Source organism: Colias philodice, chromosome 10 (assembly GCF_061535455.1).
Source record: "Colias philodice isolate Cphi_HAF_F1 chromosome 10, ilColPhil1 Martin Lab GWU primary, whole genome shotgun sequence".
In the NCBI taxonomy this organism is placed as follows: domain Eukaryota; kingdom Metazoa; phylum Arthropoda; class Insecta; order Lepidoptera; family Pieridae; genus Colias; species Colias philodice.
The window spans coordinates 6,110,171-6,164,441 of NC_143095.1; the positions used below are offsets into that span (position 1 = coordinate 6,110,171).

Below are 54,271 nucleotides of genomic sequence, written 5' to 3' on the forward strand. Positions count from 1 at the left end.
TTGCCTAAATGTAAACTAGTCACAATAAATCGATTGCTAAGTTGAAAATCACAAAATTTCATACAATCTGTTGATAAATAGTTTCGTTTACGTAAATTACGTCTAAGTTGTGTACTTGTATGATCACAGTCACTGCGGACCAACATATTGCACTATCTACCTTTGAAGGCACAGTTGAAAGCGCTAAGTTTTTATAATAACTTATGTATTAATACTCTTCTTGATGGTGTTCTTGTCGTTGTATTTGCCTGAAAAAAAATAACGCTTTACTACTAGTACAATAAAATGTTAAAGTATCAAAGTGAGTTGTTCCAACTATCCTTTTCACTTTATTCAATGAGAATAACCCAGATAAGCCTACTGTCCTATATTTAGGACAGTAGAAATAAAAAAAAATATCAGAATACCCTCTTTATCTAAGATTATTTAGTCTTATGATTTGCAGTAAGAAACGTGTCAGCTTTATTAGAAAAAATAAAAAGACAGTTATTTTAACAGTTTTTACCTTATATTTTACCTTATAAGTGTGTAATAAAAGTGCGTTGCAGACATGGCAAATGACAGGTATGTATAAAAAGTTATATTTTACTCGTGAGTTGTTTTTTTCTGTGTTAATATCTAGTTGATAACCTTAACTTTTGTACTAAATAAATATTCTAGCAAAATAATATAAATAAATTACGTATAACTTGTTACAAATACTAGCGTACTATATATAGGACAGTAGGATAATATACATGATTTTAGTACAATAATACAACTTTTTCTATACAGACCGTTAGCTGCGCATGAAATTTTAGATGCTTTAGAAAATGTTTCTGATAATGAAGAAGATTATAGAGAACAACTGATATGTATTCTACCTCCTCCTGTTGATCCTGACTGTCTCACTGACGAAGATTCGGGTGAAGAAGATAATGTAACTTTGAATAATTTGCCACGAAACATTCTGCTTCAACCGGCTGAAGTAATGATTCAAGGGCAGGTTATGGTGAGTGATACAGAAGAAGAACCTTCTGATTCTACAGGTCGAACTAAACGTAGGCGTACCTACGCATGGAGAAAACGGGACTTGGAAAAAAATCCCGTGAATTGGCCAGATGTTCAAGGCGCTTGCCAAGATAAGCGCCCAATTGAGTGGTTTGAAAACTTCTTAGATGAAGATGTTATTTCGTTGTTGGTGTCAGAGAGCAATAAATATGCTGTCAAAAAGAATTTGCCTGGAGACATAACCACTGAAGATATGAAATGTTTCATCGGCATATTGTTGGTTAGTGGTTATTCATGGCTCCCCCGTAGAAGAATGTATTGGGAAAACTCCCCTGATACAAAGAATGAATTGATCAGCTCGGTTATGACTAGGGATAGATTTGACTTTATTTTTCGCCACCTTCATGTCAATGAAAATCTGGATTTGCAAGACAAATACACAAAAGTACGCCCCCTAGTTACACTTCTAAATAAAAAGTTCTTAGAGTTTTCTCCTCTTGAAGAGCATTACAGTGTAGATGAGGCCATGATCCCCTACTATGGTAGACATGGCTGCAAACAGCACATAAAAGGTAAACCTATTAGGTACGCGTTCAAAGCTTGGGTTGGTGCTACACTGTTAGGGTATGTTTTATGGATGTTGGAGTGTGTGTCAAGTGTTTTTAAACATATCATTCATAAATAGTATTAATCTAGTAAATTACATATAACAATGGGTAATATAATCAATAGTTATCTAATAAACTACACTTTTTGATTACATTATGTTTTGTCATAAATGGTCTTTTATTTCCTCTTATTATCCTACTGTCCTACATATAGGACGGCTGTTTCCCTGAAAGCCTTACACTTAATTTTTTTTTCATAATTTTTTTTATGTTGCATAAGATCTAATAAACTAAATAATGTAACTTTTTTCAAAATTTTCAGAAAATTTTAGTTTCAGGCTTATCTGGGATAATTAAACAATTGTGAGAGCTCTCTCTCAATCGAAGAAAAAGGGAGTGAGAGGATGAGTGAATGAAAGAAAACGATTTATTTTAGATTATTTCAGATAAAAAAGACAATATTACACAAAATAAATGTGCACATATAAAAAGAGACAAAAATTTCGACTTTATGTATAGGTAAAAATAGTATACTTAGTATTGATTTTGTGAGGCTTATCTTATCTTAATATATATAAATCTCGTGTCACAATGTTTGTCCTCAATGGACTCCTAAACCACTTAACCGATTATAATAAAATTCGCACACCATGTGCAGTTCGATCCAACTTGAGAGATAGGATAGCTTAAACATGTAGGTACCACGGGCGAAGACGGGGCGGACCGCTAGTATATTTTTTTGTTTACGACGACGCGGTTGGCGCAGTGGTAAAGTAACTGCCTACTGAGCCGACGGTCCCGGGTTCGATCCCCGGTCAGGGCAAATATTTGTGTGATGAACTCAATTATTTTTTCTTGGGTCTGGGTGTTTATATATGTATTTATAATATTATATTTATCGTCGCCTAGTACCCACAGGCCACAACACAAGCCTTAATTGAGCTTACTGTGAGACTAGGTCGATTTGTGTAATAATGTCCTATAATATTTATTTATTATTTACTAGCTTTCCGCCCGCGGCTTCGCCCGCTTTATCTAAAACCTAATAAATAATATACTAAAACCTTCCTCTTGAATCTCTCTATCTAATAAAAAAAAACCGCATCAAAATGGGTTGCGTAGTTTTCAAGATTTAAGCATACAAAGGGACATAGGGACAGAGTAAGCGACTTTGTTTTATAACAAAGTGATTATACATTTATGAAGTAGTGATTTATACATTAGCTAATGCTTAGGGCGGTAGGGCGGGCCGCCGTGGCGCGCCCACTCGCGCTCGAACTCGTGCTCGAGCACCTCCGCGCCGCGCTTGCGAGTCAGCCCCGTCTCGTCCAGGCTCAGCTCGCACATTTGCATGTCGTCGATACCTGCAATCATATTCTTTATTATTAACATAGTTTTTGACGATTTAGGTAAATTATTTTAATTTATAAAGAATAGAAAAAATTTGATCACGAGGCGGGACTCGAAACTGCATCCTTTCACTCCAATCTGGGGCGGCCTGACCAACTCAGCCGTGATCCCGCCAGAGCGATCGAATTTATTCTGTTCTTTCAGTTTTATGTGTCCAAGGGACACACCGCGAGAGCACGTAGTTTGAGATTTTTTTTAGGAGTACAAATTTGTTTTTTTCTCTATCCTGCTGTGCTGAAAATTATCGAATTAAATAGACAAGTGTTATACTTAAGGTCGCGGAAAAATTCCAACCGATACCCGCGGCCCCATCATTAATGTGGCTAGACGGAACACAGTGGGGTTTCAGTCTGTAAGAATCCGACATAACCCACGGCTCCTTCCCCGGGGGCCGTGGGTATCTATGCAAGATTTCCCCACTTGAAAAAAAAACAGGCAAGTGTTACAAGTCTGACCGGCCTGCAGCAGCACGGGCGCCTTGTCGGCGTGCAGCTCCATCTGGCGCGCCACGTACTGGCCGTCGAAGTGCGCGTACCACCAGCCGCGCCGCTCCGCCTCGCCCGCGCGCACGAACGGGATGCGGAAGTAGCGGTGCCGCGCCCCGAGGATCTCGCCCTTTTGCGCCACGCGCGGGGTCTTGGCTGCAAGTTATCAAGGCATACATAAATAGCGCGTATTAGGCGATTTAACGTTGTGCACAAAACTCAAGTGATGACGAATTATACTCAGAAAGAACAAAGACACAGAAATGCAAATAGAGCAATTTTAAGTCAAATGCAAAAAGTACTTTTTAAAATGTCTTCTCATTCTTATACCAAAATATATAAAAAAGACGTGTGGCACTCGGGGACTGCCGCGGTAAAACTATTGCCTTCAAGCCACACCTCCGAGCCCGTCGGAGAAGGGAGCGTGAGGTTTTTTCGTTACGGAATTTCTCGATTCGGTCCCCGCGCTCAAGGCCCGCGATAGAAGCTATGCAATAGCTTAAAACTCTGATACTCAATTACTGGATATAATTCCAAAATAAAATAACCCTAATAAAAGTAATAAATAGAAAAAGAGAATCAATTGTTTTTAAAAATAGACCGCATTTCATCATTAAACGTATCGATTTGATATAGAATAAGACATAAACACTGACCGGCATCCATGATGGACTGGGGTGCCCGTTCCTGGTCGGCCATGGTGCTCTTGCGCGCGTTCTTCGCCTTCCAAGCGTGGTACACCTTCAGCCGACGGTGGAACTCGTGCCGGCAGGCCTAGCGCAAACATTCTTATATGTCACCCAGTTTATTAAAGCTAGCTACCTTTATAGATCTTCATATAAAGATTCAATCTTCTTCTTCTTCTTCTTCTTATATATAAAAATGAATCGCAAAATGTGTTGGTAAGCGCATAACTCGAGAACGGCTGAACCGATTTCGATAATTCTTTTTTTATTATATTCCTTGATGTACGAGGATGGTTCTTATGTAGAGAAAACGTAAACATGTACCACGGGCGAAGCCGGGGCGGACCGCTAGTTTCTTATAAAACTGTATTTTTTTCATATGTTGGTGAATTTGATAAAAAAATAGGATGAGTACTTATGGGGAAAATAATCATGCAAATTTCAGAATAACAGAGAAAGAGAAGCATGGACTTGACGTTATTCAAATTATCGTACACAAATCAGTAAATTAAAATAATTCTTTTTTTCAAATTAGCAACGAAAATTGCTACTTTATGTATTAATATGCTTATTTCCCTACTTACATAAATAGAATATAAATAGCACAGTGTAAAAGGTAAAAACCTAATAAAAAAAACCACCACCACCACCTTTATTACCACCTTTAATAAATATGGCAAAGTATACATATTTACCTCCAACAATTCAATATCACACGACGTATTGATAGTGTCTCGTAGCTCTGAGTACTTCCACTTGGACAGGTCGTACTTTTGCTTGCCCTGCATCGCTTGCTGCATGCGAACTCTTTCCGACCTATGTATATAATTATTTACCTACTTATTAGTTGCACAAAAGAAAATGTATATTATGCATTTTTTTCGATGTAAATAAAGGCTATATTTTAACTAAAATATAGTTTGAACTATTGTCCTACTATTATTTTTTAAAGAACAATACTTTGATGAAAGAAGTTACTTTTTAAAGCTAAAGATCTACATCCGAGTTCCGATTGAAAGTTTTAGATAAAACAATTACGCAATTGACCAATCCAAATAGTAAATCAGGAGGAAACCTTAGTATTTCACAAAGAAACATAACGATTATAGATTGGAAAGAAATCCAAAAAACTCTTGAAGACGAAATAAGGAAAAAATAAAACAAAGAACACAAAATTGGTACAAATAAACTTATAAAGCATTATATTACAACTAAAACTACATTTATCAAAGAGGTTATTTGGTTATTTACACACACACATGCTATTTTACTTCTAATAATTACTTAACTTATTAATTATTGTCAAATATATTTTTTTTTACAAAAAACGTCGCATAAAAATTTGAAACGTTTTTTTGAAAGTAAAATGTTAATCAAGCAAATATTTTATAGGGTCAACCGGGGCAAATGCAACTATGGGGCTATGGCAACTAGTTATCATAACTAATTTATTAGAGTTGTTGTAATAAATCGCCACCTATGATTCAATAACTCAACGACTAATAAATCTTACCAGTAATAGATGGTGCCCCTACGATGAAAACTATTTGATTGATAGGCCATTGTGTCAAACCGCTATTTTGAAGTTGGTGTGCGTAAAAACAGGTGTCGAGTTTTGCAGACAAAAAAATTGTTTAGGAGTGATTTTTTGCAGGTGTTTTTGATTGGACACGATTATCACAAGCCGTTAAGCATATTTCATTTATATTTTTAGTGCGTTAGTTGACTCTATTTTGTGTTATTGATGCAGTTACAATTGCCTCATGAAAATTTCACTGTGGGGTTATTGCAACTGTGAGGTTAGTTACAATAGCCCCTTATATTTTTGTATGAAACTAAAAACACTAGTGATGTGACTGTGTCGATATTTTTATTATGTATCCTTCTTGGTAGTCAAAATATATTTTCTTTATGATTAATTAAAGAAGAACCATCGATTATTTCTTCGATATTATACCCAGAGACGGGTTCATAAGTAAAATTCAAATTAGATAAAGCGTGGTTAAAGAATATAAGTAACTAAAAACGATAGGTAGGATAGTTCTGTGATTGTTCAAGTAATTTTTAGCAAACGGTTGATTAACTAATAAACGTATTTTGTTTGGTTTACGTTTTTAACAATATTTAACACAAAGAATATTATTTGTTCTGACCAAAAACTAAAATTGACTTATTTATTTATTTAATTATTTATTGCACACACAAAGGAAATAGAGACACATAAAGTACATGTAAGAGGAAAACAAAGTGTACAAACGGTGGCCTTATCGCTAGGTAGCGATCTCTTCCAGGCCACCGTAAGTAATATGTAAGGAGAGACGTTAAAAGGAGGTGGGTGAGCAAAAAAATAAGGCGTTAGGGAGAAAGAAAGAATAATTATAAATATTCAATGTATATAATATATATCACATACAACAAATACATAGAAGTATATAATAAGAGAAAATATAATTATAACTATTAAATAAATATAACATATAGAACAAGTATATAGTAGTATATATATAACAAAGAAGAAAATAAGATAACAGTAAGGAAATAGAGGAAGAAGCTAAGCAAGAGAAAGATAGTGTGATTTAAGAAGGTGTTTAAAACTCCTTAAGGATTGCGCTTGACGTACTTCTAGTGGAAGTTCATTCCAGAGTTTGGCAGCACGAACAGCAAAGGAATGACCATAAAATTTGGTGTTCGTGACAGGGACACGCAAAAGTAAAGTTTTGGAAGGACGAGGGAAAGGAGAGGTAAAGAAATCAAATTTATCTTTGAGATAGTGAGGAGCTTTAGGATCAAACAGGACAGAGAAAAGAAGATGAAGGATGTGGGAGTTACGGCGGAAGCGGATGGGAAGCCAGTTGAGTTTTTTGCGATAGTCTGACACGTGGTCAAACTTACGCAAGCCAAAGATAAAGCGAATGCAAAAATTCTGAAGGCGTTCAAGTCGACTCAACTGGACTTCGGAAAGATCAAGGTAGGAGGAATCAGCATAATCAAGGTGGGAAAGGAGAAGGGAATGAGCTAGCATTATTTTTGTTGGGATAGGCAGAAAGTTGCGCAGGCGCCGAAGTGAGCTAGCGGAAGCAAACACCCTCCTACTAACCTCCTTCAGATGAACATCCCACGACAGGGTCTGATCCATTAAAATACCCAAGTTTTTAACGTGGGTACTGTAACCGATCTGTATGCCATCCAACAAAACATCCGGAAGAGTTGCCCAATCAATCCTTGACACGTATGATGCACTCCCAATGATAATTGTCTGTGTTTTAGATGGATTAAGTAATAGTCCAAAATTCCTGCTCCAGTTTACAATGGTAGACAAATCATTGTTAACCTTGCTGATTGCATTGGGCAAGTCTTCCAGAGTCGCTTGGGTGTAGATTTGGACATCGTCAGCATACATGTGGTAGAGAGAAGTTAAAGATTGAGTTAAAGTATTAATAAAAATTGCAAAAAGGAGGGGTGACAAGACGCAACCTTGTGGCACGCCGGCATTGATATTGCGCCAAGACGAGAAAATATCATCAAGCAAAATTCGCTGCCGGCGTCCATGTAAATAACTATGAAACCAATCACACGCAGATGGAGATAGGTTAAGCGAGCGTAGCAAACCCAGCAGTAAGTCGAAGTCTACAGAGCTAAAGGCGTTGCTGAAATCAAGTAACGTGAGCACTGTGAGTTGCTTGTTGTCCATGCCGAGTCTAATATCATCAGTGATTTTGGTGAGCGCAGTAGTCGTCCCATGACCAGGACGGAAACCGGATTGGAAAGGATTCAATAAATTATGTCTATTAAGGAAACTACTGAGTTGTTGATGGACTAATTTTTCAAGGACTTTGGAGAGGAAAGGTAAAATAGAAATTGGTCGGAAATCACTGTAGGAAGAGGGTTTGGGCTTTTTTGGTAAAGGAATAACCTGAGCACTTTTCCAGGCGGAGGGAAAAGAACCCGAGGAAATGGAGCAGTTTAAAATATGAGATAAGATTGGAATAATAAGGTCAAGGATAGGGATGATCATGTTACGACTGATGCCATCACTACCGACTGCATTAGACGACACTGACAATACGCTCTTCTTAACATCTCCATCAGCGAATTGGCTGAGATGAAACGGTGGAAAATCAGGAATTGATAAAGAAGAAAGATTATGAAGTGTGTTTAATTTTGTATTATTATCTAAAGTGGGTGGAGAATCGGAGAAATGTTGATTTAAAAGTTCTATATTTAAGTTATCAGGAAGAGAGTTACTACTTTTATTACCAATTCCTATGGATTTTAAGAATTTCCAGATTTTACTGGAGTCGCCGTTCTCGACAGATGAGTGAATGTGGCGTCGTTGTGCGTCTCTACAACATGTATTGCAACGATTCCGAATCCTGACATACTTTTCCCTGTTCAAATCACTGTTATTCGACTTAAGTTTGGCTTTAGCTTTCGCTTTTAAATTTAACAGTGACTTGAGGTCATCCGTGAGCCAGGGAGCAGGTAAATGCTTAAGTTTGACCGGTCTGAGGGGTGCGTGTTGGTCGTATAGCTGAGTCAGAAGTGAAGTAAACACATCAACTTTGGAGTCAATGGTATCGGCAGACAATACAACAGACCAGTCAATCTTACCGGCATCACGGTGAAGACCTTCGATGTCTATCCCAGCAAAATTGCGTCGCATCACGAGTTTGGGTTTAGGTTTGGGAGAACGCAAATTGTAACAGAGGAAAATAAGGTCGTGATGAGAGAATGCACTAGCATCATACTGACCATACTTTAGGACGAGGTTAGGAGAGGAGACAAAGATTAAGTCAAGGAGAGAAGGAGAACAGTTTGGAATGGAGTGAGTAGGTTTTAAGGAAAGAGGATGTAGGTTGTTGGATTCAGTAATAGAAAGAAGAGTCTTGGCTCGGGAATCATTTTTAAGGAGGCAGGTGTTAAAATCCCCCATAAGGATGGAATGCTCATAGATGGGAAGCAATGTTTCGAGGATGGTTTCGAAGGAGTGGAAGTAATTAATGGAGAGGGAAGGACTATAAAACACACCCAAGAGGAGTTTTTTATGGGATAAGGAAACTTCAACAATTAGATGTTCAGCAGCGTCAGGGGGAGGGGGTTGCGGCGATACGCTTACAATATTAAATGGAAGGTGGGACCGTAGATAAATTGCAACGCCTCCCCCGACCCTCCCCGTGCGGTCATTCCGTATCAAGTGAAAACCAGGAAGTGAGTAGGCGGAAGAAGGAAGGCAGGGTTTGAGCCAAGACTCGGAAATAAGGATAGCGTGGGCATTAATAGAGTTGAAGGAGGAGAGGAAATCAGGATAGTGTGCAGGCAAACTCTGGGCGTTTATATGGATTACATTGAAACTTTTCAAGCTGGGAGGGAGACAAGAGGATAGGTAATTATTTAACGGGACAAAGGAAGAACTGCGAAAACTATCGTCACTACTATCATCTTCGGATGATACAGACATATAATTAAGATCACTAGATGAGTCGTCGTTAACCATTTACAATAGTATAAAGTTTAAACACCTTTTTTAGAAACACTGAAAAGATTTAAGAGAAAAGTAAATTCTTAAAATGTATTAAATAGATACCGTGTGCTATAATATATAAATAAAGTGATAGACAAAAAGATAATAAAAAAATAATATATGTATATATAATATACTAGCTGGTGCGTTGTGCGCGGGCTGCAAGCAGCCCGCGAGCCCCTTTTGCCCCTGGGTTGAAGCAATAGGGCAGTCATTAGAAAATGTGTTAGAATTCCAAGTCCATTTATAATTTTCTGCTAACTGCGATTCCACAGTCAATCGGAAGTGCTAATAAATTCCCAATTCATAAATTTTCTATTCTGGAATGCTGTCGACCTTCGAGGGTGCGTTGTGCGCGGGCTGCAAGCAGCCCGCGAGCCCCTTTTGCCCCTGGGTTGAAGCAATAGGGCAGTCATTTGAAAATGCATCAAAATTCCCCGTCAATTTGTTATTATCTGCTAACAGCGATTCCACAGTCAATCGGAGGTGCTTATAAATTCCCAATTCAAATATTTTCTGCTCTGGGGGGCTGTCCACTTTCGAAGGTGCGGGTGCGTCTCATCCCGGGGCAGAAATCTTCAGTCAATTGAAAATGCATTCGAATTTCCTGTCCATTTGTTACTATATGCTAACAGAGATTCTACAATCTACAGTCAATGATAAAAAATCATTGATTCGTGATGAAAAATACACTAAAAAGTATTAAATAAAAATAACAACGTTAAAAAAACCGACTTCAAAAACGGAAAAGTAAAAAATAAAAACGATTTAATATACCTACTTAATTACTACATAATATTTAGTCGTGCTATTTACCTTACATGCAATTCAAGAACTACATTATTCGCAATACAAAAATACGCTATTTTCGATACAAAAACAGAGAGTAGGTAGTGTACTACTCTTGGTGTAAGTCCTACGCTTATAAAGCGTGAACGATTGGCTTATTCACTCAATAAAATATTTATTTATTTATTTAAAAAACATCACATGCCATTACAGGACAATGCCCAATGCAACAGAGATACAATTTTATAAAACAAAAAATAAACTTAACTAAATTAAAATAACATACATAAATTAACAATTAACAAAGAAATATAAGCTTTAAATAACTTCTTAACAATAACAGATTAACTGTAATATCACCCTTGCGAATTCAGTTTAATATGTGTGAAGATGTACAAAACATATTGAAAACTTCAGTCTTTTTAGTAGCGTCGCGACGTTTAAAATCAAATTCATTATGCATTAAAATTCCCCGTCAATTTGTTATTATCTGCTAACAGCGATTCCACAGTCAAACGGAAGTGCTTATAAATTTCCCATTCAAATATTTTCTATTCCGGGGGGCTGTCCACCTTCGAGGGTGCGTGGTGCGCGAGCTGCAAGCAGCTCGCGGCTCATCCCAGGGCAGAAATCTTCAGTCATTTGAAAATGCATACGAATTTCCTGTCCATTTGTTACATCTGCTAACAGCGATTCTACAGTCAGTCGAAACTGCTTATAAATTACTTATTCAAATATTGGTTAAATTTTTGAAACGTGATCCCGAATTTCATTTATTTGAAGTGTCTAATCAATAGCGGTGACTTTTCATAATAAACTGTTCAAGACAATAAATGTGTGAAGATGTATAAAACATATTGAAAACTTCAAGTCTTTTTAGTAGCGTCGTTTAAAATCAAATTCATTATGCTTTCGGCACTAAAAATATCTAAGTGAAAGCCATAGGACTACTGTCAAAGGGTGTATCGAATAAGATATCGTTACACTATAAAAATAACTACTTTAAAAAAACCGACTTCAAAAACGGAAAAGTAAAAAATAATTAATTACTACATATTATTTAGTTATGTTATTCACTATATAGGTTTGAAGTCGGTGCCAAGCACTAAGCACTTATTAAACTACGCTATTTTTTGATACAAGAACTACCTATGTACTTGCAATTCAATTAAATTATTCGCAATACAAAAAATTGGCTATTTTCGATACAAAAACTACACTACTCTTGGTGTAAGTCCTACGCTTATAAAGCGTGAACGATTGGCTCATTCACTCAACAAATGTGTGAAGATGTGTATATTATTACGTATTGAAAACTTCAGTCTTTTTAGTAGCTTCGTTTAAAATCAAATTCATTATGCTTTCGGCACTAAAAATAAGAACCTACTTTTCTGTTTTTGAAGTCGGTTTTTTTAACGTAGTTTTAATAGTTTTTAACCTACGTAGTTTTTGACGTGACAACGTCTTATAATTCAATAGCCGGCTGCACGCACGAAAAAACATGACTCATGCGGCGTTACCTCGCTCTGAGGCGTTCCATGTAAAGCTTGAAGTGCAAGCGAGAGCGCGGAACGAGCGACAAAGAAGCACAATCGGCCGTTGTCACGTTCAACTATCGTCAGTAAACCGACTTTACAGACAACCAATTTTTTTTGTTTGAGTGGGAATCGCCCTAAAGTCGCTTCTGTTCAAGAGTTTACTTAACACGCTCGTCGCTTCGCTCCTCGCTACCTATTTGAATATTTATGCCGGCCGCTGACGTGACTTGCTCGCTTCGCTCGCTTGGCTAGTGCGGTAGTTCAAAAGTCAACCTAACTCGCTCGTCGCTTCGCTCCTCGCTACTTCTTTGAATATTTACGCCGGCCGCTGACGTGACTTGCTCGCTTCACTCGCTTGGCTAGTTTGGTAGTTCAAAAGTTAACCTAACTCGCTCGTCGCTTCGCTCCTCGCTACTTCTTTCAATATTTACGCCGGCCGCTGACGTGACTTGCTCGCTTCGCTCGCTTGGCTAGTGCGGTAGTTCAAAAGTTAACCTAACTCGCTCGTCGCTTCGCTCCTCGCTACTTCTTTCAATATTTACGCCGGCCGCTGACGTGACTTGCTCGCTTCGCTCGCTTGGCTAGTGCGGTAGTTCAAAAGTTAACCTAACTCGCTCGTCGCTTCGCTCCTCGCTACTTCTTTCAATATTTACGCCGGCCGCTGCAACGACTCGCTCGCTTCGCTCGCTTGACTCGTGCAGTAGTTCAAAAGTTAACCTAACACGCTCGTCGCTTCGCTCCTCGCTACCTATTTGAATATTTACGCCAGCCGCTGCCGTGATTCGCTCGCTTCGCTCGCTTGGCTCGTGCGGTAGTTCAAAAGTTAATAAATATTTTCTACTCTGGGAGGCTGTCGACCTTCGAGGTTGCGCGGTGCGCGGGCAGCAAGCAGCCCGCGGCGCCGTCTTTTGCTATTGCTATGCGATTACCCTTCCTACTATGGAAATTTCCATACATAATTTTCGAAAAAAAAAAATTTCGCTTTTTACAAAAAAAATATATGCCTGGAAGCGGACCAGGTTTTGAAGCATTTTTTACTTCGGTGACCCAGACCTACCTGCCACCGGTTCAGAGAGCCGTTGAATTTCGTGATGTATGGAAAATGGAAACCAGGGGTCGGAGTGAGATTCTGAGTATGCAGTTTTGTAAATCTGGCCGATTAGAGCACAGAAGTCAATTTTCAGACCGATCGTAAAGTAACCGGCGCCACCATCTTGCCTCGAAAATTCGGCCATTTTTGAAAAAAAAATTGCGTCCAATTTGAAATTTCTCGATTGCCCTGGTAGCGCCCCATCTTCCTGATCATTTTTTAGTTCTACACCCCCCGGCTATCTGGCGCCGTTTCGGAGAGCCGTCGAATTTTGCGTTGTATGAAACTCGGAAGCCAGCGATGGAAACTCGATTATGAGTATGCCAACTTAACGTGCGGCTCGATTAAAGCCCCTGTGCCAAGTTTCAGCGCGATTGGCCCAGCGATGGCCGTTTTAGAATTTGTATGGCGGCGGCCATTTTTTCCGCTATTTTGAATTTTTTTCACTATCTGTGGTAATTGCTCGAGGTCTACTCCAAGTTTAGTTCGAGCACCCCAGATGTAGCTGCTACCGTTTGCGCGGGCCGTTGACCGTCTTCGAGAGATGAGGGAAAGTTTAAGATTTCGTATTTTTCTGGATATCCTGGGAGCTGGGCGAGTACGAATGCATCATTGGTGTATTTCTCCGTTGCGCCACCTCGTCTAAATTTACGTTTTTATGTTTGCGCCAAAAATGGAAAAATTCCAAAATCGAGCGACCCACTATGGCTCCCTGGTAGCGTCCCAGGGTGGTGATCATTTTTAGTTCCGGGACCCCCCACCCAACTCACACCGTTTCCGCGGGCCGTTGGATTTTACGTTGTATTGAAGTTGGAAACTGGAGCCCGGAGCCACTCGAACGGGGCACCGATCGATTCGCCGGCTCGAACAGAGCACGTGTGCCAAATATGAGACGTAAGGATTCATAAACGGCGATTTTGGCAAAGTACGGCGGCCATCTTGTTTTCGCGAAAATCCCCATTTTTCCACCACCCCTGGTAATCGCCACCAGTTCTGAGCATTTTTTGTTCAGACACCCCCCCTCCAGGTATCACCGTTTTTGCGCACCTCCAGGGGTCCACTTGGTTTTCGAAGATGATCGAGATCGCTATATTTTTCCTCTGCTCACTCGGCGCACCTCTACACAATCACATAATTATACCCCCCACTTTCCGCGTAGTTTCCGAGAAAACCGATGTCAGTCAGTCAGTGAGTCAGTGGTAGTGTAGCTTTATATATTATAATATATATGTATATACACAATACAAATTATAGAATATAAGCAAACAAACGCTTATTTTTTTCTACACCCCCAGCAAATACAATATAAAACAGGTTATTGCAAAATTACATGAAACGAAACGAAAAAATACTTCAATCATAAATGACATTTGACATTTGCTGTTGACAATAATTGACATATTTGACACTGACAGAATGTCATTTGAAAATACAAAAACAATATTTGAATAGACACAAAAATTAACATTGATTTATAATACACAAAAGAGGGTATAAAAGAGTAACCGGACATATGAAAGGAGATTATAAAGAAAAAGAATACATAAGACACAACAATAAAGGTGAAATTAGTTTGAGAAGGACGTACAATATAAAACGTGCATTTTATTATGTTTATTTAATCTTATTACCCATTCTTTTAGGTCTAGGAGCGGCTTTAGAACATTTATTTGAATCGCCTAACATAGGATCACTTGAGGTCAATTGCACATTATCCACTTGCGCGCACGGAATATTGTTTAAATCGTTTAAGCAGGTTGCTTGGTACTTATCGCCATCAGAACCAATAATGAACACATTGCCATCCTTGGTCCAACATTTGGGGAGCCCGAACTTCTTCCTAGCGGCCATGAAAGTTTCGTGTCGAGATTTAGTGAGGAATTCAGAGAGAGTGACACCACTGTTTTTGAACTTAGTTTTTGAAAACCAGACAGAATTCTTTGTTGCTACATCTCTGAACTTAACCAGTAAAGGACGAGGCTTGACAGCAGCAGTACTCACATGACCCATCCTGTGACAGCGACTGAAGGTGTCCGCATCAAGGTTCAACGACTGAAGCTTGCTAGATAAAGTCGCCAACACAACGGCCTTTGTGTCTTCATTATGGTCTTCCTTAACTCCATGCAGAAGAAGAAGTTAGAAGAAGACTTAGTAGGTAGTACACTGTTATTTTTTTTTGTTGCGATTTAAAGTGGTAAATCAAAGTAGGTACATGAGTTTTTCCTCTAAATAATGCGGCGCCATCTACGATCGCAACGTTATTGTATAGATAACGTTATTGTATATATATATAGAATAATAAAAATATATCGATGAATAAGTTTTTTGCATTCCCCACACTAATTCTCTAACAAATAGTTGCATTTGCCCCACAATCAGAAAAATAAGATTTTTCCTGAAAACTCGTTCTTGCTACACGGTAATCCAGTTCAAAATCCTATGAATAACATGAAATCTCATAAATATATTCTATATTCGTTGTTTTATATGAAATAGAAGAAGAGCTATGGCAGTTAGTTGCATTTACCCCCGACTAGGGGTTAATGTAACTTTTTCTACCAATTTTAGGAAATATTCTCACTACCAGTTATTTATAAGACTACTGTATTGCTTGATTGGTTGAAAATAATCTTGAATAAATACAAAAATCACTAAATGGGTCAAATAAATGACCAAATATAAAAGGAGATAACTGCAACCGATCAAACTTGAAACTTGTTATTTTTTAGTTGCATTTGCCCCGGTTGACCCTACCAAAAATCATGCTATCTCGTTTTCTCACAACCTTATTTAAGTACTATGTTAGAATGAGAGAACAATGTTGTAAAACATTTTTTTTTTTGTAATTAGTATGTTATTACGTGTTTCCGACGTGCAAAAAGAAATAGATAAGCGATAGCGCAAAATGTTAGAAATTATTTTTGTCAAGAAGTAGTCCTCTTTCAATACCAATAATAAAATATAAATACATAGTATAATAAATACTTGTGAATACAATTTTTTTTTATGTTTGTATTTTTATAAAAATAAATATTGAAAGAGGATAAAAGAAGGCGTGCGAAAGAGAAAACGTCTATATTTTGTCTCACTCGATACCTGTTCAATTTATTTTCTCCGTTCACTGAGTCCATTGTTGGGAAACTGTGCAAACATATTACAATATTATTTTGTTGTATTCTTAAGCTAGAAAAAAGAAGTTTTGTTGCCAAAGAACCACTTTTTATGTACAATAAAAAAGTAAGCAGAAAGGCAAGATTGTAGTGTGCATATTGTTTTTTCGTTCAAGAAGTGCCTTTTCTACAATGTAATAAAATTCATTCGACTGTTTGAAAATAAATCCTTATTGTAAGTAAGTATATCACAATGTTTAACTTGCAAAAAAAAATTTTTTGTTAAAATGAAAGTATTTATCTGCTTTTAATTTTTTGCAAGTTATTTAAAAACTTATTGCTCATTAAATCTTCAACAATATTATAATTGTTTAAACTACAATACCTTCTCAATTGCGGTGGAGATCCTTCCACGTGGCCATTGGTCTCCTTCGCGAGTCGCACGGCCATTTCGTGATCACGGCGCTCTTGTTCTAATCTATAAAATTCATTTTTATTAGAAAATTTACATGAAAATCCAAGGAAGATGTATAATGTTTAATTAATATTTTTCACAAAGCAATAAATAAACATATAATATCTTCAAAAACGTCTCACGCAATGGACCTCATCTGTGTTTCCTGTAAAATAGGGTGTATTTCAAGTCAAGTAATAGAATATAAACACCACTATAGTTCAAATCCTATAAATTTTACAAGTATACCATTTAACTAACGGAAAGTTTTCTCTTCATATTTTTTCTTTTATACGGTTGGATTAAAATCCTAGGCTATTAATGAAAGGACTGGTTTACCCAGTTAACACATGATGACATACCTCTCACGGCTTTCCAAATCCTGTCTTGCAGCTTGTTCGAGCTGCTGCTGTAACTGCATGGCCGCAATCCTGTCTTGTTCCTCTTGACGCGCCCGTTCGGCTTCCTCTAACTTCCTGCGTGCTTCTATTTCTGCTTTCCTGAAACAGATGTTATATAATATGATGTTATTAGTTTTTATGATAAAGTGAATTGATGAGTCATTTCATTTTGGCTGAAAACTTTATAATATGCTCAGCTGATGAAATAAATAAAACAGTAGTAATAACTTTTCTCTAAACAATATGTTGCTATTTCCAATGAATAAATTTTAGCTAACGTTAATTGATTCTGGAGCGGTTTCGAAATTTTTTATTTTCTATTAATATTAAATTTCTACCACCTATTTGTAGAGTATTTATAAATTTTGTGAAACTCTACCAGGTATCGAACACGAAACCCATTTGGTCATAACTTATAACTGTATATATTTTTCGAAACATTTTTTTTCATAATGTATTTTTGTTTTCGTGGTAAATAAAGGTCTGTTTGTCATACCAATACAATGCAATATGAAAGAGAAAAACAATATAAACATACAGCCTCCTGTTCTCCTCCTCTTGTTTGAGTCGCTCAGCCTCTTTCCTCTTTGCTTCTTCCGCTAAACGCATCTCCGCTTCGAGTTTTCGCAACCTTTCTTGTTCTTCCCTGAAATTACCTTAATTATACCATCATTTCAAATTCAATAATTTTTTAATCAGTTTAATCAGTCTTGTTTTCTTTGTTTATTTTGAACTAGCTTCGCCACATGGTTTTACTCGCGAACCATGGGCATAAACCTAGTATTTCCATAGTGTTACTTTGAAAAAATTCAGGTTTATAATATGAGTAGGATATAGTTTACGTGAAAATAAAATAGTATTTATACAAATGTACTTTAAAATAAAAATTAAATACAATTGAATTGATTCAGATAACTTAATAATTTAAAAATTTACACACTAACCTGTTCTTTTGATCAACCATGGCTTTTTGTAGAGCGCTCATCTGTGATTCCACATCTTTAGTTATCTTGTTGTAAATCTGATCGATTTCTGCACGAGTTATTTTCTCATTACTCTGAAAATTATTAAGACACAATATGTCAGATTACAAATTCTATAATATTTTCTCAGTATTTTTACTTATATATATCTTGGATATTTGAAAATGACATATGAATATACTCAACTAGAAAAAAGTGTTTTATCTTAATTAATATTTAATACCACTTTCAATAGTTAACAACTACCGTCATTTTACAACAAATTTTACCTTGATAGCAGCACACGCGTTCCTAATAGCATTTCTCAGGTTCTCAATATTCCGTTTAGCATTATCCTTTTCATCTTTAAGCTGCGATATAACTGAGTCCATTTGCTTGAGGTTATGTTCCAAAGCTTTTATATTAGCTATGGTCGTGTATCGGGGTTTGTGTTGACGTCGCACTAAGTACCCGCGAATTGTCTTTTGTACTAATATGAGACACTTACGGCGGTATAGGATCTTGTTCTTCACTGGAATCAAGGATTTTTGTTTATCAAATATGTAAAACGTGATAATTATATGGGCTGATCTTGAGATAAAAAATAACATATTGAGAAAAATAGTAGTGTAATGACTAACTTTTCTCTGCTGATAAAAAATCCTTTCAACAAGTAATAAATGTTGAAAAAAAGATGCCTGAAATCTACTAAAAACATAACTTAGCTCTAAATTTTTATATACATATCTATATTTTCGGAATATACTAGAGGGCTCAGATTTATCACGCTTTTAATTTAAGTATCTTTAACGAAATTCAAGCAACTTGAAAGATCTATCCCTGCTGGAGTTGAAAAATAGTTCAAAATACTCACACTTAATAGTCGACAGTACTGAAAACACAGCCCTCCTCCACCTCGACTTAACCAACCACGCAAGAACTGCGTCCACTATGGATTTCAAATTTTCCGGGTCAGACCTCATCATGGTATCAAATTCTGAATATTTCCCGGGACGGAAAAACACACGCGTTACACCGAATTTGTAATCCTTGTCTGATAGGCCGAAGCTGTGGACTATCGCCTGGAAATATGGGAGAAATACATCAAAGTTGGCTGAAAATTTTTGTAAACATGAATATGATTTTTTTTTTAATATTTTCATAACTTTTTTTGGGTTAAAATGGTTGAAAAATGTATTAGAGTACAGAATTCGTATTTAATTGTAATATCTAAATGTAATTCATTCAAATAATAAAATAAGTATTTTTTCGAATGTTTGTCGAAATCGAAAATCGATACATTACAGAAAATCTTTTGAAATTTGGTAAAGGATGATATAGATAGGAAAAAAAATTCTGATTCAAACTTGACATATTATTACTACCCTAAAAAAATACGCATAAAATTCCATTCTACATACCTGACAGAAAACCTTAGGCGACAGCGCATTAAGTTTGGGCGGTAGAAAAGCCCTGTACATCTGGTATAGATCGTTAAACGGTGCCCTTGAAGGGTATCCGTGTTCCATTAACGCAAGTACTGCTATAGTCCCGCTACATTGTAACTGGGTTAATACTAGAGACCCTTCTATAGCCCCCCCTACCATGCGGGAGTTCGGCTTGATACAACGCACGAAGTTTGTGCCCTGAAAGTTTAAATAATTTTTTAAAGTGAAACTTTTATTACATCGTCTCAAACTTTTTGGTCTGTGTAGCGCATGTCGCGTGTATCGCGGCTGCCGAGTAGGTATACCTACTCGGCAGCCGACCGTCACGCGACATGCGCTACACAAAGCAGTGTTCGGAATTCCGTTCGAACAGTTTCACTTTTACCGTGGTTTCATAAAACCACACAACATTTTTTTTTGTATGGTTAATTATATTTGAAAAACAAAATTGGACACAGGGTGATGAAAACCTTAATTATAACAAAATCGTCTAAAAATGTGTCTAGCAGATGATGAATAGAAATATCGTATACATGTGGATTATATTCTTAAAAACTAATTTTATAACTTTTATTCACATATTTCTATTTTACGAATAATTGCTTTAAAATAATAACACCATTGGAATTAATTCCAAGGAATTAATAACAAAAAGTTAACATATTTCTTTACAAAAAAAGTACTCACATTTTCCTTCAACTTGTCCATAAGTTGCGACAACTGAGTTTGGAACTTAGCGCCCACTGATATAAAGTTCAGTTTCCCTTTAGCATTATTATTGTCACTGTTTTGGAACAATTGCTGTACTAGCGAATTGCGTGATTCTTGTATCAGAAATTCGAGAGACGCGTGCAATGCGTCGTTGTTCTTTTCTATAAATTGATTCTGCGGAAAAAAATATTTTAGTTAAAGAAGGACATTTATGATTTTGCATAAAATATTATATCGTCACATAGTCCATGTCGACGAATGGCATAAGCACGAATCATCCATTATTGTAGAGCCATTTTAATAGGCAACATTTGACAGTTCAACAAAATTCAACAACGTAACCTAGTAACCACGACATAGAATAACATGATATTTCGTTTTGTTAGAACTGCACATTTGTTTAACTTTTTTCAATTACGATTACATATTTATAATAATAATGACCGATAGAAGTAATTTTAGGACTTGATTTTACTGATAAACCATTCTAAACATAATGAACAATTTCTGATTTAAAGAACTGACGTCGCTACAATTTTGTGTCAATAAACCTTTTTTCTTTTTAAATACCAGAGACGTTACTCTAAAAATCGAAATCTGACATCTAGAATCGAATGCATTGATTACTTGGGAATAAAAATTATCATAAATTATTGACATGTGTTTCAAGTTCGATTGACAAATGTTTCAAGTCCGTATCGATTAATTCACTTTAATCGATGTTTTTAAGCAGGTTACCACCCTATGAAGATAAAATTGATAGACGTCAAATGTTGCCTATTAAATTGGCTCTACTATAGTAATAAAATTCCGCAATAAGTTGAAATACTCTTCTTTAAAAAATAATCTATAATATAAAAATGAATCGCAAAATGTGTTGGTAAGCGCATAACTCGAGAACGGGTGGACCGATTTCGATAATTCTTTTTTATTATATTCCTTGAAGTACCAGGATGGTTCTTATGTAGAGAAAACATAAATATGTACCACGGGCGAAGCCGGGGCGGACCGCTAGTAATACTAAAAATCAAAGAATTTTTAAACGCGATTAATTCATTATATTATATAAACCGACTTTTGGAAAACTTTACAGCGAGCTCGTCACGTCAAAATAAATCTTTCAATTGGACATGTAGTATCCTTGCGTAAAATCAAAGATAAGAAAAGGTTATAATAATAATATCGATGCAATTAATATATAAATACCGTATTGTAACAGACGGCGCCTGCAAAATGCCGCAAAAGGAATCCTTCGTCATCCCGCAGTATGCGGTGAGCTTTCAGACGAGACGCACGAGGCACTTGCAATCTAAGGAAATTGATCAAATTATTTTATATTTTGCAAACTTTTTATAATACATGCGTTTTAACACCGCTTTGAATAATTTACAAACTCGTTTTTGCCTTGTTATGACAAGTTAAAATCAATATTTTGGCAAGATTATGGTTTAGTGTGTTATTATTTCCAAGAATCCTGCAAGATAAGAGATTTCAGTAAGGAAGAGAACAATAATATTTTTTGTAGACAATATTTTTACCTATTATTATTGGTCCCCAGTTCCTTGTGGATGGCGTGTGTGAAGTGGCCAAATTCCGGCTTAGGTAATTTTGACTCCTCGTCCAGAATGTGAAATATACCATGGTTCTTGCTTTCGATGAGATCTATGAGAAAAATATCATAAAGAATAAGTTACTAACACTGCATTAGTCCGATTTTTGTTTCGTATGTATTTATTGTGGATATGTGCATAGTTTAAAAAAAATCGATATTTCCGTCTTTGTTAGATCTTGCTTCTCCCCTCTCTCTTTACCAGGACTATTAATATTAAATTACTAGCTTTCCACCCGCGTTTTAAAGAAAAACCCGCATAGTACCTGTTTCTGTGTGATTTCCGGGATAAAACCATAACATAGCATAATGTATTAATCCAAGTTACCACTTGGATTGTGTGCTAAATTTCATTGTAATCGGTTCAGAAGTATTTGCGTGAAAGAGTAACAAACATACATACATACACATACATCTATCCTCACAAACTTTCGCATTTATAATATGTATTAGCAGGATCATAAAATATCATTAAAAAAATCACTAAAACCCACCAATACAATCCTGGTTGTCCACAAATCGTATCTCTGGCACATTGAGCCCCTCACGGCGGTACAGCTCTTGCTCGTTCTTGAGTATTCGCTCGTTGAAGAACTGCTGCAGCTTCTCGTTGCAGTAGTTGATGCAGAACTGCTCGAAGCTGTTCATTTGGAAGTATTCTGCAAGGATAATTTTATATGTTTACTAGCTTTCCGCCCGCGGCTTCACCCGCGTTTTCAAAGAAAAACCCGCATAGTTCCCGTTCCCGAGGGATTTCCGGGATAAAACCTATCCTATCTCTCAAGTTGGATCGAACTGCACATGGTGTGCGCATTTTATTATAATCGGTTAAGTGGTTTTATAGGAGTCCATTGAGGACAAACATTGTGACACGAGATTTATATATATTAAGAAGATACTTATATTTTTTATTGTACACAGAAAGTTTCACAAGAAAGGATATTAGATATGCAATTTACGTAGCAATTTATTTAACTTAACGCGTAAAAGCGCGAAGAATTGTCAAAATACAGAAAAATAATAATTTACAACCGTTAGTTGTGTTTTGAGTTATTTATTAACATTTTAGATTATTAGGACACAAGGTGATGAAGTTTGAAAACTATTTATATTTATGAAACTATTGAAAATTATTTAAAGATTATTTTAATACACTTACCAAACCCAGCGATATCCAGAACTCCAATATAATAGGAGGACGCTTGGAACGGAATGCTGTTGTTGATCCGGAACACGATGTAATCGAACAGACGACTGTACACCGCTTTGGCTAGTGCGTCACGAGCACTCATCGCTTCGTATGTTTTTAGTGGTACCCTATGAAGGATTATTAGTTTTAATGACTTTTTCTGGTAAGTGTGTAATACAAGTCAATTGATATAAAATACAATCATTTTTATCTTGTAATTTGAATCTAAAATGGATTCATTTATAAATAACATTCATAAAATTAAGGAAAATTAAGAAGGATTAACGATTTATAATCATGGAAAAGAATAATACTTTTGCATCAAATAAATGCTTTTAAAGAGAGTGAATTTTAGAGAATTGAAAAAAAATCACATTTTTCATTTTTAATCAAATCTCACTAAACATTCGAATATTTTAAACTACGCATTTAAAGTGAGATTGGTTTTTGACCCCACATATAAATCAACATACAATATTCATACTGATATTACTATAACATTGAACAATAACATGAGCACAACACATGTGATTGATGAACACACGCAAGTCTAAAACAAACTAGCCGAGACATACACATAATATTATTATGAATAATTTAAGTCGCATACCAAATCGGTTGGCTAGATTGGATGCGTGCAACAGACAAACAGAATTGTATTTTGAATACATGTTTGATTATTGAAATAGTAAGCGATTAGACATCCTTATTGAAGTATAGTGTTGGATGCTTTACTGTCAAAATACGCAAGCAGTATTCCTTAGCAAGAAAAAGAAGAAAGATCAATAGTTAAAAAGAAGACCAAGTCAATCCAATGTACCATAATTGGTGTGTTTAACTTGTCTAATAGTAAGGATAAGCATAAAGTTTATATGCATGATAGACTCTAGTAATAACTTTTATAAAAAAACCTTTCAAGAAATTTAACATGATTATTGACATGTCTTATGGTAGACACAGAAATTCACCTATTTTTTTACATATTTCGAATTCGAAGAGCTTATAAAACATCAAAGAACATTTTTTTATCATCCCTTCTTAAAAACACTTTCCGCAAACACTTCACCTTGCCCATAAAACATAACTTACATAATAGCAGTTCCCTTAATCCCGCCCCTAGAGCTCTGCATCAGCCTCGACACTAGAGCCATCCTCAACTCCCCCCCCTCCACCCCCAAGAGATCGGCCGCAGTTTGTAGAGCGCTCTCACAGTGGGGGGAGACTCTACACCCCCCCCTAGCCCCCCCCTCCTCCTCGAACTCTATGTTACCGAGGTGTAATACCGCCGCTACCACGCTGTACACTGACTTCTGCTCTTGCTCCGTGAGACCGACGCGTGATAGTGCCTGGAAAAATTTTTTTTTTTTGAAATAGCAAGAGATTAAAATAGTCGTGGACTGTCATTTATTTTTTCGGTTGTGATCTATTGTTGTGTATAATTGTATACGGACGTTATTTTTAGACAGTATAGTTGGATACCAGGCAATAACTTTCTACAAATTTGACTGTCTTTGAAGATGATTTCAGCTTTTTATAGTAATTTAACCCATTGACCACCGTAAGCCCCGATCGGGGCGCGACACAATAGATTTTCTATTGTGTCTGTGATTCCGAGGACTGATGGATTAATTATATATATTATACTATAGAACTGGTAGAAATAAATATGTGTAACAAGAATAACAAAAAATTACCTGGTGTAATCTCTGGAAATCCTCTACATCATCAAGTATAGGATCGCGCAGACCACCCTTAGACTGGTGCTGTTTGCTCATTTGACTCGCGCTAATTTTCTTCCCGGATTGAGGTGACGTGAAATATTGAGTACATCCGTTCTTCAAATACTGAAAAAAAAAACAATTCAAAGTTCTTGATCAAGGTTGAAAAAATAAATAAATATTGAAGTAATTACTAACTAATTATTAAAAATTACGATCTGATCTAACAAAAAACGCACATTCCGTGTGTTCAATCGCTTGGAGGTGTTAAAAATTAATCATGCGTAAAATCAATATGAATTATAATTCTACATACCAAATAATCGTCCGGTTTCGTTATCTTCAACGCTGCACGCAACTCCTGCGGCGCGCCCGCACACAGCAAATAGAACACGTGGTAGTTCCTCTCTTCCGCGCTTTGAGTGCATATTCTAGACTTCTCTAGAAGGTAATGCGATATGTGCCCGCCGACCACGTGGTACTTGTTGTTGAAGTGCACCTCCATGAACTTGCCGAAACGCGAACTGTTGTTGTTGCGTGTTGTTTTTGCGTTGCCGAACGCTTCTAGGATCGGATTAGCTGAAAAATTACAAAAAAAAATAGTATTTTAGTTTATATGTAGATATGAGAAATATCAAGTGATAAAAATATTTGTGTTAGTTCATTTTAGTACACTAGTTCAAGGAAAAAGTTTCAAGGAGACTTTCATATAATAATTCAAGTTCTTTATTGAATTCAACTTCATATTTTTCTCCTACGCACATGAATACATTATTGCAAACATGATCAAGGGACAAGGTCATACAATTATTTATTTCATTACGAATAACGTTGAAGTCTACAAATTATCTCATTAAAATATTAAAGACAAAATGAAACGGCAAACATGTTTATTTCTATATCTACAAATACCCTTCTTATAACGTTCTTACCGTCTAAAATCTTCTGTTCAACTGGCCCAGCCCCCTTAGCCCAAAGGTCGCACAAGTACTTGAGGATATATTTCGTTGATTCAGTTTTCCCCGCTCCGGATTCACCGGAAACTATGATGGATTGCGATTGCTTGAGAGATTTCATATCGCGAAATGCTTTGTCAGCTGAAAACCAATAACAATTATAAAATTAATCGACTTTCTAGGTGTTTTATAGTGTACTTGAAAAGACGTAATAAACTTTATATGACTAAAAAAGTGTCAAAATTAACTTTGTAATAAAGAATCAAATACTTTCATTTGTGTGTTTTGAATTTCCAAGAACATACAAAATTAAAAATAACTGAACGACACATGGATCGCCATCCACTGAACTTTAAACCTTATTACTTATACAAAGAGTTGAATATAGCTTACCAATAGCGAACACGTGTGGAGGCAATTCACCCAAAGATTTGCCCTGATATTTTTTGATTGTGTTTGACGAATACATATCTGGAATGTCTTCGTATGGGTTCACAGCAAGAAGAATGTTCGCGACGTATGTCTGAAAGGTGAAAGACATTTTGACCGCAATTTGACTTAATTTCTTATACATATTAACTAATGAGAAGGATCAATAATAAATATATACCGAGCTCGGAGCTCGTAATAATCCACTTATAATTTACATATTAAATTAAGACAAGATTAGAACATGGTACGAGGTATTAATTCTTGACGCACAATATTTAATTTCATGCTTGGCATTCTCGTAGTTAGTAGCATGCTAATATCTTTATGTTTAAAAATATTCTTTCATTGTCTTGTAAGTTTAAAACCAGCAGGCTGCATCCATCCTTATAACTGAAGTTTTCTACTTATATAAAATCAGCCAAACTATGATAACTATGGCAATTTATAAAACAAAAAGTAGCAATTGACGTCATTAGAAATTAAAAAACATACCAGCAGCTTTCACTAAGCGCAATAACAATAAAGAAAATGTAAAACATTTGTTTTGACTGTGTTTACATAATGTACTTATAGCACTCATAATTCATATAATATATGCTTATTTATATTAACCGTCTTATACCGCCAATGCTTATATAAGGTACTTAACATGGCCTAGGGAACCTGTGTAACGGCTTGGTATTAAGAACTTGTATACATACAAGTTCTTAATACCAGACGTATGACTTGAATATTATCTTATTCGTACTCTTCTCTGTGTTATTTTTTCATGTATGGTGAATACCCATTTGTGGATTTCATGATGTAAGTATATTGGTCACAAATCACAATATAGGTGTATCGCTCAAGTTACCTTTTAAGAGTGCATATTTGTATCTATTTAGACTAATCTTTAGCTCTCGGCAGTTATCATAAATCTAAAACAACAAGTAATGCTTACAATCAAAACTATCTGAACACAGTAAACAAAAATTACCTAACGCCAAGAAAATACAATAGGGAAGCGATATTTCTGCAATCTGCCTTTATATCATTATATGGCCACATTTTTGGACCCAACTTATACTTACTACATATTAAAGCGAAGTTATCATACAATCATTGTTTGAAATTTCAGTTATAAATTCCTATGATTTATTATAACTCCTAATCTCTTAACCTATAAAATAGTACTCGACATGAAACATCGACACGGTCGATATCAGTGCAGTACTCTCAAGGTAACGTGACTCACGCTACATCGTAATACTTACATAAATCTTGCTTTTCTTGTACCGTGTCACTATATTGTTTAGCAACGTCGCTTCGTTCAGGAACATCAGTTCGCCTGTAAATATAATTGCAGGTGATTACTACGATGTCTCATAGAAGGATTATTACCAATAGATATGAGAAAGTGATGGCGTTATATGACCTATATTTTCGACGCTATCATTACCGCTATCATTTTTCCACAATGGAAATAATACTGTTTTAAGGCATAGGGTACGGGAGCAGTATTAGAATATCAATAAACCGATATAAGTTACCAAATAGGGATTAACATCCGTTGTACTAGTAGTGTAAATTGTAATAAAGTGCTTAGCTATAAATCGATAATGGATACTGTATTTAATTATGTCGATAATTTCTATAAAGGTCACTTCACTCAGTAATTATCATAGTATTAATGCTATATATTGAATTATTACTTATAATGAGTCTGCAAATCAGATAAGAGTAGAATTTCTAAATATCCTGAGCTATAAGCTTTTACATAAACGGACTTCAACTATGTAACTATGATTAACACAAGTATTCTTTGATATCAATAGCTTAGCTTCAGTTATATTAAAGAAGTACTCACAGTTATCATCAACATCTTTAACGGGATCACCAGCAGGGAATATATCGTCGAAGTTCACCACTCTCTTGGGGTACTTATTATCAACAGGGAACACATCTGCCTCCTCGCCCATGAGCTCCTGCAGCCGGGCGAGGATGAACCCCTCGTTCGGGTCCCGGACCCATACCAGCTGCTTGTCCATCGTCATTGCTTACTGGAAATAAGAATTAGATTGTATTTAAGTTGTACGTAAATTGATTTTGTTGGTTAACGTTATTGTGGAGGCCCTTGTAGTGGGAACAATTAATAAGGGCTGGTGAAAATTGTATTTCTATTAAAAAAATAAGCTATAGCGGCTGAATTGAGAACGCCTTCCTTTTTTGAAGTCGGTTAAAAATATACTTAGTAATTGCTCTATGTGCTCAATTGATAAAACATGCACCATAGAGTAAGATTTCAGTTTTATCGCATTATCTTAATGTGGAAACATTGTGCTACCTGCCCCACTGCACCGACAAGACGTATGAAAAGATTATGGTGATAGGGCTGCCTAATTTTATTCCTTTTCTTTAATTTTAAGGAATTAAAAAAATCAATAACTGACCAGGACCTTATTAAATATCCTTAGATATTATTAAAAGTTAGTCATAATGCACAATGCACATAATATTATGTCATTCACACACACACCAATAGGTCACATTCACATAGCTACTTGGCATGGTTTCACATAACTAATGTATGATTAAGAAAATCAGCATAAAATCATCCAGGTAGTGAAAATTGGGAATGTTATTAGTACGTATTTAAATGCTTACATTACATTATATGCAGCTACATGCATTCAATCCAATGTTTTACGGACATACGCAGTTGACGACCCTAATAACTTTACAGTTTTACATAGTAATATTAAATTACGTGCGCGTCATAGTAACCTTCGTGTTGTTGTGGCCGATGCAAGCGATTACAGCTGTAAAACTGGTATAACAAGGGCAGGCAAATACGAAACTAGATATAAATAAATAAAATATCAGATAAATGACGATTTGGAAAGATGCAGCACAGTATACGTATATTCAAAAACATTACCATTGCATGTAATACAGATTTTATAATATAAAATATAAATATAAATGAATTTCAAAACCGTTATTACCTAATACTGAAAATATCAGTACGCGATCATTAACCCCGTTTCATCCAAAAAAGATTATTCTAGCAAAATATCTGGGTTAAGTTCATTAATTTTGTGCACAATTATCAAGTTACATAATAACTGTAATATAAAATATAGCGTACGCAATAAATTAGCAGCGTAACGAAATATTCAGTGAGAATGGAGAACGGTGCTATATCGCTTTCATGACGAACGCCTGTGATATTACGATTTACGCTGTTATGTAATTTATGAAGCATGCTTTGATAGTCGAGACGGTGTTCCGTATATTGCACCTAACTTGATGATTAGATTTAGATATATGTATCCAATTGGCAAATTTTTCGTGATCTTATCTGTTTATAAAAAATAAAAATATATATCAATTCTGAGGAAAAAAATAATCTTTGTCCTATCTGTGTTGAATTTCACGATTCAAGAACTTAAACGTTTTTATAAATCAATTCTACGGAAAATAATATTTTTATATCCTATCTGTATCGAATTTCAAGATTCAAGAAGTTGAAATAAAATATTGGTAATTAATGTTTACACAAAAAGATGAAGCACATGAAGGACAATTCCATAAGTTATTATTTACGATGATGATCACAGAAGGAAACCTCTTATTTATTAAGTACATATTAGGCAACTTTAGGCAACTTTATGTGCCTAGAGGAAGCAAACAAAATGGCGTTAACTTATTTATTTTATTGTTTTAATATTTCGCAGTAACAAACTGTAGCGGTATAGCCCAACAATTATAAGTCATAACACCAATACAGATAATCAAAAACGTGGTTTACACCTAACACTAGAGAACTCCAAAAAAACTAGTCCACTCGACGCCAGCCGTTCCGGTGTATAAATCCGGAAATAAAACAAAGGTGCCCGCATCGTGCTCAATCGTAACGAAAGAACTGCCTGTTGATAAACAAAACACAGACGTGTTTAAGTGGTGTAGCCGCTATGTGGGCTGCCGTTATGTACTTAACGTCGATATCTCGATTCTCGAGCACTTTCGTCTTTTATAAGCAACCGACGATGGCAAGCGGAAAATAGTCATTCCAGAAGGACTCTTGCTATTTTTAATAGCACGAACTTTATGTCGTAGGGCCAAGTTTACTACATAATTTCATAGGTTCCTGTTAAACCTATATGAATTATATCTAAATTATTTGTGAGCTCTTAATGACACAAAATGAAAGTAAACGATTTTGGTTAGTTTTGGGTGCAAATCAAATATTTTTATGCGAAACGGAGGCATCAGAATGCAAACAAGCTTCAGGCTAGCATTTCTTCCTTCTTACATTGAGTGCCTTTTAACTAAAGGATTGAATCGTTTCTAAATGACTATTCTAATAAGCTTTATTAGTCTAATCTAAAAGGAGCACTTTAAACTGTTATTGAATAAGCAACTCTACCTACAATCTGCACAACTATACCAGTAGAAGATGCTATAGCCTATAGCTAACAAATAACAATGCATTAAAGATGAAATTTTACTATACATGAATTGAAAACATGTTCAAGATCTTAATGACGATGATAAAACACAATGGAATGATTTATGAGATCAGACAACAGTCTACATTAAAATCCGGTCGAGAAAATTGCACGGAATCACGAGACAAGAGCGCGTAAACATAATTTGAATAGCGGAAATAAATGAACAATAATGGTTTTATTGCTACTGTGAAAGTTGAGTCCAAATTGTTTGAAACACTTATTGAGTAAAAGAGATAACTTTACAGAGTGTAGCACTAGGAATATACATAATTATATGTTGAGGTTTAAAACAATGTGCTTGAACGAATTATCATTATTTCAACATTAGCCTATTTATACCTACACTTTATTTATACTTTAACAAAAACTTATTATCTTACAATTGATAAACAAAGAACAATAACTGATCGATAAAATCATAAATAATTAACGTTTGACGATAATACTTAGTATTGTACGATACTTTGATTAATACCGCCAAGGTATATACAGAGATAATGTACATAATACGGTTGCACTAAGTAAAACACGCGTAAACGATATAAATTATTGATCAGAGCCCACATTAAGGTTCTTTTGTTTCATATAACAATGACTTAATTGCATTAATATCGCTGCATGAATAGTACCCACGGCCACGTGCTCTCGCCGCTCTCAGTAATTAGATGATTGGCATGACCTTGCCAGTACCTATTCATGTGATAGAGGGGAAAATAATCATTCGTACATGAATAGGAATATAATATTATTATATACAATTATGTATATTAGAACAACTGCAACGGTAACAGCTTTTGCTCGCTTTCTAAAAATGATGACTATATCTCTCGTAGATATTCACGTTCCTTTTCGAAATTATATTGAACTAACGAACTTTATATTTCAACAATAGCTAACGTTAACTGCAAATCCAATAAGGCTTACACCAAAAACATTTGCAAATAGAACAGTTTACTTGTTTGTATTAAGGGCACGATACGAATTTCTCTGCTCACCGAGGCGTTTGACCTGACCCATTGACCTTAAAGCCTTTTCATCGAATTCATCTAACAAGCCACGAATCCTCACGAATGGTCTTGAATATTGTTAAAAATAAAATATCTTTATTGATTACAATGAGAATACAGTACAATTCAAGTGCAGCTCTGTTAAAGCTTTTTACAGTACTCAAGTCTATCTTGGCTTGCTATTTATCGTAGGCATATCGTTCGTTTTTCTATCATATTACACTTCACAATGCACATGGATACAAAATAATATGTACCTACTTATAGAAAATAAAAATAAATCTAAAATAAACGTACGATGGGAATTGCGACTAATTTTGATACGCACTTGAACTGTATATTTAGGTAATTTTTATTACACAAAAATGTAACTATTATTTTTTGTATGAAGTTACAGAAGAGTTACAAACATACTCTAAGGGCGTATTCAGAAAGAAAGCTTGAAACTTATAAGCGCCTATAAGCGCTTATCGGCGCTTATAAGCGCTGGTAACCCGCGCAGGAAAATATATGAACATGCGCTTATAAGCGCTGATCGGCGCCGACAAGTTTGTTGAAACTTGTTGAAACTTGTCGGCGCCTATCAGCGCTTATAAGCGCATGTTCATATATTTTCCTGCGCGGGTTACCAGCGCTTATAAGCGCCGATAAGCGCTTATAAGCGCTTATAAGTTTCAAGCTTTCTTTCTGAATACGCCCTTACACTTCATTTTAAGATAAATAATGATAAATGTAGCATGATTCATCTTGAAACGCTTGAGCTATGTAAGGACATCTGTTTCATACGTAATTTGTTTGTGAAGACGCACGTAATACCATTATACTTTAGTATTTTACCATAAGCCTGTTTATTTATAGATTTTTTTTTTTTTTTTATAATCGATAGGCAGACGTTTGACCACAATCCCACCTGATGGAAAGCGGCGATGTGGTCTACTTGGGTGCACGTCTGCCTAGGAGGAGCCTATTCACCCTAGCTTTGAAGAGGTCCAGGTTGTATTGCTCAGGAAAAATAGTGGTAGGGAGTGAATTCCATTGTTTGGCTGTTTTAATTATGAAAGAAGACTCGAAGCGACGAGTTCGAATGTTGGGGATATCCACAATGAAAGGATGAAACCCCTCGGCACGCCTCGAGTTACGATTGAGGAATGGAGATGAGGGAATTAAGTTATGTAAACCTAACGCACACTCACCGAAGTGCAACCTGTAGAACACCGAAAGACATGCCACCTCACGACGGTGCTCAAGACTCAAGAGTCGAGCATCAACTAAGGGAGAGTTGTTAATAATACGTTTGGCACGTCTTTCAATTGAATCCAAAGCTCCAAGGTGGCATCTAGCCGCGCCTGCCCACAAGTGACTGCAATACTCCACACACGAGCGGACTTGAGCTTGGTAAAGATTAAGAAGCTGTCCCGGTGTGAAGCATTGCTTGACCTTGTTCAGAATTCCGAGCTTTTTGGCGGCAAGATGGGCCTTGGATTCAATAAACTGACCGAAGTTGAGTGTAGAAGATAAAGTGACACCAAGCAACTCCAGACAGTCGGCTATTGCTAGAGGCACATCTCGGAAGATCGGAGTGGATGTTATAGGACTCCGTTTTGCGGAAAACAGACACGCTTGAGTTTTGGATGCGTTAAACCCTAAAAGATTGGCATCGCCCCAATCGGACACAGCCTGAAGAGTTAGGTTTAAGCGAGCAATCATGTCCTCCCGAAGAGATTCAGTCTCAACCTTTGAAGTGCGGGCACTGGACTTGTATCTTTCGACAATAGTGCTGTCATCTGCATAACTGAACATATTCGGAGCAATCATGTCGTCTATGTGCAGAAGAAACAGTGTTGCCGAAAGAACGGACCCCTGCGGAACGCCGGCATTGATCGACATTGGCTCTGAAGAGCTACCATCAACAACAACTCGTATGGACCTGTCCCGCAGAAAGTCAGCAATCCAAGTGCAAAGGTCTCTTGGAATTCCATAAGAGGGGAGCTTGTTTAGAAGACCTTCGTGCCAAACCCTATCGAAAGCCTTTGAGATATCCAAAGAAACCGCAAGGGCCTCTCCGAATTCCTCAACGGCCTCCCCTACAAGATGTGTCACATGCACTAAGAGGTCGCCAGTAGATCTGTTACGCCTAAAACCGTACTGGCGGTCATTCAACAGGTCGTTGGCTTCCAGGTGCATGAGGAGCCGATTGTTCAATATACGCTCCATAGTCTTGCAGAGTATGGAGGTTATTGAAATCGGACGATAGTTAGTTGGATCTGACCGACTGCCCTTCTTTGGAACGGGTTGAACGTTGGCAAGCTTCCAACTTTTAGGGACAACTCCAGTTTTCAACGAGAGGCGAAACAAACGTGTCAGGATAGGAGAAAGTTCAGGAGCACATGTTTTTAAGACAACGGCTGGTATTCCGTCCGGTCCACTGGCTTTATTCTCGTCGAGGTTGCGTAGCGTTTTAAGGACTTCCTTGTTCGTGATGCGGATGTCAGGCATATGAACGCCACGGTGTTGAATTGTCGGTGGAGCAGTATTTTTAGGAGGATCAAGACGAGAATTGTTAGCAAACAGTAAGGCAAATACATCTGCCTTATCCTTCGCACTATGGGCCAGTGAACCATCGGGTCTCAGCAACGGTGGTAGAGTGGGACGGCAAAAGTTGGACTCGACCGCTTTGGCTAAGGACCAAAAAGCTTTGCTTCCTGCGGGGTAAGAGACAAGCTATAGTGTTTATGAATTTATAAGTGTAAAATCATTTCAAAGAAAATGTTAAGAACATGTTTCTGGTGTTCTTAAAACAAATGAATTTTAAAATTATTTTTTTGAGCGAAAGAAAGCAAAAAATGTTTCTTTTGCTTATCATAACGCAAATTTGAAAATATTAATCGCGGATTGCGTCTAGACAGTTTACATGTGAAACTTTCTTCGTTGTATTGTTGTCTCCAATAAACTAACTTGGACCAAGACCCATTTCGTTGTAAGTGACAAATAATGCAGGCTAGTCGCAAGTGACAGACAGACTGATTGTCGAATGTGTCGTGAGTCAGCGCTTCGCTAAATTGCCTTTGGAGACCTTTAGGGTCATTGCGATTTTGCGAATTAACCCTGTTGTTAAATTGGGTCTGCCTTGGGCGGGTCTGATGCTAAAGCTCTTTGCGCCATTTATATGTAAATTTTATGAAGCTGTCCTTGTTATGGTTGAGCAGTTAGGTACCTACCTTCATATCATATTTGTTGGGTTTGAAGGTTTTACATACATACTAAAGGATAGACAAAAACCAAACTTGGGCTTATATTACTACTTTTTAATAATTATTTTTACACTGTAAGTATGTTGCACACGCGAAGATTTTCAGGACGTTGAGGTGGTAAGAGATAACGCAATTATTGGTTTTTAAATAGCATTATTACTGTAGTGTGCAAGTACATATATCTACATATTATGTAAATATACAACACTCAGCCTTAGCTATTAATACTAAAGACTCGTATACGTTGCTAATTTAAAAAGTAGATTAAAAACTTCCACTCCAGTTACATAGCATAGAGAAACACGATACTAAGGGGATTAAAATGACTTAAATGTTGATATAGTTTACTTGTGTAGCTCGGAAGTATGTATTTTTCCAGTTCTTTTGTTTTTCCAAAGAAACAGGTAGCGTATTATGTGTTACATGTTTTTCCCTAAGGTTTTTCCCTTATGAACCTATAAAACATGTTACTAGATAGCTACCACATTTCAAATAACTAACGTTATGTATGAAAAAACGTACGATAGGGAATTTTAGGGGATATTAGAGAATTAATCATGACTGAAATAACATATACTTACTACGACAACATTTACATTTAGATTTATTTTAAGAACAATTTGTTCACTTCGAACTATCATTAAAATATTCGAAATAGTTTTCAAATTACCTTGATATCTTATCAACTCTACAGAGCGAGATAAAACAGATTTAAATACCTGTTTTTTTCAGTTAAATAATAAATTACGGTCTCTATATAAGCAAAACTAGCAAGTTCAAATCGAATGATCTGCTGAAGCAATTACTATAACGGCGATATATTCATTAACCAGACTTCTGGATCATAAAGATAATCTGAAGACACTGTTTTGAGGTCGGCTGCAATTAATGTCTACTTTATCTCGCCGACATATTTTACTTAGAAAGTGCAACGAGTTTTACTTATGTCGGTACAAACATAAACCGTTCATGCGAAAATATAACTTGATCCCGTTAACGTGAAATTGACTTTGTACACTAAAACATACAACTTCCTTAAAATGTCCAACAATTTTTCAATCACTTTATTAAAGCTCGTTCTACGAAGGATGAAAGTTGTACAGGTACGCATTATAATTTATAAGGTCTTATAAATTACAATGCGGTATGATGTAGGTAATATAATCAGACACGATTCTTCAAAATAACACTCCCCTATATCGTTTTATCTAAATTCTAAATCAATGTCATCGCTTAATAAACGTCGAAAGTTTTTTAATTTGTCCGTAATACATCATTACAAACTTGACACACATACATTACACCTAACGTTAAAAAAAAACAATCCATACAAGGAAACACCTGTTAGCTACGCCACTTTTTAGCTCACACAGTAATCAATTAGTCATACTCAATTAACTGGTTATGAAAGTATTTTAACACGATCATTAAAATTACCATCACGCGAGTTCTTAGACTAGGTAGGTAGGTATGTGATGTAAGAAATTTGCTACGGAGCCTTGGCTCTGTGGTCCTTTAGGAAGAAATAGAAATTATCTTGCGCTTTCTTCCATCCTCTTAACAGCAGAAGCAGCATAAAACCATGTTGCTGATCTCAATGAAGTTTTTATGGTTGTAATTTTACCTTGATCATATCTGCCAATATGTCATTCTTATATCTGTGTAATTTTGTAAACTAAATAGTGAACTCTTCTATTTAAGCATAATCCAACTAATTTATGATTGTTTGTTTGTGATTGTTTGCTGATGTGCTTTGGCAAGGGATAGATCGATTTACAGTTTGTACGTTCTATCAATTTAAATTCATAATTTTACGTAATAAGAAAACGCATTTAAAGTTTAGAACAAACAAAACGGAAATATGTTAAACTATTGAAATACAATGGTAATATATTCATAAGTATGTGAGATCATAAGTACAATTAGTTTCAGATAGTTAATAATTCGTATTTTTCTGAATAATTCACTGCGAAAAAGTAGGGATGTTAATTGCAATGACAAACTGAGATTGTAGATCTTTGTTTTAGATCACAAGCGCAATGTTCATCACTTCTTTCTTAAATTTGCATTAAACTAAAATTATCAGAAAACGTAACTTTTTCTCTCAATAATTATTGTACGTACGTATATAGGTTAAATTACTAAACGTATTAAGTTTATTGACATCGTAAAATGGTAACACACTTGTACATGGTCCAATGCCAAGGATGAACTGTATTTGGTTATCAGAACTGGTTTGTGTAGCCACTCAAAGATTTGACCCACGCAGCGCCATGTGAAACGGTATTTTTATGCAAAAACACCGCTTATGTATGCATAATATGTCTGACTCAGTAGTTTACTGAGGCAAATGGAAATTGAGAGAAGTTTTATGTCCAGAATTCTGTATTATCACTATACACGTGTGATTTTGAAAGAACCTATCCAACCCTAATATATTATCTTATCTAAATTTCATAGAAATGTGTAAATAAAGTACAGGTTTATCTGTGTCGAATTGAATCTACAAACTAGTTAGGCAGCGAAACGGAACTGCTTTGAAATTTCCGCTGAGTTTATACTTTTTTTAGCATTTCAAATCGTGTAACCGCCTATTCATCTATCTACCTACTTATCTTTTTATTACATCACTAGAGAAAAATTATCGAGAAAGATTACTGACAAGCAGAAGGAAAAGTTTTTACGTTACGTAATATACAGTAGCTAGACTTTTATAACAACAAAATAAGATCTTAATTACACTCAAACGTTTGCTATTTTTTCTCGGAAAACCATCATGAATAGTTTAACGTTGTTCGTCATTTGAATCTGCCTACAGAACTAATTAATTATTAATTTATTAGTCTACTCTAGGCCATATCTTATTCCAACTGTGATTCCAACCATGCAGTTTATTCGATGAATAATTCCTGTGTGTCTCAGTAACACCTGTTATATTAAACGAGTAGAGAAGCAAAGTTAGCTCAATATATTTAATTATTAATGTTGCTATTGCCTTCACAGCAACATTCACACCTCGTCCTCTAGGGTAGGAAATAACAATGAAACCTTAACCACTGCGAAGCCGCGGGCAAACACTATAATATGAATTAAACAATTCTTTTGTCCCTTGGGGTGTGGGTAAAAGTGTGGATTACATAACTCATGTATTATATATCTGTGTTTTTTAATCGACCAACATGTATGTTGTACAATGGCTTTACCATACATACATTCGATGTATAGCAAAGCATATTTAGAATAAGATCATAATACCCCACATTACTAAATACATAGTTACTACGTAAATTGTAGATACTTTATTAATGAGTAACAAACAGGGTTTTAATTAGGAGCTGGAATATTGCAATTGAAATCAATAGGGTCAAATTGAGATGAGGTTAACGAATAAATCATCGCGGGGAACATCAGGGCCGTATCAATTTATGGTCCCCCATGCAAGGATGTGTGACGAGCTACATATGAATGACGCAGGTGCAAATTGCAAATGCATAAGGCTAATTGCAGAACAGCAGGCTAGATTACCCTATACCCTTGATCCCTTTAAAAAGTTTACTTTGTTTAAGTCTTTGAAGTAAATGTTTCTACTACTAGAAGGCACATGCCGCAGTACCCCATCTAATCTTCTCTTATCATTTTCATCTTTTATGTCTTGTCAAAATAATATTCGGTATAACACCATCCATATGTGGGATATATAGGTACACCTATGCAATAATTGTAATAAGCTAAGGTAATAAGTATTCCGATACAACACTTATTTCTTGTTCCATTAAACAACAAGTAGATTAAATAAAAGACTTTTCCATATCAGTATTTTAATTATCGTTATCTTTGAAATTCTTCGTATATTGTTAAATGATTCAATTGACGATAACAGCTAATAAGTAAGTTATAAATAATGCATTGATCGATATACGATGACTGCATTTTTATTCCTGTAGGTAAAGAAAACTTCGAGAAAATACAGTCATTGTAAATACATGATAGACTAAAAAGGCAAAATAGCTGTTACATATATAAATATGCCCTTTTCATCATTCACATCATTCGATGGAACACAAAATCCCACTAGATTAGGAAAGGGGTGCAAGACTCCCTGTTTTAAATGGCACTTTCCTTTTTCAATGCACCAAGATTAAGTGTCTCATTCAAAAGACACAGACACGTTATAAAAAGTGAAGTCCCATAGATAACACTGCACTTCGCTTCTTCAAAAGAAAACTCCCCTTGAAAGGATGTGTAGGCGGTATTATCTATTTCAACAACACAGCTACTGTTGCACTGTATAACTTTTCAAGAGGTATGTACTCACTGCAATACCAGACTCTCCCTGAGTACAATTTAAGAGGGAACAAATATAATATGAGAAGTATTGACAAAGTACTGAGTTACAGTACCTACATACAAAATACATTCGCATCCAAAGAGTAAACAGTACTGACAGAGAAGTGCATTTCGATACTTATTTATGTTTAGACAGTATAATGAATGATGATTTGCTTACTTTCTATGTACATATTGTAAAGAATTACACAGAACAATTTGTAACCTAGTGCAATTTCACGGAGGCATCATGAATTGCTTGCAAGTGAGCTTTCACTCTGTTCACATTAATAGCACTCACATCCTGAGATATTTTCATTGGCATATTAGATTAGAAAGTCAACCACAAACAACTTGATAAATACCAAGTCGGTAAATTATCTATTATCGGGTCCTTTTATACAGGTTACGTAATTTCAATGGTACGCTTTAATAATAACTATGTTCCAAAGTTCAGAAAATTATCATATGTTCATCTAGTATCAAATGTATTTATTGTAAGGTGTTTAATTTTAAATAAACAAATTAATAAAGAAGAGAATTACATATTATAAGTTAATTTTCCATTAGTATTATCTACATCTATCTGTCTGCATTAAATTATTATCATTTTTGGTTTTCCTGTTTTATACAAATCAGCAAAGCTAAAATTTAAAGGTTTTTACTCAAACTCAAACATTTATTTATTCAATTAGACTTCTTCTAGAAGCACTTTTGAAACGTCATTAAGTACATATTTTTAACATTTACCACCGATTCGGAAAGCAGTATCTACGGAGAAGAATCGGCAAGAAACTCCATAGTTGCTCTTTTTAATCATGTCAGATTTACCTTTTACATATTATTGAATATCGTAGAAGAATGAATCAGAAGAGAGCCATCATTATAGATCGTTTGATACAGCTTAATCTTAATCTCAATGCTTAGCTATGCAATTTTATATCCGATCACTGTTTAACCAAGAGGCAAATGCAAATAGCAATTTGATTAGAAATGGCAATTTGCGTTAAACAAGTTTCATCAGCGGATGTACAGCCGTTAGTGGAAGATAATCTCGGGCTGATTGAATAACGGTTAACGAGCCTTAAGGGGTTTCGACTGCAAATGGCTTAATGATTCTTTATTTATGGACATTTTATATTATACTGCAATGTTTTAGCGTATAAAATTAATATAGGATTTTATCAAGTAACTAATAAGTGCTCAAGACGTTGATAAATTAAATTAGTTACCATTTTCTGAGATGCAAAGTAGTAGCAGTAAGCTGATAGCGATAAATATTGGGTCAGACAATTCAACTGGAAGAAATTAAAATATTCCTGATTTTGACTACAAAACACTCCCAAATTATTTCCTTACGTAAGTGACTGATTTAACCGTTAATTAAAATGTCATAGCCACGAAAGTATTTCGCGTTGATCGTCTGCAAACGGATAAAGCGGATGTAGGGCAGGAAGCCACACTAATAAAATCGATATTGGCTAACATAATATAGTAATTCTTGGTGGTAATATGTTGGGGTTTATGGAATTCAGTAATGTCGTTAGAGATTTAATTACCGCATAATTATTTACGTAATACAATATGTAACAAAGAAGACCTCCTTCACTTGTGCATTATAGTCCGTTTTCTTATGGGCATGCTTGTATGAAAAGGTATACATTTTTGAGTAAAGCAATGCCATTTGGTACGAATGTTGTACTCGTCCACCTAAGCCCAAATCGCCCGGTAGCCAGTCTTTACTCCCCTGCAGAAAGGAGGGAGGGGGGGTTATAGAAAAGAGCGCCCGGCGCTCCGAAAATAAATTCTGGCGGAGCCATTTGGACCTTTGAGTCAAGTTTGGTATCGTTTTCAGGTAACTAGATGATGCCTGATTCATTCCCCATACCAGTTTTTTAGGTTTCCCTAGCAAAATATGTCACAATCCTTAAAATAATGAACTTTTGGTAGTGGCAAAATCCAAACAAACCAGTATATTTTCATATTTTTGTATTAAACCTGGTTTATAAAAAAATACTGTCTGAAAGGCCATTTAATGCAGATTAAAAAAACATTAACATGTAATATATATTTTACCATTGTCAATGTAAAATTAATTATAGAAAGTATAGTAACGCTCGTTAGCGCAGCATAGGAGACGGCTAATAGACCCGAAAAATAAGCGATACTAACAAACAAAAACCAGCCAAGTGCGAGTCTGACTTGTTCATCGAGTGTTTCGTACTTATTTGTCCCATATCATGTTAACTTGTCTGGTAGAACCTCGTTAACTGATACACACACACTTTCGTCTTTATAATATTAGTGTGATTTTAAATCATCTTTAAATTATAAATGACGTCAGGTAACATTGTTAAAAATAAAGATATATAATAATAGAACGTTTTTGTATTAATAATAATGACAACCACCTCCACAATTACATAATTCCGTACATTTGAGCTGGCATATTCAATCCGGAACTACAAGATTTCACGTACCAACATCTTATCAATTCAAAGCTTCTCTTTTATTTTTATTACAGATGGGCAAGGAATATTTTGATTTTTTTTAGGCCCCCAAATATATACACTATACAGCCTGTAAAACTGCCCTTGAGGTGTGTTGTTTAAGGGCAGCTTCTGTGGGAGGCAAATTTTCGATCTGCCTATCTGTGTTTATTTAAAATTTGTTTGCAACTCTCATTTACTGTCACAGCGAGGTAAGATGTGAAAACAAACATGTACTTATAATACTTATAAAAAAATATAAGTTCTGAATAAGAGCATCTTTAAAATATCGTGACCGTCCTTACGCTATCATGCATTGTAATAACAAACTTTTCAATTTCACTGTCTGTATATTTGCCACTGTAAAGTGTTTCAAATCCTCGTGTGACATTCGGATATGTCTTCCATACCTTAAATGCATGTGTAGGTACCTATAGTTCTTTTAGACCTTCTAGCTTTGGAACACATTCTTATTAACACTATATTTTGGCTACTACTACTATATCGTGTGTTCCAAAGCTAGAAGGTCTAAAAGAACTATAGGTACACATGCATTTAAGGTATGGAAGACATATCCGAATGTCACACGAGGATTTGAAACACTTTACAGTGGCAAATATACAGACAGTGAAATTGAAAAGTTTGTTATTACAATGCATGATAGCGTAAGGACGGTCACGATATTTTAAAGATGCTCTTATTCAGAACTTATATTTTTTTATAAGTATTATCAGTACATGTTTGTTTTTCACATCTTACCCCGCTGTGACAGTAAATGAGAGTTGCAAACAAATTTTAAACAAACACAGATAGGCAGATCGAAAATTTGCCTCCCACAGAAGCTGCCCTTAAACAACACACCTCAAGGGCAGTTTTACAGGCTGTATAGTGTATATATTTGGGGGCCTAAAAAAAATCAAAATATTCCTTGCCCATCTGTAATAAAAATAAAAGAGAAGCTTTGAATTGATAAGATGTTGGTACGTGAAATCTTGTAGTTCCGGATTGAATATGCCAGCTCAAATGTACCGAATTATGTAATTGTGGAGGTGGTTGTCATTATTATTAATACAAAAACGTTCTATTATTATATATCTTTATTTTTAACAATGTTACCTGACGTCATTTATAATTTAAAGATGATTTAAAATCACACTAATATTATAAAGACGAAAGTGTGTGTGTATCAGTTAACGAGGTTCTACCAGACAAGTTAACATGATATGGGACAAATAAGTACGAAACACTCGATGAACAAGTCAGACTCGCACTTGGCTGGTTTTTGTTTGTTAGTATCGCTTATTTTTCGGGTCTATTAGCCGTCTCCTATGCTGCGCTAACGAGCGTTACTATACTTTCTATAATTAATTTTACATTGACAATGGTAAAATATATATTACATGTTAATGTTTTTTTAATCTGCATTAAATGGCCTTTCAGACAGTATTTTTTTATAAACCAGGTTTAATACAAAAATATGAAAATATACTGGTTTGTTTGGATTTTGCCACTACCAAAAGTTCATTATTTTAAGGATTGTGACATATTTTGCTAGGGAAACCTAAAAAACTGGTATGGGGAATGAATCAGGCATCATCTAGTTACCTGAAAACGATACCAAACTCGACTCAAAGGTCCAAATGGCTCCGCCAGAATTTATTTTCGGAGCGCCGGGCGCTCTTTTCTATAACCCCCCCTCCCTCCTTTCTGCAGGGGAGTAAAGACTGGCTACCGGGCGATTTGGGCTTAGGTGGACGAGTACAACATTCGTACCAAATGGCATTGCTTTACTCAAAAATGTATACCTTTTCCCATAAGAAAACGGACTATTAATCAAGAGTACGTAGGTAGATAATAATGAAACTGTGGTATAAAATTTATAATCTGAACCTGTAATACACTCCTTTTTGCACGCCTCATAAGCGAAGCGTTGAGGTGGGTACTACTGTCACTTCGCGCAAAACATCTGATTTTTCAAACTTAACACGTTCGCTGCGAAACAGGGCTTGAAACACCCTGTCCGTGTCTCGTCGTTATAGCGGTAGGAAAAAACTTAAACTTCTCTGTCGTGCGGGAGGCATAACTTCCATCTGGTTCAGTGTAGGAAAGTGATATCTATATATCTGAGATGTGCTATTGATTCCTAGTTCAATGGTATACCGACCTTAATACCGGGTTTCTTAGACCTCGTGCCGCACTGAACAAATAAAAATTCTAACACAGTGCGGAACGAGGTTGCGAACACCTCGTACCACCGCGCACCTCGTACCGCACCCTAAGCTAGCTTCACGCGGTTAGTGTTGTGCAACGCATTCGAGACTATTTGTGGAACAACTTATTGAAGCTTTTACAAAGAAGGACTTGAATGTGGATACAGGTACCTAATTTTCAAACTACTCGTTATAATAAATATCGTTAATAGAAACGTGAATGTGACATGTTGAGTAACTTTCTTCAAATAGGTTGATAATCATGATTACTATTAGTGTGTTTGTTCATTGAATCAACAAGCGGCAAATCCAAAACACGCGGCAATCGGTGTATGGCTCATCAAAATTTAACTCTTGCCCAAGTCAACAAGCCAACAAACAAGGCACATCATCTCTTAAAGGGATCAAAGAAGAGTAGATGTGTAGGATGTTACGAAAAACTCCGCATCTTCTTAACAAGTCGTGAGGCCGACAAAAAAAGTAAAGGAAATTCTCACAGAATGCACTGGTTGCAAACAATATTCTGGTTTGGCCTGTTTTAATAAAAAACATCCATAAGTTTGATAAATAAATACAATTAAATAAAATCGATATTTCTTTTCCCATCACTAAATTATATGAAAAACTGCTATTGTTCAGTGCGGTATGGGGTACATCAGACCCCACATTTTATTTTACCCATAGAATCTAAACTAACTAATCTAACCACGGGCGGCGGTAGATTTAGGTTAATGAACTCATTGTTAATAATAATCACGACAAAAGCCGCACACTTTGTCTTATTTGGCGCCAAAAAAAGGATTTTGGTCTCCTACGGGCGGTGGGGTTTAATATGCCTCGTGCCGCCACAATCTCTGGTATAGGACAAGGTTTAAAACGACCCGTAACGCAGTAATGGAAAGTACAGATAAATCTGTGCCGCAGCGAACGTGTTAAAATGTCTTTATGTATCATACATTGCACTTGTAAGATAATACATACACACACATATTAAGAAAAAACACTAACTATTTTTAACGTTCATGATATTTTTGATGTCATTTTTGTTATTTAAACTAGTTAAAAAACAGTTTAAAAAAGTTCTGTCTTGGACGTCCGTGTGTCTGTATGTGCGGATCCTATTTCTTGTTAACACGATAGCGACCGAAATACTTTACTAATCGAGTCTTTTTTTTTCTCTTACGCTTGAGTATGCTCAGGAATAGAACCCTTTCATTTTTCAGGGTCTGATTCGATGTGGTTTAATTGTTATTAAATAAACAAAAATAATAATTAATAAATATTTACTAAAAAAAAATTATGAGGCGTGCACTTTTGGATTTTCCAAATTATTTTTTTTTAGTGGGGAAATCTTGCATAGATACCCACGGCCTCCGGGGAAAAGGCCGTGGGTTATGTCGGATTCCTACCGACCAAAACCCCACTGTGTTCCGTCAAGCCGCATCAGCGACAGGGCCACGGGTATGTGTAGAATTCATAATACACTCCTGAAAGTCTTGAATTTGCTGTTTGAACAATAAAAAATATAATACCTATCATAGGATGAAAATTAAGTGCGGATATAATTTTGATGTAGTCATTTTTTGCTGAGAGGTTACGTGTATGTAATACATAAACTTTCTCACCATTAATGTTTTGTCAAATCATTTTCGATTTTGAAACATGACCAGTAAAATTACGTACACTTTCTAAGTATAATATAGGCATGTTATGTAGTCATTAGATGCAACGTACTGTAGGTATTATATTATCTCCATAGGTATAATGATTGATATGATTACTTTCACATTCAAATTTCTCTAGCATAAAGCACAGAAAGTTGACTGCATTTTTATCATATCAACGACCTATCAATGAACATTATCAAAATGTAATGATTTTAGTTCGGGTGGAGTTGATACGATGACGGAACTCGGCACTTATTTTCAAAAACATAAATTATTATCTACCTCACCTCAAACTAACTAGCTTCGGCCAGGAAATTAGGAAATAGGTATTTAAGGTCACTAAGAATTAAGAAATAGTGGCAGTATACCTACCTACTGTAAGCAAAGGTTATCAAGGTTGAAGGTAATACAGGTGTACTTTTTCGAGAAAATTATAAACATAAACATATGATATGAAAACAAGATACAAAAAATCCAACTATTGTTACGACAACAAGAATCCATAAATTGAATATTCTGTTTTGTGTCACGAATCACGACAGGCAAACTATATGTCCCTGTCTCATACTAGCCGTGGTCGTGGCTAGGTGTGAGGGGGATAATAAATTCAAAACCTGGTTAGGATATCCGTGCTTCCGTCGACTAGCGAGGCATGACCATTGCTTCCGGCAGGGTTCAAATGTTTTGTTTACATCGCTTTATGGTATAGCTGACTCATTAAGCAGAGTCCATTTTGAACCCCTTATTTGTACAGCCGCGTGTCTCATTTGAATGCCAAGAATACTGCAATGTAAGCGTTTATAATATACACGTAATTACTTTGTATCGTCGAAAATTACGTCATTCGCCTTTGAAATTGCTACAAGCTGATACAACGATTAACCTAAGCATTTAAGTACCTAATGATAAAGTAACAAATTCTTATAATTTTCGAATTCGAAGAATAAATAAAAAAAGTTATCGATAAAGATTATGTTCCTATTTTGAAATACACATATTTTTATTCAATCTTAGTTAATTACCTAGCGGCTCACCCAAAAACAAGGTAGGTACGTATAGGAACAATATCGCTCCGGTCAGCTTGTCTGTATATTTAATATTATTATATACAACTGAGATAATGCTTTTAGTTATCAATTACACCGCAGTTTGTGATAAGCATCGATAAGATAACATAACAATGGTCTTGATCATTAAATGCACTTCATGGAATTTTGTAATGGTATAAAAATAAATTTTAGTAATCATGAATCGTATCATTTTGAATCAATAAATACCGTAATATTAATATGACTTATTAACCTACGTGTATATCCTAATACCGCGTAAATCAATAGATGGTGTCATGACGTCGTATGGCGCGGTTTCAACCGATACATTGACCTCCCCAAAAATATTGAATACAATGTTATTAATTGTAAGGAATGATGTAAAAGTGGACATAAAATATGGGAGTCATTAATTCCTTAATTTGTAAGTAACAACAATTTTAGGTATTTATGCTCCTCTAAAACAACGAAGTTATCTTATCTCCAATCGGATGATGAAACCTTTGTCAAACCAACCACGCCTAAATAAAACAAAAAATACATTTATAAAAAATATAAAATGATTTATTTTATTAAAATACAAAAGTTTCTTAGATTATTATAAAATATTTTTACATTTGGCGTCTATTGCCGAACGAAATACCCGATTGCTGTCCTTTGTTTGTCCCATATTGCAGAGAAATGACATTTTGGCCGGCTTTCAGCTGTTCTTCACTGAACTCTCGAACATTCTTGTCAGCTTCTTTAGGTCCGAAGGCTGGCAAACCATAATTTCCCGCTTTCCTTCCTAGCGATTGCAGACAAATGATAACTGAATATAAGTTTTGTTTCTCCCAAAGGTCAATCGTTTGGAAGGTTTCTTGGGGCGGTACTCCCAACTTGACTGCAGCTTCCAAGAAAGCATTAATGTTCTCCATGCATTTGAAAGCCATGGACGATTGGTTGATTTTCTTGACGATACCGTCTTGGAATTTGTTGACTAGCTTGCAGAGCAGAGTTCCATCCTTGAGTATTTCATAAAGATTATCGGCATCGCCGGAGGTGTTGATGTTCTCACCTGTGACTGTCTTCACCCATTCGAGCGTTTCGAAGGCGATGTCGTTGTTATACTTGCTGTTAATCCTGGCTTGAGCCTCAGCGTTGATGCCCGCTTTCCCTGCGCGGAGTTCAGCCATGTTTTGTGTTGTCAGGATTACGGACGCGTAGACACTGAGCTCCTTATGATAAGCAATTCGGTATCGGCTTGGTGATATAGTGCTATGATAGCGATTATTTATCGATATATGAGTATGACTTCACCGTAGATATTCCACTTTATTGAGTAGAATAAAAGATTACGTGTTGATATTATATTGATAATTAAACTGATATTAAATCAAAAAATAATAATAAAATAGTTGGATCATAAATCTAGGATATCAGCTAATGGATACTGTAATAACTCAGGCCCCGGAAGCACAGACACAATAGAAAATCTATTGTGTCGTGGATCGATCTGGCCGTTCGGGGCTAAATGGGTTAAATTAAATTTTATAGCTTCAATTATTAATTTAATTTAAAATACCTATACGTAATTAGTTTTTAAAAATCTTTGTCACATTTCCCATTCCTGTTTAATTAAAATCAGTCAGTTTGTCAGCCAAACATAGTCCGAAATCTATGACGATCGGGAAAATCATAAAAGTTTGGATTTCTTTAGCCAAAGACTGGCCGCTTGGCCTCGCAGCTTAGCGTTACGACAAGAACAAGTAGCTTCTAGGCATGAAGTGTGCATATTTTGAGATTTGTGTTAGTAACCACCTATAATAATTACATGTTTTGGTAATGCAGAATCTTAACTAATAACGTACCTAGTCTAAAAATCCGATAAGCAGTAAGTATTTCTTTGGAATTTTTGCAATATTCATCACTTTTATCCCTTACTATTGGAGTACCTGGAATTCATATTATCAACTTTATCTTTTACTAGATATTTTTCATAAAAAAGAAGTCAATAAAAATATATTTGAAACATTCACAAGTTGTTATGTACATACAATATACATACATTATTATCAGATACAATGGATTATTATTGTGTTGGTTTTAGTAAATTTTGGAAGAATAAGTTTTTCCCTTGTAAATAAATTACATATTGAAAATGAGCACACAAAGTATATTTTTTTTTCAATAAATCCCCCATAGGGAAGAAACTTGGTGGAGATTAATGTCATGCACAAATATAAGGTGGAATAACTGAACATTAAAATCCGTTAAACAGTCTTTGATTTCTAAATGTATAATACTCGCGTAAAATCAAACACTAGAGAATAATAGTTGTTATGTACATACATAACAACTATTATATAACATATCTTCCCGTTTTATACTTTTATAACATCTATTAAATTGTTCTAGATCAATAAGAGTTATCATCTTTTATGCTTTTGATTATAATTTTATTGATAAAATACGTGATCAAGATAATTATGTACTACATATGACATTCAAATGCACACAAGTAAAATTGCAAAGTGCAATTATAAAGTACTAGCGGTCCGCCCCGGCTTCGCCCGTGGTACATATTTCGCAATAAAAGGTAGCCTATGTTCTTTCTCAGGGTCTAAAGATTACCTGTGCCAAATTTCATCAAAATCGGCCCAGTAGTTTATGCGTGAAAACCATACATACATACATACTTACATACATACAAACCTTTCCTCTTTATAATATTAGTATAGAGTATAGATTAGTATAGATTTTCATTTGAAAGAATACAATATAGTGAGATTTTTACATCGTCTGGAAATTTGCCATCCTGGAAGCTCAGTGCTTCAGTAATATTGGTGGGATATCGTCCACTCCGCAACTGTGCTTATTTTTAATCACATTGATAATTTTTTTATGATATTTTTTATGTATCGGAATTTCAAAAAATTATTAAAAGTTAAGGTATATAGATTACTTGCATAGTAGTAAAATAAATTTATTTTAGCACATAATACATAATAGTAGCTAAACGCTACTAAGGCCGTTCAAGTATTACGTAAGCACCAAGGGGGGGTGGGGGGGTCTTTGTTTTGCTTATTTTGGATGACATGGGGGGTGGGGGGGTCTAGATGATGATTACGTCATCGTTAGTTATTTAAGTTTATTCGGGGATTCCCGCAAATAAGACATATGCGTAGGCACTCGCTTTGAGAACTGATTATGGGAATTGCCGCGCATTAGGGAAATTATGCGCGCTATTCACTTGTCTAATAATTCAATCTCGTGCCGGCCGGCTGCAGGTGCGCATCTATCAGTATTGTTTTGTTTGGATTCTAAACGTATTGTAAGCATTGAAAGTTATCATTTGTGTTTATGTTGATGCAATTAGCCAAAGTTTTACGTTTTAATTATGTATTTAAATTTAAATATCTTATTAGAATGTCATATCATATAGACAAATCCAAGTTATACCAAAAACTGTTTGAAAGTTTTAAAAAATCTCATACTGGGACGAAAGTGCAAAATGTACAAAAGTTAGTTAACGAAGTTTGGCGAAATTATAAATTGCTAGCGGTCCGCCCCGGCTTCGCCCGTGGTACATATTTCGCAATAAAAGGTAGCCTATGTTCTTTCTCAGGGTCTAAAGATTATCTGTGCCAAATTTCATCAAAATCGGTCCAGTAGTTTATGCGTGAAAACCATACATACATATAAACCTTTCCTCTTTATAATATTGCACGCCTCATAAGCGAAGCGTTGAGGTGGGTACTACTGTCACTTCGCGCAAAACATCTGATTTTTCAAACTTAAAATGTCTTTATGTATCATACATTGCACTTGTAAGATAATACATACACACACATATTAAGAAAAAACACTATTTTTAACGTTCATGATATTTTTGATGTCATTTTTGTTATTTAAACTAGTTAAAAAACAGTTTAAAAAAGTTCTGTCTTGGACGTCCGTGTGTCTGTATGTGCGGATCCTTTTTCTTGTTAACACGATAGCGACCGAAATACTTTACTAATCGAGTCTTTTTTTTTCTCTTACGCTTGAGTATGCTCAGGAATAGAACCCTTTCATTTTTCAGGGTCTGATTCGATGTGGTTTAATTGTTATTAAATAAACAAAAATAATAATTAATAAATATTTATTAAAAAAAAATTATGAGGCGTGCACTTTTGGATTTTCAAAATTATCTATTAGTATAGACAAGCAAAGTCAGATAAGGAACTAGATATTATTGTATCTAAGAGAATTGAAGAAGAATTGCAAGCGGCGACTAAAAATCAATCCAATCTGCTTCATTTTTTTTCCAAGGTGAGTAAAAAAAAAAGTAAACACGCTGAGGGAAAAGTTAGACAAGTAAGAGTCGCTGCTTGTCGTGCTTATGAACTGATGATGTGCATTATTCAAAATTTCGAGTACCAAGATGTTGAATGGCTCGATGAGAGTGACGTAGACATTCCAAAATCGGATGAAAGTGAGCAGACTCACAACACTGAGCAGCAATCCAATGTCATCGATAACTTAGAATCATGGATTCAGGTTTCATGGACTGAAGACTGTTAATGTGTTCCGAAAATATTCTTTATGTTAGTTATATTCTTTATTTCTGATTATATTTTTTTGTCATTTACTCTATGTGTATCAGTTAAACCTAATATTTTCATGAATTTTTCTATTTAAAAAATAACAGTATAAAAAAACATTTATTACTAAAAATGTTTACGTAAGCATAGGGGGAGGGGGTAAGTGCTTTGCTTACTTTTGATGACAAGGGGGGCGGGGGGGTAAAAAATAGTAAGAAATCTGCTTACGTAATACTTGAACGGCCCCTATTAGGTTGAATTAAAAACACAATAACTAATAATTACTAAAGTATTGAGTCTCCCAGTTATAAGTTAATTGAGTCTATAATGTGTCATTATTTTATGATTGGGTAAAACAAGGACTGCAGAATGTCTATGTGGAAACCTGCATAATATCATGGATTTGACATATGATTATACAAACATAGTATGTATTATTTATATTGTAATATCATATGATGAATATTTATTATGTCCTTAAGTAAATCTGAACAGGAGTGATTAGGTATGTAATATGTATTATGCTTAGTATTATGATTAATTATCATCTCAAAGAGAAATTCCTATATGCCATCGGACTGAAAACACAGGTATAGTTTTAAAAAAAATTTGGAAAATCCAAAAGTGCACGCCTCATAATTTTTTAAATAAATATTTATTAATTATTATTTTTGTTTATTTAATAACAATTAAACCACATCGAATCAGACCCTGAAAAATGAAAGGGTTCTATTCCTGAGCATACTCAAGCGTAAGAGAAAAAAAAAAGACTCGATTAGTAAAGTATTTCGGTCGCTATCGTGTTAACAAGAAAAAGGATCCGCACATACAGACACACGGACGTCCAAGACAGAACTTTTTTAAACTGTTTTTTAACTAGTTTAAATAACAAAAATTACATCAAAAATATCATGAACGTTAAAAATAGTGTTTTTTCTTAATATGTGTGTGTATGTATTATCTTACAAGTGCAATGTATGATACATAAAGACATTTTAAGTTTGAAAAATCAGATGTTTTGCGCGAAGTGACAGTAGTACCCACCTCAACGCTTCGCTTATGAGGCGTGCAAAAACACTATGGCCTTAAATGAAATACAAAATTAGACAGGCTACATGAAAATCGTTTGACCTTGTATTACAAAATGTTGATAAATTTACATTGTTTCCACCAAACAATACAATTGTAGCACAATGGCTTGTTTTAAACAAAGAAATAGATGCTATCAAATTAACTGATAATATTTTATAGATACCGTGAAATTCTACACTGATAAGTGTATAATAGAAATAATCCAGAATTGCTTTTGTTTTTTGATATTAAAACAGTTTTGTTATTTTAATAACTCAGGCCCCGGAATCACAGACACAATAGAAAATCTATTGTGTCGTGGACTGAACGGGCCGTTCGGGGCTCAATGGGTTAAAAAGTGGGTACTTTTATTATTAACTAATTGTGTAAAATTATGATACAAGTGATTTATAGAGGAACAGTTTGTAAGTTTGTTTGGAGTGACCTAACTATAGAGCTTCTAAACTAAATTTTGAAAATCCTATCAGCATTACAAAGTTTTTTCAAGATAATTTCTGTTCAACTTAATACATAGGTACATATATATAAATTTTCATATTGGGCAAGCTTAGATCAATTGGCAAATAGAAAAGCTATTTATTATAGCTAGATGACAATTGCTTTAAAAATCTGAGTCAATGATTCCTGATTTACAGAATATGTAAAACAATCAAAACTTCAAGGTATTCATTTATTGAAATCATACAAGATTCTTATCAGTAAAAAATAATTATAAAGCAACATATTTTGAATATTTTGTATATTAATGGATCTCAAACATAATGACTAATTAGATAAGTTTGTTGTATAAATTATTAGTGTCTAATAAGAGGTTTCTGAACATAGTTTTTAAATAACTACCTTTTTGATAATTAATTCACTAATAATGATTACAATAAAATACAATAATTGTGAATGAGGTGGTAAGTGTAAGAACACACTCTTTCTGCGAATCAAATATTTGTACTTAGGTCTGAGTTATTTTTACAGAAAAAAATTATGTAAAACTATAGGTATTTCAAACAATAACGCAATACTGAACGATTGCTGATAATAAATTATCTATTAATGTAACCTTCACGCTTACTCTCAATTAAAAAAAACTTCTCATGAAACCTTACACTAAGGTAGATCATAGAAATTTACATATTATATTTACATACTAAAACAAGTTTATGTGCCAAAACTATAGTATAAAAATTTGCTGTATGCAATTTTACACGTAGATAAAAGTGATGATCATTTTGATAAAATATTTCACGTGTAAATCATGTTTCTTTGATCTAACTTACGAAAGTTGGGAATTTATCTAAAATTATGAAAACTTACCGGAATATTATTTTGTAGATTAAATATAATCACAGGCCACAGTTGATTTTAAAGAACAACATTCATTTTATCAATCCCACACAAAAACACTTCACTTTCACAATTTAATAAAATAAAACCCGCACTACCTAGCAGTAGGTTGACTGCGCGGCGAAAAATTGTTGTCAGTAACTTGACAAACACTACAAACAGAAACAGCGCACAGCGGTGTGGCGTGGTAACTACGCAATAGGCATTCGTTCTGAAACCACTTTCTTTCCTGATTGGATACTTTACAATGTCGTCACCGCGTTTTGATTGGTTAGGGAACCAATGTAGTACAGTGCGTGGTTCAATAATCGATATATCGATATTGTGTTTTATTGCACGCCTCTTATGCGAAGCGTTGAGGTGGGTACTACTGTCACTTCGCGCAAAACATCTGATTTTTCAAACTTATAATGTCTTTATGTATCATACATTGCACTTGTAAGATAATACATACACACACATATTAAGAAAAAACACTATTTTTAACATTCATGATATTTTTGATGTCATTTTTGTTATTTAAACTAGTTAAAAAACAGTTTAAAAAAGTTCTGTCTTGGACGTCCGTGTGTCTGACGTCTGTCCCCGTTTTCCAATTACAGAGCATAATGCGACTCAGTGCCGCACAATGCCGAATTATGCTGATGCTTAATTGGAACGTGAAACGCACCAGCAGG

General features: G+C 35.3%; 2 protein-coding genes and 1 pseudogene across 2 annotated transcripts; 1 reads left to right on the top strand and 2 right to left on the bottom strand.

Annotated features, from left to right (window-relative positions):
• Positions 1-2,822: 2,822 nt before the first annotated feature.
• jar (Myosin heavy chain 95F jaguar) lies at positions 2,823-53,799 on the bottom strand. Its single transcript, XM_089699974.1, has 25 exons — positions 53,565-53,799; positions 27,954-28,146; positions 27,361-27,434; positions 26,069-26,198; positions 25,652-25,816; positions 25,036-25,298; positions 24,696-24,845; positions 24,091-24,347; positions 22,972-23,129; positions 22,307-22,471; positions 21,742-21,865; positions 21,410-21,512; positions 20,180-20,377; positions 19,466-19,690; positions 18,919-19,126; positions 18,335-18,576; positions 18,027-18,139; positions 17,621-17,728; positions 17,044-17,181; positions 16,613-16,705; positions 16,214-16,258; positions 4,875-4,995; positions 4,150-4,267; positions 3,464-3,649; positions 2,823-2,962 (listed from the first exon to the last, which is right to left on the bottom strand). The coding sequence occupies exons 2-25, from the start codon at positions 28,138-28,140 to the stop codon at positions 2,823-2,825; spliced, it is 3,711 nt and encodes a 1,236-aa protein (XP_089556100.1). The 5' UTR covers positions 28,141-28,146; positions 53,565-53,799.
• Positions 14,592-15,237, top strand: LOC149485221 (uncharacterized). The gene is made up of 2 exons (XM_089699975.1): positions 14,592-14,679; positions 14,761-15,237. The coding sequence occupies exons 1-2, from the start codon at positions 14,631-14,633 to the stop codon at positions 15,120-15,122; spliced, it is 411 nt and encodes a 136-aa protein (XP_089556101.1). The 5' UTR covers positions 14,592-14,630; the 3' UTR covers positions 15,123-15,237.
• LOC149485222 (myophilin pseudogene) lies at positions 47,138-47,845 on the bottom strand (annotated as a pseudogene).
• Positions 53,800-54,271: the final 472 nt, after the last annotated feature.

What these genes read in the sequence shown, in the direction of transcription:
- jar (XM_089699974.1), bottom strand. Translation starts at nt 28,140, where the DNA reads ATGACGATGGACAAGCAGCTGGTATGGGTCCGGGACCCGAACGAGGGG. An exon ending in ATGGTTGATCAAAAGAACAG is followed by an intron (nt 17,729 to 18,026) that starts GTTAGTGTGTAA and finishes AGGTAATTTCAG; the next exon opens with GGAAGAACAAGAAAGGTTGC. An exon ending in GATTTGGAAAGCCGTGAGAG is followed by an intron (nt 16,706 to 17,043) that starts GTATGTCATCAT and finishes TGAATTTTATAG; the next exon opens with ATTAGAACAAGAGCGCCGTG.
- LOC149485221 (XM_089699975.1), top strand. Translation starts at nt 14,631, where the DNA reads ATGAAAGGAGATTATAAAGAAAAAGAATACATAAGACACAACAATAAA. An exon ending in CATAAGACACAACAATAAAG is followed by an intron (nt 14,680 to 14,760) that starts GTGAAATTAGTT and finishes CCATTCTTTTAG; the next exon opens with GTCTAGGAGCGGCTTTAGAA.